The sequence below is a fragment of the Phyllobates terribilis genome, unplaced genomic scaffold (assembly GCF_046119375.1).
Source record: "Phyllobates terribilis strain yellow unplaced genomic scaffold, ASM4611937v1 Scaffold_2__4_contigs__length_985480577, whole genome shotgun sequence".
Taxonomy (NCBI): Eukaryota; Metazoa; Chordata; class Amphibia; order Anura; family Dendrobatidae; genus Phyllobates; species Phyllobates terribilis.
Window position 1 is genome coordinate 18,308,370 of NW_027362762.1, and position 72,089 is coordinate 18,380,458.

General features: G+C 51.0%; 1 long non-coding RNA gene across 1 annotated transcript; it reads right to left on the minus strand.

The window, feature by feature from the left end:
* Positions 1-759: 759 nt before the first annotated feature.
* On the minus strand, positions 760-30,530 carry LOC141249066 (uncharacterized). The gene is made up of 3 exons (XR_012312033.1): positions 30,421-30,530; positions 7,858-7,921; positions 760-1,223 (listed from the first exon to the last, which is right to left on the minus strand). It is a non-coding gene; the product is annotated as an uncharacterized lncRNA (long non-coding RNA).
* Between the last annotated feature and the right edge of the window lie 41,559 nt (positions 30,531-72,089).

The following is a 72,089-nucleotide window of genomic DNA, read 5'->3' on the forward strand; positions in this document are numbered from 1 at the left end:
CCTCTCTGGCAACTGGACCCGCAGGGGCGCCACATTTGCTATTTCAGTACTTGTTCAGGGCTGTGGAGTCGGAGTCGGAGCCCATTTTGATGGAGTTGGTATAAAATGGACCGACTCCGACTCCTAAAATATATAATAAATTGGGTACAGTAGTTCAATGCCGTTTGTGGGGAATATTTTTTTCATAAGAATTTGGGAAAGTTATGAAATGTCCTATAAATGTCTGTCCTATTCCTGATCTAAGGGTCTAGACTTTTAGCTGAGATGAATCTGTGCTACAGTAAATTTATCACTTAAACATGAGCCGTGTATGAGGGAGTCGGAGTCATGGAAATTCAGGAGTCGGAGTCGGAGGTTTGGCTTACCGACTCCACAGCCCAGCTTGTACTGTATACCATTAAAAGAAAATTCCTTTTCAGGGCTACATACTGTCCTTCCTCTAGTAAAACTGCTGTTTCCTGCATTCAGTGTAGGGACGGCTGGTGGAGGAGGGATAGTTTTGGATTAGAATCATATAGGCAGGGTTTATTGCCTTACAGTCCTTCTATAGGTATACTGTTACTGCAATCTGAAAACAAAAGTCCTTTTCAGGGCTGTGAAGATCTGAGGTTGTAGGTTGTAATAATCAGCGAGACAGGTTAACGATGCAACTATTTTTTATTCCTTATGTCCATGATCTTACAGCAACTTCGGGTAGATTGCCAAAATACATTGCCCCCCAGTCCACAAGATCCCAATCGATAACCACAGTCTCCCAACTTTTGGTTAGCCCACAGCTTTTGTATCTCCTGCCAGTATAGTCTGTAATCACAGTCCATTCCCCTCCAGATGACACATACCATGACCATAGCATGTGCATCCATCTCCAGCCAGCAATAACATATAGTACAGCCCCCGTAAGTACACAAGATGGTGCAAAGACTACAGAATCTCACCCTTCCGCTGGATCACGGGGGATTAGAACCTCTGTGACTTCGTGGCATCCAGGGCCAACTACCCCATCCGGTAGCACCCCGCTTGTGGCGAGTACTCACAGAGAGGAGGTAGTGGCAAGCTTAGGAGGCTGACCGAGCACAGTGAGATATGTGGCCAGGTGACCTGATTGTCCCAACCAGGGTACTCCAAATGTCTTCATGGATTCTATGATGGCCAGTGGATCATATCTGTATTCCACCAGTTGGAGCCATGGTCCCTCTCCTTGGCTGATGTACTGTAGAGTCCCTCTGCAGAGAGAACCAGAGACTTTATACCGCAGCTCCCATTCAGGACATTCTCCCACAGACTTGGGGGTAATTCCTCATTAATTGATCGCTCAATTAACCTGCATTTTTGTCCTTCAAGGTGTGTAGATTAGTGCAAACAGGTGGTCGGTTGGATGACAGATGAGATAATGCTTCCAGTATGTTTCCCTGCACCACCCTGTCTTCCACTCGGTCCAGTCTCAGTAGCTATGATTCTGGACCACATAATACTCACTCTGATCCTCCTTCCTCCTACCATGGTGAGTGCATGCTCGGACACTCCGAGGAGCTCTTTACATTTCTATTTATTGATTCTGGCCTCTCGCCCTGCATGTTTCAAGAGGGACATGAGGAGCTCTTGAGTACTGATGCCCAAATATTTGAGCAGCCACGGTCAGAAGACAACGGTGGGAAACGGCAATTAGTGTCTGAAGAGGCAGATGATAAAAAACACAGTTGCCAACAAGTGATGTTGTTAAGTCAACAAGTCAGGAGGACCAGAGTGTGGAAGTGGAAGACGAGGTGGTGGATGATGAAGTCACTGACCCAACTTGGGAAGGTGCCATGCGGAGCAGGGACAGTAGCGCAGAGGGGGAAGGATCCGCAGCACCGCAATAGGCATGAAGAGGCAGTGGGGTGGCCAGAGGGAGAAGGTGGTCAACTGTTTCCCAGAGCACCCACACACGGCAAGTTCCCAAGCCAAGGGTTAGGTGTTCACCTTTCAGGCATTTTTTTAAATAAAGTGAGGACGATAGAAGAATGGTCATTTGCAATCTGTGCCATACCAAGATCAGCAGGTGCATGACTGCGTGGGTCGACTGCCTGGGTCCACAATCAGTGTCTGCGCGTGACACCACTGCCTCTTTCCCTATGCTAGGTGCTTGCCAATCTCCTGTGCAGGATGCAAGTGCAGATGCCTCCCGCCCTCCACCTGTAGTTGCACATTTGCAAGCACCATCAGCAACCACGTCCAATTATTTGTCCTAGCACAACATTCAGTTGTCCATACCCCAGGCTTTGGAATGCAAATGCAAATAACCAGCCGCCCACCCACCGGCCCAAACACTGTAAAAAAAAATACTTATTCTTGTATATTTTTCTATCAAGGACTTCTTATCAGATGCGATCGATCACAGACTATATCACAATATTCTTATAAAAAAATGTATCTATTTATTCTTGGGTTGTCCATTAAAAAGAATGATTGGATTAGTTACATAAAATAATTAAATAGTTACACAGTGATTGTCCATTTGTTCATAATTAGCTTAATTGTTGTAGCATGTTCCCCTCACCGCCGCGGTCCCTGTCCGGCGTCTTCCTGTTCCCCTGCTGCTAAGGTCAGTCCAAGAGTGGCACCTGGTTCACCTGCCCGGTCCCTCCTTGGTTCACGGAGTCGACTAAGCCGCCGTGTGACCTGGGTCGGTCCGAGTAGGCACTTAGTTACGCCCCTCTGGTCCCTCCTTGCATCAAAGCACAGAGGTTCCACCACCCGGACCCGTAACAATTGTTACGATTAATCCATCTTTCCCTGGGATCCTGGATGGTAGATTGCGTACGTCTTTGTCCAGCACGTGTGTCAGGATGTGTCTCCTTGGACCTACATCAGCAGCTGTTTACTTCACACAAAGATCGTAGTCCAGTGTCCTGTGAAATGGCAAAAGTGCGCCCCCTGTCTCTAACATGGGGTTATATAGGTCGATCATATAGCACCTGTTCTTCTCCATATGGCACTGAACTAAAAATACACAAATAGCGCATGTCATCTAGAAACCCTAGCACGATGGCTGATGCAATCTTATGCAATGTATGGTACAGAAGTCAGAATTAAGAATAAAATGAATATCCATAATTAATATTTAACAAACACTAAATGGGCACATTTCCACACTGCTTGACCCTGGAAATGTTGACGTTTAGGCTTTCCGCAACCTCATGGTGGCAGCTGTCCCTCGGTACTCGGCCCCCAACCGCCACTCTTTTTCCCGGTGTGCCATCCCCGCCTTACACCAGCACGTGTCGCATAACATCACCCATGCTCTGACCAACACAGTTACTGGGAAGGTCCACTTAACAACCGACGAGTGGACAAGTGTTTGTGTCCAGGGATGCTACATTTCCCTGACAGCGCACTAAGTGATCCTTGCCCTGGGACGGCACACGTGCTAACGACGCCGAGAATTACAGCCCAAGTTTCATCAGGGTTTCCTTCAGCTCCTACACCAGTTCTTGCGCCCCTTCCGTCTCCTCAACCTCCATCTCCGAATTGTCATCTCGCAGCACGTTGTCCATATCAGTCGCAAGCTGGAAGCACTGCAGCACTGCCTCGGTGAAACAGCAACGGGCTCAGCTGAAACTAATTTGTTTAGATGACAAATAGCACACTGCCACAAAGCTGTGGAAAGGTATAGCAGACTAGACAGAGCCACTGAACCTACAACCAGGCTTGGTCGTGTGTGATCATGGCCATAACCTGATGGTGACTCTGAAGCTTGGCAAGCTCACACGCGTACCATACCTGGCCCATGTGTTCAACTTAATAGTTCAGCAGTTTCTGAAAACCTACCCAGATTTGCCATAGCTTCTGGCCAAGGAACGCCGCATGTGCGCCCATTTCTGCAAGTCAGCTACAGCTTCTGCCGGGCTGGCAGTGCTGCAGCAGCTCTCGTAAGTGCCAGCTCACCGACTGGTGTGCAATGTCACCACATGCAGGAACTCCAAATTATACATGTTGACAAGGCTTTGTGAGCAGCAGAGGATAGTGGTTGAATACAATCTACAACATGCCAGTCGGTATTCAGCCTCCGCACATAACAACAAGCGAGTGGGCATAGATGTCTGACTTATGTGAAGGTCTCCAAAACTTTGAGGAATCAACCAAGATGGTGAGCGGCGATGATGCCATAATCAGCAAAACCATCCAGCTTCTCTCTCTACTCAAACGCTCGCTGACCACTATTAAAGATGAAGCTTTGCATGCAGACCAGATGGAGATGGAGGAAGAAAGTACACAGGGTGATACTACCCAGCCGAGCCTCATCTCATCTTCCCATCGGATTGGGTGATAATGAGGAGGAAGATGAGGAGGAGGAACAGGAGATGGTGGCCTGCGCTAAAGAGTGTACTACCCACACCAGCTTCATCTAGTCTGTTCAGCGTGAATGGGCTGAAGAGGAGGAGGAGGAGGACCAGGAGGAGGAGATGGAGAATCGTCCTTCTGGTGGGGACAGGAAAATCTTGCCTGCTGGAAGTCTGGCATACATGGCTGATTTTATGTCCCACTGCATTTCCTGTGACCCTCTCATTATACGCATTTTGGCCAATACTGATTACTGGTTGTTTACCCTTCTCAACTTATGCTACAAGGAGAACTTTCCATCTCTTCTTCCTGCGGTGGAGAGGACAGTCAAACAATTAGTCCAAAAATTTCCATCTGACAATGCTGGCGGTTGAGGCCACAGTTCCTTGGGCAACCAAGTAGGAGAGATGAGGGGACACAATCCAGATTAAGATTTCATTAGACCCTCCCAGAGTCTGATGTGCAGGCTAGTCTTACAAGGAGGGAAAAGTTTTGAAAGGTGGGGAAGGAGTACCTTGCCGACTGCACCAGCACTCTCTGTGATTCCTCTGTTCTGTACAACTATTGGGTATCCAAGTTGGACATGTGGCATGAACTGTCTCTCTACGCCTTGGAGGTCCTGGGCTGCCCTGCCGCTAGCGTTTAGTCAGAGTGGGTTTTAGTGCCGCCAGGGTTATTATAACTGATAGGCGCATCCGCCTGGTAACTGAAAATGCTGACAGGCTGACTCTTATCAAAATGAACAAGGCCTGGATTGGCCCAGACTTCTCAACCCCACCGGATGATAGCAGTGGAATATAAAGGCAATTCTAATGTTCCTTATTTTTTTGGTGTGTTTCCATGCACCCCTTCCCACCCAGAAAAGGGTATACGGATCATGGTTTCCTCGGCTGCCCTCGCTTATCATTTTCCTCGGCTGCCCTCAGCTTGTCATCATGAGACCCTCGGTCTTAATTTTTCCAGGGTGTGTATGATGCCCTCCTTCATAATTTTTACAGGATATGTTTGAGGCCTACCTCTGCAATTTTCTTACATATATTTATGTACACCCTCCAGGGCTAAATGTTTTTCAGCCCTTGCACTAAGTGCGTTATCTTTACCAGTCTAGGAGTCCCTCTCCTTAAAAATAAGAAAAAAAAATTATCTGAGACCCTCCTCTATGTGTCTTCCAGTGGGTTTTGGAGTCCCTTCTTCTAATTTTTGGCAGTTCTTGCACTTAGTGCATAGGCTTTACCAGTCTAGGAGTCCCACTACCTAACAATTGTAGCAGAATGTGTGGGAGGCCCTCCTTTATGTCTAATACAGGGAGCATCGGAGGCCCTCTTCCTTCTAATTTTTGGCAGTTCTTGCATTGTCCGCACAGGCTTTGTGAGTTTCAGAGTCCCTCCTCCATAAATTACACAGGATGTGTCTGACCATGTCACACACACCACAGCCCAGATAAGGTGGTAAAATGTTAAAATTACATTTCCAGGTGACTACTGGTGGGTGCAGTTTTATTTCCCCCTCTACTATGTCTGTATATTAGAAACCTGGAGGTCTGAACTGAAAAGTAAATTGATGTGCATGCAAGATGTAAATGCATGTTCACACAAGGCCATTAGACAGAGAAAAACCAAAGACAAGAAAAATACCCAAATAACTGGAAGTAAATGGGTAGATCGCACAGTGCAAAAATAATAATAAATAATAAAGGATATTTAGTTAACATAATTTTGATCAAAATAATGGAAAAGCTATCCCGCCACGTCACGGCAACCCTTATGGGACAGTCCTAACTCTAATATTAAAAACTTTTACATTTTGCATGCACATCAATTTATGTTTCAGTTCAGACCTCCAGGTTTCTTTGTTGTTCAGTGTGCTTTAGTGCATATAAAAGGGTGTGGCTGCCCTTTGTCTGAGCTGTGACGCTTATTCTGCCTCGGGTCGATGCTTATACTAGGGATCCAGTCTCTCTGCCCTTGTCCATATGGATGTCACTTGACAAATGGTAAGGTTTATAATTATAATATTAGAGTTAGGACTGTCCCATAAGGGTTGCCGTGACGTGGCGGGATGGCTTTTACATTATTTTGATCAAAATTATGTTAACTAAATACCCTTTATTATTTATTATTATTTTTGCACTGTGCGATCTACCCATTTACTTCCAGTTATTTAGGTATTTTTCTTGTCTTTGGTTTTTCTATGTCTATATATCAAGGGGTGAAGATGTTGTTTTTTTTTTCTCTTTTTAATTTTGCCTTATATAAAAGTCATTTTACAGGGAAGACTATTTCCCAACATTTTTTCCTGTAAAATCCATTTTATGTACAGTGTTGTATGTTTTATTGTCAGTCTGTACAAGTGGGGTAATACTCTGACAACATTGTTCCCAGCAGCGACCTTGGGAGTCAGAGACGCGTCCATGTCTTCCCCATGCTGTTCCCATTCCATTTGAGCGCTGTTTCCATCCACTTCAGCAATTCCCCCCCACACACACACACACTTCTTGGAAAAGTCTTCCGGAAAAATGCCCGTGTTTCCCATTGACTTCAATTATACTCGTTACTTGAGTCAAGCCTGTCCGAGCGTCCGATGTGCTCATTACAGGTACCTAGCACTCAAGCATTTTAGTGCTCGATCATCACTAATAATTACCCAGCTGTGGACACTGTATCTGCATCCATATAACCCATACAGTTAACAAATGTTTATATATAGACACATACACTGTGACAAAGTCACTGGCAGAATACTGGAGGAGAGATATGTTTCACTGAGGCTGTTAGCTTCAGTGATGTGAAACATGGAAGTCTTCTACTGCATAGTAGGTGCAGAGAGGGTAAAGCAGCCATGTTTAAAAGGGCGCATTTTATGAGAACAACCGTAGAGTGGGCAGGAGGTTGTTCTCCATATCTCCACCTCAAGGTGTGGTCTGGGCTTTAAATAGCCAGCCTTTTGACTCAGGTGTTGGTCAGTATCTGGAGAGGCTTGCTCCAGAGAGGAGCTTGCATGTATTGTGCTTAACCGTGTATGTTTAACCCTGAGTGGCTGGACCCCGGCCGATATACAGACTGTGCTGCATCTTTGTATTTTGTTTTGCCGAGTGGGCTGTGTTTACTTTATGAACTCTAGGTTGGTTTATGACGTTTAATAAACCAAGCCAAAAAATTTAAAGAGACAGTGTTCCGTGTCTACCTCCGAGTGCAGCAGAGCGAGCAACTCTACCACAGCACGCATATGTATACATATCTACATGGACATCTATCCCATTCCCTGCATAACCCACACCTAATTATATGATATTCTACTTGATACATATTAACACCTCATACCAGAAAAACCTGAACATCTTCCTCCTGGGGCAAATGTAGCAATGCAAAAGGAATTCATTGAGGTGTAGAGGTACAGAACATACAAGAACTAAATTAATAATTTATAGGTGGGTTGAAAAGTAGCTACTATGACAAATACCTGGATACACACAAATAATATATGTACAGTGGGGAAAATAAGTATTTGATACGCTACCGATTTTGCATGTTTTCTTACCTACACAGAATGGAGAGGTCTGTAACTTTTATCATAGGTACACTTCATCTGTGAGATACAGAATCTAAAAATAAAAAATGATTTTTACATAATTAATTTGCATTTTATTCCATGAAATAAGTATTTGCTACAATAGAAAAACAGAACTTAATATTTGGTCCAGAAACCTTTGTTTGCAATCACAGAGGTCAGACGTTTCCTGTAGCTCTTGACCCAGTTTGCACACACTGCAGCAGGGATTTTGGCCCCCTCCTCCATACTGATCTTCTCCAGATCTTTCAGGTTTTGGGGCAACATTGAGTTTCATCTCCCTCCAAAGATTTTCTATTGGGTTCATGTCTGGAGACTGGTTAGGCCACTCCAGGACCTTGAGATGCTTTTTACGGAGCCACTCCTTAGTTGCCCTGTCTGTGTGTTTTGAGTCATTGTCATGCTGGAAGACCCAGCAACGACCCATCTTCAATGCTCTTACTGAGGGAAGGAGGTTGTTGGACAAAATCTCGCGATACATGACCCCATTTATCATCCCTTCAATACGGTGCAGTCGTCCTGTCCCCTTTGCAGAAAAGCACCCCAAAGTAAGATGTTTCACCCACCATGCTTCATGGTTGGGACAGTGTTCTTGGGGTTGTACTCATCCTTCTTCTTCCTCCAAAGACGGCAAGTGGAGTTGATACCAAAAAGTTCTATTTTGGTCTCATCTGACCATATGACCTTCTCCCATGCCTCCTCCGGATTATCCAGATGGTCATTGGCAAACTTCAAATGGGCCTGGACATGTGCTTGTGTGGGCAGGGGGACCTTCCTTGCATGCCCTGCAGGGTTTTAATCCGTGAAGGCATAGTGTATTACTAATGGTAATGCTTGAGATTGTGGTCCCATGTCTCTTCATTGACCCTGTCCTTTCATGTAGTTCTGGGCTGATTCCTGACCTTTCTCAGAATCATCCTTATCCCATGACGCGAGATCTTGCAGACTGAGGAAGATTGTGTTTCTTCCATTTTCTAATAATGTTGCCAACAGTTGTTGCCTTCTCACCAAGCTGCTTGCCTATTGTCCTGTAGCCTATCCCAGTCTACAATTTTGTCGCTGGTGTCCTTAGACAGCTTTTGGTCTTGGTCATGGTGGAGAGGTTGGAGTATGATTGATTGAGTGTGTGACAGGTGTCTTTTATACAGGTAATGAGTTCAAACAGGTGCATTTAATGCAGGTAATGAGTAGAGATGGGCGAACCCAAACAGTAAAGGTCAGGGTCCGTACTGAACTCCTAGTGTTCGGGCACGGACCCCGAATACGGACTTCCTCAGGAAGCCCGTGTTACTGTTCGGGTTCGGCACCCCGAACATTAGTTGTTTCTCATGCTGTCATTTGACATGAAGCCAAGGGGTTAGTAATGAAGAGGCGTCTATAAATCACCCCATTACTAACCCCATAGTAAAAGTTTGTGCATAAAGACAAAGCCTGAAAAAGTCCACACGGTTTTACACATTTATTTAAAAATAGGCAGTGTGTAGCACTGAACTGCCTTGAGAATGTTCACAGGAGTTCATCAGCAGATGAACCATGGTGACCTCACTTACGGCACTTGTGATTCGTCTGAACTTTCTCAGCTGATGTGACTGCTCTACAAGTGATCTGGATAATCGTAGGACAGTATGGATTATGGCCGATAGGTGAATATTATGGTGGTTCATTCGTTTTTCTCTTTTACAGGTGACATAGGCATTGGAGATTAAGTGTTAAAGTGAGTATTATGGTGTTTTTTATTTTTTACAGGGGACGAGCGCTTCAGGGATTAAGTGTTAAGGTGAGAAAAATGTGCTTTTTAGTTTTATTTCAATATTTATTTATTTTAACTTTTTTATTTTGTTTTGAGTGCAGATGCCAGCTGATGAATACTCCAATCAGCGCCGCCTGCTCTCGCTTTTATCAGGCGTACCTAATGGGAGTAGTAGTCTCTCATTAGCCGACGCCTGTGACCAGCAGTAAGATTTTTACCACCGGTCACAGCTGTGAGCTCATGCGGACATCTGACAGCATGACCCCCCAGTGCTCTGACCAGTGGTAAAATAGCACGTGTTTCCCGCACTGTCTCTCAGATGACGAATGTTTGGGCCCCCAATTCATATGATATGTGTGAGGGTATGTACTGTGGGAAAATCATACTGTGTGGGGGAATGTACTTTGGGGATGTCATACTGTGTGTGGTGAATGCACTGTGGGGACATCATACTGTGTGTGGGGAATGTACTGTGGGGACATCATACTGTGTGTGGGGGAATGTACTGTGGGGACATCATACTGTGTGTGGGGGAATGTACTGTGAGGACATCATACTGTGTGGGGGAATGTACTGTGAGGACATCATACTGTGTGGGGGAATGTACTGTGAGGACATCATACTGTGTGTGGGGGAATGTACTGTGGGGACATCATGCTGTGTGTGGTGAATGCACTGTGGGGACATCATACTGTGTGTGGGGAATGTACTGTGGGGACATCATACTGTGTGTGGGGAATGTACTGTGGAGACATCATACTGTGTGTGGGGGAATGTACTGTGAGGACATCATACTGTGTGTGGAGGGAATGTACTGTGGGGACATCATACTGTGTGTGGGGGAATGTACTGTGAGGACATCATACTGTGTGTGGTGAATGCACTGTGGGGACATCATACTGTGTGTGGGGAATGTACTGTGGGGACATCATACTGTGTGTGGGGGAATGTACTGTGGGGACATCATGCTGTGTGTGGGGGAATGTACTGTGGGGACATCATACTGTGTGTGGGGGAATATACTGTGGGGACATCATACTGTGTGTGGTGAATGCACTGTGGGGACATCATACTGTGTGGGGGGAATGTACTGTAGGGACATCATGCTGTGTGTGGGGGAATGTACTGTGGGGACATCATACTGTGTGTGGGGGAATATACTGTGGGGACATCATACTGTGTGTGGTGAATGCACTGTGGGGACATCATACTGTGTCCAGGTAAAATTTACCGATTTACCGTGAGGACATCATGCTGTATGTTGGTGGAATATATTGTGTATAAATCATAATGTGTGGAGGGAATGTACTTTAGGGACATTACACTGTGTGTGGGTGAATGTACTGTGCGGACACCATGCTGTGTGGGGGAAATTTACTGTGCGGACACCATGCTGTGTGGGGGAAATTTACTGTGCGGACACCATGCTGTGTGGGGGAAATTTACTGTGCCGACACCATGCTGTGTGGGGGAAATGAACTATGGGGACATAATTCTGTGTCTGGGGGAAATGTACTGTGGGGACATCATACTGTGTGTGGGGAATGTACTGTGAGGACATCATACTGTGTGTGGGGGAATGTACTGTGAGGACATCATACTGTGTGTGTGGGGAATGTACTGTGAGGACATCATACTGTGTGTGGGGGAATGTACTGTGGGGACATCATACTGTGTGTGGAGAATGTACTGTGAGGACATCATACTGTGTGTGGGGGAATGTACTGTGGGGACATCATACTGTGTGTGGGGGGATGTACTGAGGGACATCATACTGTGTGGGGGGATGTACTGTAGGGATATCATACTGTGTCTGTGGGAATGTACTGTGGGGATATCATACTGTGTGTGGGGGGAATGTACTGTGTAGACATTCATACAGTGTGTGGGGGGATGTACTGTGTAGACATCATACTGTGTGTGGGGGGATGTACTGTGTAGACATCATACTGTGTGTGGGGGGATGTACTGTGGGGACATCATACTGTGTGGGGAATGTACTGTGGGGACATCATACTGTGTGTGGGGGGAATGTACTGTGGGGATATCATACTGTGTGTGGGGGAATGTACTGTGGGGACATCATACTGTGTGGGGGGGATGTACTGTGGGGACATCATACTGTGTGGGGGGAATGTATTGTGGGGACATCATACTGTGTGTGGGGGAATGTACTGTGAGGACATCATACTGTGTGTGGGGAATGTACTGTGAGGACATCATACTGTGTGTGGGGAATGTACTGTGGGGACATCATACTGTGTGTGGGGAATGTACTGTGGAGACATCATACTGTGTGTGGGGAATGTACTGTGGAGACATCATACTGTGTGTGGGGGAATGTACTGTGGGGACATCATACTGTGTGAGGGGGAATGTACTGTGGGGACATCATACTGTGTGTGGGGGAATATACTGTGGGGGCATCATACTGTGTGAGGGGGGAATGTACTGTGGGGATATCAGACTGTGTGTGGGGAATGTACTGTGGGGACATCATACTGTGTGTGGGGGAATGTACTGTGGTGACATCATACTGTGTGAGGGGGAATGTACTGTGGGGATATCAGACTGTGTGTGGGGAATGTACTGTGGGGATATCATACTGTGTGTGGGGGAATGTACTGTGGGGATATCATACTGTGTGTGGGGGAATGTACTGTGGGGACATCATACTGTGTGTGGGGGAATGTACTGTGAGGACATCATACTGTGTGTGGGGTAATGTACTGTGGGGACATCATACTGTGTGTGGGGAATGTACTGTGGGGACATCATACTGTGTGGGGTGAATGTACTGTGAGGACATCATACTGTGTGTGGGGGAATGTACTGTGGGGACATCATACTGTGTGTGGGGGGATGTACTGTGGGGATATCATACTGTGTGTGGGGAATGTACTGTGGGGACATCATACTGTGTGTGGGGGGATGTACTGTGGGGATATCATACTGTGTGTGGGGAATGTACTGTGGGGACATCATACTGTGTGTGGGGGAATGTACTGTGGGGATATCATACTGTGTGTGGGGGAATGTACTGTGGAGACACCATACTGTGCGTGGGGGAGAATGTACTGTGAGGACATCATACTGTGTGTGGGGGAATGTACTGTAGGGATATCATACATTGTGTGAGGGAATGTACTGTGGGGACATCATACTGTGTGTGGGGGAATGTACTGTGGGGACATCATACATTGTGTGGGGGAATGTACTGTGGGGACATCATACTGTGTGTGGGGGAATGTACTGTAGGGATATCATACTGTGTGTGGGGGAATGTACTGTAGGGATATCATACATTGTGTGGGGGAATGTACTGTGGGGACATCATACTGTGTGTGGGGGATGTACTGTGGGGACATCATACTGTGTGTGGGGGGAATGTACTGTGGGGACATCATACTGTGTGTGGGGGGATGTACTGTGAGGACATCATACTGTGTGTGGGGAAAATGTACTGTGAGGACATCATACTGTGTGTGGGGAATGTACTGTGGGGACATCATACTGTGTGTGGGGAATGTACTGTGGAGACATCATACTGTGTGTGGGGAATGTACTGTGGAGACATCATACTGTGTGTGGGGGAATGTACTGTGGGGACATCATACTGTGTGAGGGGGAATGTACTGTGGGGACATCATACTGTGTGTGGGGGAATATACTGTGGGGGCATCATACTGTGTGAGGGGGGAATGTACTGTGGGGATATCAGACTGTGTGTGGGGAATGTACTGTGGGGACATCATACTGTGTGTGGGGGAATGTACTGTGGTGACATCATACTGTGTGAGGGGGAATGTACTGTGGGGATATCAGACTGTGTGTGGGGAATGTACTGTGGGGATATCATACTGTGTGTGGGGGAATGTACTGTGGGGATATCATACTGTGTGTGGGGGAATGTACTGTGGGGACATCATACTGTGTGTGGGGGAATGTACTGTGAGGACATCATACTGTGTGTGGGGTAATGTACTGTGGGGACATCATACTGTGTGTGGGGAATGTACTGTGGGGACATCATACTGTGTGGGGTGAATGTACTGTGAGGACATCATACTGTGTGTGGGGGAATGTACTGTGGGGACATCATACTGTGTGTGGGGGGATGTACTGTGGGGATATCATACTGTGTGTGGGGAATGTACTGTGGGGACATCATACTGTGTGTGGGGGGATGTACTGTGGGGATATCATACTGTGTGTGGGGAATGTACTGTGGGGACATCATACTGTGTGTGGGGGAATGTACTGTGGGGATATCATACTGTGTGTGGGGGAATGTACTGTGGAGACACCATACTGTGCGTGGGGGAGAATGTACTGTGAGGACATCATACTGTGTGTGGGGGAATGTACTGTAGGGATATCATACATTGTGTGAGGGAATGTACTGTGGGGACATCATACTGTGTGTGGGGGAATGTACTGTGGGGACATCATACATTGTGTGGGGGAATGTACTGTGGGGACATCATACTGTGTGTGGGGGAATGTACTGTAGGGATATCATACTGTGTGTGGGGGAATGTACTGTAGGGATATCATACATTGTGTGGGGGAATGTACTGTGGGGACATCATACTGTGTGTGGGGGATGTACTGTGGGGACATCATACTGTGTGTGGGGGGAATGTACTGTGGGGACATCATACTGTGTGTGGGGGGATGTACTGTGAGGACATCATACTGTGTGTGGGGAAAATGTACTGTGAGGACATCATACTGTGTGTGGGGGAATGTACTGTGGAGACATCATACTGTGTGTGGGGGGGATGTACTGTAGGGATATCATACATTGTGTGGGGGAATGTACTGTGGGGACATCATACATTGTGTGGGGGAATGTACTGTGGCGGCATCATACATTGTGTGGGGGAATGTACTGTGGGGACATCATACTGTGTGTGGAGGGAATATACTGTGAGGACATCATACATTGTGTGGGGGAATATACTGTGGGGACATCATACTGTGTGTGGAGGGAATGTACTGTGGGGACATCATACTGTGTGTGGAGGAATGTACTGTAGGGATATCATACATTGTGTGGGGGAATGTACTGTGAGGACATCATACTGTGTGTGGGGAATGTACTGTGGGGACATCATACTGTGTGTGGAGGGAATGTACTGTGGGGACATCATACTGTGTGTGGAGGAATGTACTGTAGGGATATCATACATTGTGTGGGGGAATGTACTGTGAGGACATCATACTGTGTGTGGGGAATGTACTGTGGGGACATCATACTGTGTGTGGAGGGAATATACTGTGGGGACATCATACTGTGTGTGGGGGAATGTACTGTAGGGATATCATACATTGTGTGGGGGAATGTACTGTGAGGACATCATACTGTGTGTGGGGAATGTACTGTGGGGACATCATACTGTGTGTGGAGGGAATATACTGTGGGGACATCATACTGTGTGTGGGGGAATGTACTGTAGGGATATCATACATTGTGTGGGGGAATGTACTGTGGGGACATCATACTGTGTGTGGGGAATGTACTGTGGGGACATCATACTGTGTGTGGAGGGAATATACTGTGGGGACATCATACTGTGTGTGGGGGAATGTACTGTAGGGATATCATACATTGTGTGGGGGAATGTACTGTGAGGACATCATACTGTGTGTGGGGAATGTACTGTGGGGACATCATACTGTGTGTGGGGGAATGTACTGTGGAGACATCATACTGTGTGTGGGGGAATGTACTGTGGAGACATCATACTGTGTGTGGGGAATGTACTGTGAGGACATCATACTGTGTGTGGGGAATGTACTGTGAGGACATCATACTGTGTGTGGGGAATGTACTGTGAGGACATCATACTGTGTGTGTGGAGGGAATGTACTGTAGGGATATCATACATTGTGTGGGGGAATATACTGTGGGGATATCATACTGTGTGTGGAGGGAATGTACTGTAGGGATATCATACATTGTGTGGGGGAATGTACTGTGAGGACATCATACTGTGTGTGGGGAATGTACTGTGGGGACATCATACTGTGTGTGGGGGAATGTACTGTAGGGATATCATACATTGTGTGGGGGAATGTACTGTGAGGACATCATACTGTGTGTGGGGAATGTACTGTGGGGACTTCATACTGTGTGTGGTGGAATGTACTGTGGGGACATCATACTGTGTGTGGGGGGATGTACTGTGGGGACATTATACTGTGTGTGTGGGGGAATGTACTGTGGAGACATCATACTGTGTGTGGGGAATGTACTGTGAGGACATCATACTATGTGTGGAGGGAATGTACTGTGGAGACATCATACTGTGTGTGGGGGAATGTACTGTGAGGACATCATACTGTGTGTGGGGGAATGTACTGTGAGGACATCATACTGTGTGTGGAGGAATGTACTGTGGGGACATCATACTGTGTGTGGGGAATGTACTGTGAGGACATCATACTGTGTGTGGGGAATGTACTGTGAGGACATCATACTGTGTGTGGGGGAATGTACTGTGAGGACATCATACTGTGTGTGGGGAATGTACTGTGAGGACATCATACTGTGTGTGGAGGAATGTACTGTGGGGACATCATACTGTGTGTGGGGAATGTACTGTGAGGACATCATACTGTGTGTGGGGAATGTACTGTGAGGACATCATACTGTGTGTGGGGGAATGTACTGTGGGGACATCGTACATTGTGTGGGGGAATGTGCTGTGGCGGCATCATACTGTGTGTGGGGGAATGTACTGTGGGGACATCATACTGTGTGTGGGGGAATGTACTGTGAGGACATCATACTGTGTGTGGGGGAATGTACTGTGGAGACATCATACTGTGTGTGTGGGGGAATGTACTGTGGAGACATCATACTGTGTGTGGGGGAATGTACTGTGAGGACATCATACTGTGTGTGGGGGAATGTACTGTGGGGACATCATACTGTGTGTGGGGGAATGTACTGTGGAGACATCATACTGTGTGTGGGGGAATGTACTGTGAGGACATCATACTGTGTGTGGGGGAATGTACTGTGAGGACATCATACTGTGTGTGGGGGAATGTACTGTGGGGACATCATACTGTGTGTGGGGGAATGTACTGTGGAGACATCATACTGTGTGTGGGGGAATGTACTGTGGGGACATCATACTGTGTGTGGGGGAATGTACTGTGAGGACATCATACTGTGTGTGGGGGAATGTACTGTGAGGACATCATACTGTGTGTGGGGGAATGTACTGTGGGGACATCATACTGTGTGTGGGGGAATGTACTGTGGAGACATCATACTGTGTGTGGGGGAATGTACTGTGAGGACATCATACTGTGTGTGGGGGAATGTACTGTGAGGACATCATACTGTGTGTGGGGGAATGTACTGTGAGGACATCATACTGTGTGTGGGGGAATGTACTGTGGAGACATCATACTGTGTGTGGGGGAATGTACTGTGAGGACATCATACTGTGTGTGGGGGAATGTACTGTGAGGACATCATACTGTGTGTGGGGGAATGTACTGTGGGGACATCATACTGTGTGTGGGGGAATGCCCTGTGGGGGCATCATACTGTGTGGGGGAACGTAGTGCAAGATTAGTTTTTTTAAAACACCACCTTGGAAGTCATGGCCTTCAGCTTCTCTCCTAGTTCCCTGTAATCTTTTTTAATGACCTTCCACCTCCCTCTAACTTTGTCATTGGTACCGATGTGTACCAAGACTGCTGGTTTTTCCCCAGCCCCACCCAGCAAATTGTCTATCCAAGCCACAATATATCGAACCCGAGCCCCCGGCAGACAATACACTCGGCATTCACGGTCTCGGCGGCAGATGACTCTGTCTGTCCGCCTAATTATAGAGTCCCCTACCACCAACATCTGTCTGGCCTTTGCTGCACTCCTATTTCCCTCCTTCCTACAGCAGTTGTCTTCCTGGTTGCTAGGAGCAACGTGCTGCAGTAGTGATCCTAGCCCTGGGCCTGGTGTAGTGATCCCATCCCTGGGGCTGCTGTAGTGATCCTAGCCCTGGGCCTGGTGTAGTGATCCCATGACTGGGCCTGCTGTAGTGATCCCAGTCCTGGGTCTGCTGTAGTGATCCCAGTCCTGTGCTTGCTGTAGTGATCCCAGTCCTGGGTCTGCTGTAGTGATCCCAGTCCTGCGCCTGCTGTAGTGATCCCAGCCCTGGACCTGCTGTAGTGATCCCAGTCCTGCACCTGCTGAAGTAATCCCAGTCCTGGACCTGCTGTAGTGATCCTAATCCTGGGACTGCTGTAGTGATCCAAGCCCTGGGCCTGCTGTAGTGATCCAAGCCCTGGGCCTGCTGTAGTGATCCCATCCCTGGGCATGCTGTAGTGATCCCAGTCTTGGGTCTGCTGTAGTGATCCCAGCCATGGGCCTGCTGTAGTGATCCCAGCCCTGGGCCTGCTGTAGTGATCCCAGTCCTGGGCCTGCTGTAGCGATCCCAGTCCTGGGCCTGCTGTAGTGATCCCAGTCCTGGGTCTGCTGTAGTGATCCCAGTCCTGGGCCTGCTGTAGTGATCCCAGTCCTGGGCCTACTGTAGTAATCCGAGTCCTGGGCCTGCTGTAGTGATCCCAGTCCTGGGCCTGCTGTAGTGATCCCAGACCTGGGCCTCCTGTAGTGATCCCAATCCTGGGCCTGCTGTAGTGATCCCAGTCCTGGGTCTGCTGTAGAGATCCCAGTCCTGGGTCTGCTGTAGAGATCCCAGTCCTGGGCCTGCTGTAGTGATCCTAATCCTGGGCCTGCTGTAGTGATCCTAATCCTGGGCCAGCTGTAGTGATCCCAGTCCTGTGCCTGCTGTAGTGATCCCAGTCCTGGGCATGTTGTAGTGATCCCAGTCCTGGGCCTGCTGTAGAGATCCCAGTCCTGGGCCTGCTGTGGTGATCCTAATCCAGGGCCTGCTGTAGTGATCCCAGTCCTGGGCCTGCTGTAGTGATCCCAGTCCTGGGCCTGCTGTAGTGATCCTAGCTCTGGGCCTGCTGTAGTGATCCCAATCCTGGGCCTGCTGTAGTGATCCCAGTCCTGGGTCTGCTGTAGAGATCCCAGTCCTGGGCCTGCTGTAGTGATCCTAATCCTGGGCCTGCTGTAGTGATCCCAGCCCTGGGCCTGCTTTAGTGCTTCCAGCCCTGGGCCTGCTGTAGTGATCCCAGTCCTGGGCCTACTTTAGAGATCCCAGTCCTAGGCATGCTGTAGAGATCCTAATCCTGGGCCTGCTGTGGTGATCCCAGTCCTGGGCCTGCTGTAGTGATCCCAGCCCAGGGCCTGCTGTGGTGATCCCAATCCTGGGCCTGCTGTAGTGATCCCAGTCCTGGGTCTGCTGTAGCGATCCCAATCCTGGGCCTGCTGTAGTGATCCCAGTCCTGGGTCTGCTGTAGAGATCCCAGTCCGGGGCCTGCTGTAGTGATCCTAATCCTGGGCCTGCTGTAGTGATCCTAATCCTGGGCCTGCTGTAGTAATCCCAGTCCTGGGCCTGCTGTAGTGATCCCAGCCCTGGGCCTGCTGTAGTGATCCCAGCCCTGGGCCTGCGGTAGTGATCCCAGCCCTGGGCCTGCTGTAGTGATCCCAGTCCTGGGCCTGCTGTAGTGATCCCAATCCTGGGCCTGCTGTAGTGATCCCAGTCCTGGGTCTGCTGTAGAGATCCCAGTCCTGGACCTGCTGTAGTGATCCTAATCCTGGGCCTGCTGTAGTAATTCCAGTCCTGGGCCAGCTGTAGTGATCCCAGTCCTGTGCCTGCTATAGTGATCCCAGTCCTGGGCATGCTGTAGTGATCCCAGTCCTGGGCCTGCTGTAGAGATCCCAGTCCTAGTCCTGCTGTGGTGATCCTAATCCAGAGCCTGCTGTAGTGATCCCAGTCCTGGGCCTGCTGTAGTGATCCCAGTCCTGGGCCTGCTGTAGTGATCCTAGCCCTGGGCATGCTGTAGTGATCCCAATCCTGGGCCTGCTGTAGTGATCCCAGTCCTGGGTCTGCTGTAGCGATCCCAGTCCTGGGCCTGCTGTAGTGATCCTAATCCTGGGCCTGCTGTAGTGATCCCAGCCGTGGGCCTGCTGTAGTGATCCCAGCCCTGGGCCTGCTGTAGTGATCCCAGTCCTGGGCCTGCTGTAGAGATCCCAGTCCTAGGCCTGCTGTAGAGATCCTAATCCTGGGCCTGCTGTGGTAATCCCAGTCCTGGGCCTGCTGTAGTGATCCCAGTCCTGGGCCTGCTGTAGTGATCCCAGCCCTGGGGCTGCTGTAGTGATCCCAGTCCTGAGCCTGCTGTGGTGATCCCAGTCCTGGGCCTGCTGTAGTGATCCCAGCCCAGGGCCTGCTGTAGTGATCCCAATCCTGGGCCTGCTGTAGTGATCCCAGTCCTGGGTCTGCGGTAGAGATCCCAGTCCTGGGCCTGCTGTAGTGATCCTAATCGTGGGCCTGCTGTAGTGATCCTAATCCTGGGCCTGCTGTAGTAATCCCAGTCCTGGGCCTGCTGTAGTGATCCCAGTCCTGGGCCTGCTGTAGTGATCCCAGCCCTGGGGCTTCTGTAGTGATCCCAGTCCTGCGCCTGCTGTAGTGATTCCAGTCCTGGGCCTGCTGTAGTGATCCCAGCCCAGGGCCTGCTGTAGTGATCCCAATCCTGGGCCTGCTGTAGTGATCCCAGTTGTGGGTCTGCTGTAGAAATCCCAGTCCTGGGCCTGCTGTAGTGATCCTAATCCTGGGCCTGCTGTAGTGATCCCAGCCCTGGGCCTGCTGTAGTGATCCCAGCCCTGGGCCTGCTGTAGTGATCCCAGCCCTGGGCCTGCTGTAGTGATCCCAGTCCTGGGCCTGCTGTAGTGATCCCAGTCCTGGGCCTGCTGTAGTGATCCTAATCCTGGGCCTGCTGTTGTAATCCCAGTCCTGGGCCTGTGGTAGTGATCCCAGTCCTGGGCCTGCTGTAGAGATCCTAGCCCTGGGCCTGCTGTAGTGATCCCAGTCCTGGGCCTGCTGTAGTGATCTAAGTCCTGGGCCTGCTGTAGTGATCCCAGTCCTGGACCTGCTGTAGAGATCCTAGCCCTGGGCCTGCTGTAGTCATCCCAGCCCTGGGCCTGTTGTAGTGATCCCAGTCCTGCGCCTGCTGTAGTGATCCCAATCCTGGGCCTGCTGTAGTGATCCCAATCCTGGGCCTGCTGTAGTGATCCCAGTCCTGGGTCTGCGGTAGAGATTGTAACGGGTCCGGGAGGCGGACTGTAACGGGTCCGGGAGGCGGAACCTCTGAGCTACTATACAAGGGGGCGGCCCTTGTAAGGGAGCGGGTGGCAGTCTCTGGGTGAACGGACAGGGAGTTACGGCAAGTGATCAGGGCAGTCTCTGGGTAAGGGGTAGGTACGACCTGTGATGGCAGAGCCTCCGGGTAGGCTAGCAGGCAGATGGTAGATGTGTGCTCCCAGGTGAGCAAGCGAGAGTCTCTGGAATAGCAGGTGGTCACGGCACGTGACGGCGGAACCTCCGGGCTGGCAGGCAGGTAGGTAACGGAGAAGCGCTCCCAGGTGAGCGGGCAAGCTGGTCCATAGACAGACTGACCGGAGTAGTAAGGCAGACCGTCGGACCTCAGGCAAGCAGGCAGGTAGCTGATATGCGCTCCCAGGTGAGCGGGCAGGCTGGTCCTTTAGACAGACTGACAGGAGTAGTAAGGCAGACCGTCGGACTTCAGACTGGCAGACAGGTAACAAGTATTCAGGCAGGAATCAGGCAGGTAACTGGCAGGTAACTAGCAGGAAACTGGCAGGTAACTGGCAACGGGACCTGAGGGCTGAAGCACAGGTGAGACACAGGTGCAAACAACATTGCTCGGGCACCTCCATTTTGGAGGAGGTGCCTTATATATGATGAAGTCCTCCGGCCATTGGCCGGGGACTCTTTAGGGCGGCGCGCGCGGCCCCTTTAAGAGGAGGGGAGCGCGCGCGCCCTAAGCACAGGGGCCGGGAAGGAGCGCGCGCTGAGAGCAGAGCAGGAGGAGGACGCCGGGACGGAGCGCGCGCTGACAGCAGAGCGGGGGGAAGATGCCGGGCACGGAGCAGAGCGGTGAGGGGAGCAGCGTCCCTGCCTAGCAGAGGGCAGGGACGCCGGCACTACAGTACCCCCCCCTTTAGGCCCCCCCTTTTTTAGGCCAGACAGAAATTTAGCTAGGATGAGAGGGGCATGGATGTTCTCCCGGGGCTCCCACGTTCTCTCCTCAGGACCAAACCCCTTCCAATCTACCAGGAAAAAGGTCTTTCCTCTTACCCTTTTGGTGGCAAGAATGTTCTCTACCTCAAACTCGTCCTCAGCAGAAACCGGAGCAGGAGGCGTACCTGTAGACTTGGAAAAAGAGTTAAGCACCACAGGTTTGAGGAGAGACACATGGAAGGAGTTAGGGATCCGTAAGTTGGCCGGGAGTTTCAATTTATAGGCCACCGGGTTGATCTGACTGATGACCTCCAGTGGGCCGATGAACCGAGGCCCTAACTTATAGGAAGGGATCTTGAGCCGGACATATTTGGACGACAGCCAGACTTTATCCCCAGGGCGGAATTGAGGAGGGTCCAGACGTTTTTTGTCAGCGTGTCTTTTCATACGCTCGGATGACAGAAGGAGTGCGGACCGGGTACTCTCCCATATGGAGGAAAATTTGTTAACAAGAGATTCCGCAGCCGGATTGTCCGCCGAGGTGGAGACGGGAAACGGGATCCGAGGATGCTGACCGTAGACTACAAAAAACGGGGATTTGGAGGAAGACTCGCTCTCGTGATTGTTGTACGAGAATTCGGCCCATGGCAGGAGATCCACCCAGTCAGAATGGTGGGCATTAACGAAGTGCCGAAGGTAACTGTTCAGGTTCTGATTGATCCGCTTCACTTGACCATTAGACTGTGGGTGGTAAGCGGAGGAGAAGTCCAGGGTGACGTCCAGCAATTTACAAGTGGCTCTCCAGAAACGGGAAGTGAACTGTACCCCACGATCCGACACGATGTGACGGGGCAGGCCATGAAGACGGAAGATGTGGCGGATAAAGTCTTTAGCCAGCTCGGGTGCAGACGGAAGACCTGGCAGTGGAATGAAGTGAGCCATCTTGGAGAAGCGGTCAGCGACCACCCAAATGACCGTACAACCGGCAGAGACGGGCAGATCAGTAATGAAGTCCATCGCTATATGCTGCCAGGGGGCAGCAGGTACTGGCAGAGGTAGGAGGCGGCCGGCCGGCAGGTGTCTCGGAACTTTGTTGCGGGCGCAGGACACACAGGCAGAAACAAAGTCTATTACATCCTTGTGCAGGTTAGGCCACCAGTAGTGCCGGGTAATAAGCTGGAGGGTCTTTTTCTGACCGGCGTGGCCAGCTAGTTTAGACGAATGACCCCAGTGTAGGATCTTCTCCCGATCAGGTACTGGTACGAACGTCTTACCAGGAGGAAGACGATTTAGACTCACGGGAGCCACCTGCATTACTCTGGCGGGATCGATGATATGTTTCGGATCCTCCTCGAGATCAGACACCAGAAAGGACCGAGACAAGGCGTCCGCCTTGACGTTTTTGTCAGCCGGGCGAAAATGAAGGACAAAATCAAAACGAGCAAAAAACAAGGACCACCGGGCTTGGCGCGGGTTAAGTCTCTGGGCATGCTGGAGGTAAGCCAAGTTCTTGTGGTCAGTGTAAATTATTACCGGGTGAAGAGCCCCCTCGAGCAGGTAACGCCACTCCTCCAATGCCAGTTTGATGGCCAATAACTCTCGGTCTCCTATGGAATAGTTGCGCTCAGAGGAGGAGAAGAGTTTAGAGAAGAAGCCACAAGTTACCATCCTCCCGGAAGATGATTTTTGAGTAAGTACCGCTCCGGCTCCAGAGGAGGAGGCGTCAACTTCCAGGAAGAACTGCTTGTTGCCATCTGGGCGATGCAGCACCGGGGCGGAAGAGAAGGCCTGTTTAAGGGAAAGAAAGGCCTCCTCAGCTTCGGGTGGCCACTCTTTGGGATTAGTACCTTTACGGGTGAGCGCAGAAATTGGGGCCGTCCGGGAAGAGAAGTGTGGTATGAAGAGGCGGTAGTAGTTGGCGAAGCCCAGGAATCGCTGAATGGCCTTCAACCCCTCCGGTCGGGGCCATTTCTCGATGGCAGACAGTTTCTCAGGATCCATTTGTAGGCCGGTCTGAGAGATAATGTAGCCCAGAAACGGAAGCGAGGTCTGCTCAAAGAGGCACTTCTCAAATTTAGCGTAGAGATGGTTCAGCCTTAGCCTGAGCAGGACCTGACGAACGTCCCTCCGGTGAGTCTGGAGATCCGGAGAGAAGACCAAGATGTCGTCCAGGTACACCACTACGCAGGAGTAGAGAAGGTCCCGGAAGATGTCATTGACCAACTCTTGAAAGACGGCAGGAGCGTTACAGAGACCAAAGGGCATTACCAGGTATTCATAGTGGCCGTCCCGGGTGTTGAATGCCGTCTTCCATTCATCCCCCTGACGAATACGAACCAGGTTGTACGCCCCACGAAGGTCCAGTTTGGTGAAGATCCTAGCCCCCCTCAGACGATCAAATAATTCTGGAATGAGCGGAAGGGGGTACTTATTCTTCACCGTGATCAGGTTTAGGCCTCTATAGTCTATACAGGGACGGAGAGAGCCGTCCTTCTTTTTGACGAAAAAGAAGCCTGCTCCCACCGGGGAGGTAGATTTCCGGATGAATCCTCTGGCCAGATTCTCCTCAATATATTCGGACATTGACCGGGTCTCAGCAGCGGATAAAGGATAGATACGCCCACGGGGAGGAGTAGTACCGGGTAGCAGATCGATGGGACAGTCGTATGGTCTATGTGGTGGTAATGTCTCTGCCTCCTTTTTATTAAAGACATCTGCATAAGACCAATAAGGAATCGGAAGTCCAGGTAGATTAGCTGGGGTAGGAGAGGGACGGACGGGATGGACGGGAACCAGGCAAGTTTTATGACAGTCTTGTCCCCAGCGAAGGACCTCTCCGGTTTGCCAGTCTAGCACGGGTGCATGTCTCTGGAGCCAGGGCAGACCTAGCAAGAGGGCGTGAGAGAGTCCAGGCAGAACATGAAAGGAGATACTTTCAGAATGCAGCATTCCCACCTGCAGGGTAATGGATTCGGTGATGAGTTGAATGGGGCGAGGTAAGAGGCCCCCATCCACGGCAGCGACAGACAAGGGTACAGCCAGAGGTTTGGTGGGGATGCGGTATTTCTCAACCAGGGACTGTGAAATAAGGTTCCCGGCTGCTCCAGAGTCAAGTTGGGCTAGTTCGAAATAACGGTTCTCCCCGTAGATGATCGAAACTGACAACAGCAGGGATGGAGAGGATTTATTCTTGTCTAGGTGGACCTCTCTGAGCGAACCTAGACACAGGCGTTTCCCGACCTCTCCGGGCAGGCACGGATCCGGTGCTCCTTACTGCCACAGTAGAAGCAGCTCCCCTCGGCACGGCGTGAGTCCTGACGGGTTTTGACCATCTTGGTCTGGTCGACCTGCATAGGCTCAGGAGAGTGTACCTGGGGAGAGATGGAGGGAATGACGGGTTTCTGGAAAGTAGGAGCTAAACGTGGAATCCTTCTCTCACGGGTGACCTCTTTGGCACGCTCCTGGAACCGTAGGTCAATCCGGGTGGCAAGGGTTATTAGATCATCGAGAGAGGTAGGAATGTCCCGACCAGCAAGTTCATCTTTAATACGACCGGACAGACCCTCCCAGAAGACGGATACCAGAGCGTCGTTATCCCAAGCCAGCTCCGAGGCAAGGGTGCGGAACCGTATGGCATATTGGCCCACGGTGAGACCCTCCTGACGGAGGCGTAGCAGAGAGGATGCGGATGAGGTCTTCCGTCCGGGTTCGTCGAAGACTTTCCGGAAAGCCGAGAGAAAAGCAGGCAAGTTGGACACCAGGGGGTCTCCTCTCTCCCATAGAGGATTTAGCCAGGCCAGGGCCTCCCCGGTGAGATGGGACATGATAAAGGCAATTTTGGCCCGGTCGGAATTAAACTGATGGGACAAAAGTTCAAAGTGCAGGGTGCACTGATTTATGAAGCCCCGAGCCTGGACGGAGTCGCCTCCGAAGCGAGGAGGTGCAGACAGCCGGGGACCGGGATAGGTTACCATGGTATTAGTGGGTAGCGGAGCTGCCGGGTTGCGAGTCATGGTACTGGCAGTGGCTGCAGGTGGTGCAGTCAGAGTGTCCAGGCGAGTATTGACATTCCGCAGGTGACCCAGGATGGACTCCTGTTGGGACCTTTGACGGGACAGTTCATGACACAGGTCCGTGAGCGAGGGAGCTTGGGTGCCACCGGGTTCCATGGCCCGAGCAAACTGTAACGGGTCCGGGAGGCGGACTGTAACGGGTCCGGGAGGCGGAACCTCTGAGCTACTATACAAGGGGGCGGCCCTTGTAAGGGAGCGGGTGGCAGTCTCTGGGTGAACAGACAGGGAGTTACGGCAAGTGATCAGGGCAGTCTCTGGGTAAGGGGTAGGTACGACCTGTGATGGCAGAGCCTCCGGGTAGGCTAGCAGGCAGATGGTAGATGTGTGCTCCCAGGTGAGCAAGCGAGAGTCTCTGGAATAGCAGGTGGTCACGGCACGTGATGGCGGAACCTCCGGGCTGGCAGGCAGGTAGGTAACGGAGAAGCCCTCCCAGGTGAGCGGGCAAGCTGGTCCATAGACAGACTGACCGGAGTAGTAAGGCAGACCGTCGGACCTCAGGCAAGCAGGCAGGTAGCTGATATGCGCTCCCAGGTGAGCGGGCAGGCTGGTCCTTTAGACAGACTGACAGGAGTAGTAAGGCAGACCGTCGGACCTCAGACTGGCAGACAGGTAACAAGTATTCAGGCAGGAATCAGGCAGGTAACTGGCAGGTAACTAGCAGGAAACTGGCAGGTAACTGGCAACGGGACCTGAGGGCTGAAGCACAGGTGAGACACAGGTGCAAACAACATTGCTCGGGCACCTCCATTTTGGAGGAGGTGCCTTATATATGATGAAGTCCTCCGGCCATTGGCCGGGGACTCTTTAGGGCGGCGCGCGCGGCCCCTTTAAGAGGAGGGGAGCGCGCGCGCGCGCGCCCTAAGCACAGGGGCCGGGAAGGAGCGCGCGCTGAGAGCAGAGCAGGAGGAGGACGCCGGGACGGAGCGCGCGCTGACAGCAGAGCGGGGGGAAGATGCCGGGCACGGAGCAGAGCGGTGAGGGGAGCAGCGTCCCTGCCTAGCAGAGGGCAGGGACGCCGGCACTACAGAGATCCCAGTCCTGGGCCTGCTGTAGTGATCCTAATCCTGGGCCTTCTGTAGTGATCCCAGCCCTGGGCCTGCTGTAGTGATCCCAGTCCTGGGCCTGCTGTAGTGATCTAAGTCCTGGGCCTGCTGTAGTGATCCCAGTCCTGGACCTGCTGTAGAGATCCTAGCCGTGGGCCTGCTGTAGTGATCCTAATCCTGGGCCAGCTGTAGTGATCCCAGTCCTGTGCCTGCTGTAGTGATCACAGTCCTGGGCATGCTGTAGTGATCCCAGTCCTGGGCCTGCTGTAGAGATCCCAGTCCTGGGCCTGCTGTGGTGATCCTAATCCAGGGCCTGCTGTAGTGATCCCAGTCCTGGGCCTGCTGTAGTGATCCCAGTCCTGGGCCTGCTGTAGTGATCCCAGTCCTGGGCCTGCTGTAGTGATCCTAGCCCTGGGCCTGCTGTAGTGATCCCAATCCTGGGCCTACTGTAGTGATCACAGTCCTGGGTCTGCTGTAGGGATCCCAGTCCTGGGCCTGCTGTAGTGATCCTAATCCTGGGCCTGCTGTAGTGATCCCAGCCCTGGGCCTGCTGTAGTGATCCCAGTCCTGGGCCTGCTGTAGAGATCCCAGTCCTAGGCATGCTGTAGAGATCCTAATCCTGGGCCTGCTGTGGTAATCCCAGTCCTGGGCCTGCTGTAGTGATCCCAGTCCTGGGCCTGCTGTAGTGATCCCAGCCCTGGGGCTGCTGTAGTGATCCCAGCCCTGGGCCTGCTGTGGTGATCCCAGTCCTGGGCCTGCTGTAGTGATACCAGCCCAGGGCCGGCTGTAGTGATCCCAATCCTGGGCCTGCTGTAGTGGTCCCAGTCCTGGGTCTGCTGTAGAGATCCCAGTCCTGGGCCTGCTGTAGTGATCCTAATCCTGGGCCTGCTGTAGTGATCCTAATCCTGGGCCTGCTGTAGTAATCCCAGTCCTGGGCCTGCTGTAGTGATCCCAGTCCTGGGCCAGCTGTAGTGATCCCAGTCCTGTACCTGCTATAGTGATCCCAGTCCTGGGCATGCTGTAGTGATCCCAGTCCTGGGCCTGCTGTAGAGATCCCAGTCCTGGGCCTGCTGTGGTGATCCTAATCCAGAGCCTGCTGTAGTGATCCCAGTCCTGGGCCTGCTGTAGTGATCCCAGTCCTGGGCCTGCTGCAGTGATCCTAGCCCTGGGCCTGCTGTAGTGATCCCTATCCTGGGCCTGCTGTAGTGATCCCAGTCCTGGGTCTGCTGTAGCGATCCCAGTCCTGGGCCTGCTGTAGTGATCCTAATCCTGGGCCTGCTGTAGTGATCCCAGCCCTGGGCCTGCTGTAGTGATCCCAGCCCTGGGCCTGCTGTAGTGATCCCAGTCCTGGGCCTGCTGTAGAGATCCCAGTCCTAAGCCTGCTGTAGAGATCCTAATCCTGGGCCGGCTGTGGTAATCCCAGTTCTGGGCCTGCTGTAATGATCCCAGTCCTGGGCCTGCTGTAGTGATCCCAGCCCTGGGGCTGCTGTAGTGATCCCAGTCCTGAGCCTGCTGTGGTGATCCCAGTCCTGGGCCTGCTGTAGTGATCCCAGCCCAGGGCCTGCTGTAGTGATCCCAATCCTGGGCCTGCTGTAGTGATCTCAGTCCTGGGTCTGCGGTAGAGATCCCAGTCCTGGGCCTGCTGTAGTGATCCTAATCCTGGGCCTGCTGTAGTGATCCTAATCCTGGGCCTGCTGTAGTAATCCCAGTCCTGGGCCTGCTGTAGTGATCCCAGTCCTGGGCCTGCTGTAGTGATCCCAGCCCAGGGGCTGCTGTAGTGATCCCAGTCCTGCGCCTGCTGTAGTGATTCCAGTCCTGGGCCTGCTGTAGTGATCCCAGCCCAGGGCCTGCTGTAGTGATCCCAATCCTGGGCCTGCTGTAGTGATCCCAATCCTGGGCCTGCTGTAGTGATCCCAGTCCTGGGTCTGCAGTAGAAATCCCAGTCCTGGGCCTGCTGTAGTGATCCTAATCCTGGGCCTGCTGTATTGTCCCCAGCCCTGGGCCTGCTGTAGTGATCCCAGCCCTGGGCCTGCTGTAGTGATCCCAGCCCTGGGCCTGCTGCAGTGATCCCAGTACTGGGCCTGCTGTAGTGATCCCAGTCCTGGGCCTGCTGTAGTGATCCTAATCCTGGGCCTGCTGTTGTAATCCCAGTCCTGGGCCTGTGGTAGTGATCCCAGTCCTGGGCCTGCTGTAGAGATCCTAGCCCTGGTCCTGCTGTAGTGATCCCAGTCCTGGGCCTGCTGTAGTGATCCAAGTCCTGGGCCTGCTGTAGTGATCCCAGTCCTGGACCTGCTGTAGAGATCCTAGCCCTGGGCCTGCTGTAGTGATCCCAGCCCTGGGCCTGTTGTAGTGATCCCAGTCCTGGGCCTGCTGTAGTGATCCCAATCCTGGGCCTGCTGTAGTGATCCCAGTCCTGGGCCTGCTGTAGTGATCCTAGTCCTGGGCCTGCTGTAGTGATCTTAGTCCTGGGCCTGCTGTAGTGATTCCGGTCCTGGGGGCCTGCTGTAGTGATCCCAGCCCTGGGCCTGCTGTAGTAATCCCAGTCCTTGGCCTTCTGTAGTGATCCCGGTCCTGGGCCTTCTGTAGTGATCCTAGTCCTGGGCCTGCTGTAGTAATCCCAGCCTTGGGCCTGCTGTAGTGATCCCAGCCCTGGGCCTGCTGTAGTGATCCCAGCCCTGGGCCTGCTGTAGTCATCCCGGTCCTGAGCCTTCTGTAGTGATCCCAGTCCTGGGCCTGCTGTAGTAATCCCAGCCTTGGGCCTGCTGTAGTGATCCCAGCCCTGGGCCTGCTGTAGTGATCCCAGCCCTGGGCCTGCTGTAGTGATCCCGGTCCTGGGCCTTCTGTAGTGATCCTAGTCCTGGGCCTGCTGTAGTGATCCCAGCCTTGGGCTAGCATTCCTAATATCAGCCAAACATGCATATTTACTAGGTTGTGCAGATCATGACTGGGCTCCCCGTCACTTTTCTCCTTACCCCTTCTTCTAACTGTTACCTGTAAAAAAAATACTTCTTTCTGTATTTTTTCTATCAAGGACTTCTATATCACGATATTCTTATAAAAAAAATGTATCTATTTATTCTCGGGTTGTCCATTAAAAAGGATGATTTCAGAAGGTACATACAATAATTAAATAGTTAGAGTAATTGTCCATTTGTCCATAATTAGCTTAATAGTTGAGATTCACCCATCTTTTCCTGGGATCCTGGCTGGTAGATTGCATCTGTCTGTGTCCAGCACGTGTGTCAGGATGACACCATGTGTCCCTTGGGCCTACATCAGCAGCTGGTTTACACACAGTCCCTCGTCCTGTGTCCTGTGGAATGGCAAGAATCCCCCCTGTCTCTAACATGGGCTTTTATAGGCCGGTCATATGGCACCTGTTCTTCTAATTATGGTGCTGAACTAAAAATACAGAAATAGCGCATGTCATCTAGAAACGATGGCTGATGCAATCTTATGTATGTATGGTACAGAACTCAGAATTAAGAATAAAATGAATATTCATAATTAATATTTAACATTACCCAGCCACCTACTTCTGGGTCCTGATCTTCTCCACCTTCATCCTCCTCCATATCACTGGCCTCAGCCAGAGGCGCTCAGTGACCTCTAAACTCCTCTCCAGGTTTGCAATGCTCCTTTTGTAAAAAAAATAAACAAACAAGAATTTGCATGTGTTGCTATTTTTCAACATCCGTAATGTTTTACATTTTTTGTTCGATGAAGGTGTGTACGGGCTTGTCTTCTGCGCCCTAAGCTGTAGTTTTTATTGATTCCAATTTGGGCTACAAACATCGCCTATAGCTGCATTTAATTTTGCATTAACCAATCGGATTAATTAATTTTATGTTTTTGGTAGATCGGACTTTTAAGGACGAGGAGATAGCACATGTGTATGTTTTCAGATTTTTTGAGTATTATTTATTTTTAATGGTGAATAAGGATGATGATTTGAACTTTTAGTTTTTTTTTTTTTTGTGCTTTTAAAAACATATTTTTTTTCTTTTACTGTATTTGTTAGTCTTCTTAGGGGACTTGAACCTGTGAGTGTCTGAACTTGGAAGGGGGAGGAAACAACTTCATAGCCGTCCACGGCCATCAACATGGGCGAGTTCCAAATCCATGGGTCTTGGACCTGTTGAAGCTCTGGGCTTTCACCGCTGTCCCGATTCCACCCCTCAGTGTGTCTGGGATGCAGTTACTGGCAGCTTAGACATCCAATATGGATGACAGATCGCAATAGCGCTTGGCCAAGGGACCCGCCAGCACATCTCCGGTCCAGACACAGCTCCACCTCCTCTCCTCCATCGACCCGCTCAGACCCCTCAGGTCGTTGATAAGCCGCCACACCCTCACTCTTCTCCTCTCGGTTCTTGGGAATACTAAAGGTGTAGATCATGTCCTGCCATCGGGCCCCACCTGACTGGTGGAGAAAAATTGTCCCGGCCACCCGCTGCAAGCTCCTCCCTCTTCTTCAAGAGAAATAGCCAGCTCCATGTCCTCGGTATCTCTTTCTGTCATCATGTGCTCAAGCCATGGCGTCTCCATTATCTGACAACCCACAAATGGCGCAGTCTCTTCCACCTACTGAGGGCCATCATGGTCCCACCTTTCACTGGGTGGAGTCCTCTCTGACTCACCATCCTAGCCGTCTCTGGCCGTTTCCTTGGACTACACCTTACTGGGCAGATCTTCCATTCCACTCAGTCAGCGGGGACGGCCACTCCCCACTGTGGGCTGGCGCACTCGGCTCTGACACTCTCTCCTGAAGGCGTACCTTCTGAAGGGCTGGACACTGCTTAACACCCCTTTTCTTTATCTATGGCCACGATGGGCTGGTCCTTTTCACTCCCATTTTGAGCCACTCACCGCCAATTTGCAGTCCTTGCTCAGAGCTATCTTAGACCGCGTAATGGTCTCCATCTTTCCTGTTAGTCGAGTCTTCCCTACACTGCGTTTCTCTTTCAGCTGCAAGACTCTATCCTGCTGACTATGCCAAGTGTAACACGGTGTGGGGCGGTAGCCGCCAACGAGTCACATGAAAGTGTGTGTCCTGGCTGGATGTGTGAACTGTGCTGTGAGGGCCTTATGCCCGTGCCGGCTGCATGTAGCCGGTGTTGTGGGCTTGCCAGGACCAGATGTTTCACAGTTCAATGAGGGAGATCACCATTCTCTTTCCTCCACCATGATATTCAGCTGCATCAGTGACCTTAGGACACAGAACCGACGCAGCTGATGTCGGGACATACCCCTGACCTCCCAGGGCAGCTCCCCAAATTCTGAACAGCACACCGCAATCTGTGTACTAATAATCGCCACCATAATCCAAGTCTCCACAACCACACACCACACGTAGCCACTCCAGTCTTTGTACCGTAATCACGCACTAGGATCTGTGCCCCTGCAGCCATGTGACGCGCCCCTGGGCCTGAGTCGCGCAGCGTTGCGCACGCGGGAGCCTACCCGGAGCCGGATCGGATAGGGGTAGTAGTCTCGTGGCGATGACCCGGTCCGTGCCCAGGGAGTCAGACTAAGTGGCGGTATATTAGCAGTAGATGTAGGACGACTACGCCACCCGTTGAATGCAGCTATGGAGCTGCCGCTGCAGGGCAGACCGCTGAGGCCGGTGGAAAGATGGTGCAGCGTGGATGGTATAACCCCCAACGGGAGGGGTATGGCCTCAGGGCAGCCGACGTGGATGATGGGGGTAGTAGGAACCACTCAGAGACGATGCGGTGTAGTTCAGGGTCTTTACTGGTGACAAAGATAGACCCTCCCGGAGTACTGGCTAGCGGTCGGGGCCTGGTCAGTCCTTGAGCAGATGGGATCCCCCTTGGCCAGGCGGAGTTGTAGGCCTCCCCAACTAATTGTACTCTTCTGGCTTCCTTGCTAGAGGCGGGTAAAGGTAGCCCACGTCCCTGAGTGTACCGTGTGGTGCTCACCCGTATGGCCGGTGACTCGGGGCCTTCTAGTGGCTTCCGCTCCACGACGGCGGTGCTGGTCCCACGCGTGTGACCGTGCCTTCGGGTTTCTTGGCCAGAGGACCTGAAATACCCTGCCGGGCGGTTTCTGCTGCTGGGTCTGGGTTAATCCCCACAGCCTCGGACTCCGGGTCCGGTGGTAACTCTTCAATCAGGGCGAGCTCTTCAGCTGCCAGCCCCTGATTCCTTTTAGCACTGCTCCCACAGAGCTCCTGATCTTTCTTTCCTATGCTGCTCCTCTTCTTCTCTCTACTCTACTCTACTCTACTCACTAACCCTGCCTCAGCCCCAGCTTTATATAGGGGAAATTCTTCCCCTCCCAGGACTGGGCAGGAGGTGTGGCATGCATAGGATTCCTGACCAAGAGACCTCCCACCTGCTCTCAGACATAACATTGCTATTACTGTGGAGACCAGACCCCTGGGGTGCCACATTCCCCCCTAGTGAAAGTTAGTACTCCGGGACTAAACATACTTTTGTAAACATAACAAGGTGCAAACAATAACATTCTAATAGAGACAACACATAAGGTGGTCACGGCGTGTCCGCAACCGGGTGTAACTTTTGAGGAAAACAAGGGTGTCCATTTCACCAACACAGGGAGACGTAACCAGGTAGGGGTCTGTCCTGCCCCGAGTCCTTAACAGTCTTTCAGTCCGTCCTGGGTTACGCTCCAACTATATACACAAAGGATTCCCGGTAAATCCACCAAAGACTCCTATAAATAACTAGAAACACATAATTATACACAAGCAACAATAAACAGGTAAACATTAATAAAATAGCTTGAACATTTTAGATCCTCCACCGTATGGGCAGCTGGCCTCTAGTGACCCTAGTGGACCTACGGAGCTGGTTGATTGGTCCTGAGCTACAGGGTATAGGAGCTGTCAAGGGTAAACTGGGCAGCCGTCTACGGACTCTTTGGCTCACTAGGGGTATGGCAGGCTCACTATAAGCAGAGGGTTGATTTTCCTGGTCTGCTTGTGTGGGGCCTTCTGCCTCCTGGACCGGCTGTTCTTCCAGTTCTACCTGCGTCTCCATAGGCACTTGGGATGCTGGTTGGAGGAACGTGAGGACGGGTACCACAACAACACCATTGACTTGAGTCCAAGACCGAGGGAAGTCTCCGAGCACAGTACTAACCATATCTTCCCTTTCCTCTACGGGTCGAGGGTCCTCTTGTTCCTCTTCAGGGTTCCGTAGCTGTTCGGGACACTTCTTTAGGTGATCCCGGGATACAATGGCTGTGGTTTCCCCTCCGTCTTTACTGATTGTACAGATCTTCGGGTTGTCGTGGCTTGAGGGCAGTACGGTGTACGGGTCCTTCTCCCATTGGTCGTCCAACTTGTGGAGCCGTCTTTTCCTCTTCAAGACCTGCTCTCCGGGCACCAGGGGAACAGCGGGAGCATACTGGTTGTAAGTTTTCTCTTGTCTTTCCCTAGCTTGACAGAGACTACGCTCCACGCTCTCCTGTACTTTTCGGTATTGCTGCTGCCTCTCTGTGTCCCAGTTGGCTTCTGGTGAAGTGTCCTCGGGTGTCAGGACTCCCATCTCCAGATCAACAGGAAGCTTACCAGGTCTTGCCCTCATTAGGTAAGCCGGGGTACAGTTGGTGGAACCTACAGGGATGTGGTTGTATAGGTCCACCAGGTCGGGCAGCTTCTCAGGCCACAGACTGCGTTCCTCCAGGGGCAATGTTTTCAGGAGATCTATCACCACCTGGTTCATTTTCTCACAAAGTCCATTAGTTTGCGGGTGATAGGGTGTTGTTCTTATCTTCCGGCATCCATACAGGGTGCAGAACTCCTGGAAGACCTCCGCTTCAAAGGCAGGCCCCTGGTCCGTCAGCACCTGCTCCGGGTATCCATGCGGACGGCAGAAGTGCTGTTGGAAGGCTCTAGCTGCTGTGTGAGCCGTTAAGTCCTTGACGGGGACGACAACCAAGAACCGGGAGTAGTGATCCACGATGGTTAACGCGTAGACGTAGCCACTTCTGCTTGGGGTCAGCTTTACATGATCCAAGGCTACCAGTTCCAACGGCTGTCTGGTGATGATGGACCGCAGGGGAGTCTTCTGGCTGGCACGGTCCCTCCTTCTTAAGTTGCATGGGCCACAGTCTCTGCACCACCTCTCGATGGTTCCTCTCATGCCTACCCAATGGAACCGCCCGCGCAGCAGAAACTCCAGCTTCTTCCATCCGAAATGCCCAGCTCCGTCGTGGTATGCCTCCATCACCATAGCTGCGTCTCTTCTTGGCACCACTACTTGCCAGATTAGTTCATGCGTCCGGGAGTTAACCATTCTGCGGCACAACTTTCCCTTATAAAGGAACAGTCGACTCTTCTCAGCCCACAGTTGCTTGGCTTCCTCCGGAGCGTCTGGGTCAAGGCGTGCATCTGGCCGAGTCAGCATCTCCTTTACCAGTCGGACGGCAGGGTCACTGTCTTGCGTCTCCACTCAGTTGTAATGAGGTAAGGGGTTGAACGTAGCGGTTTGCTTACTTCTTACACGGTGGGAATACTGGATAGTCCCATGACGGTGGAACGCGGGGAGCTCAACTTCTTCCAGTTCCTCTGAATCTTCCCCTACGTCCGGTAGGTTTGGCATCCTGGACAGGGCGTCTGCGTTGGTATTGGAGCGTCCTGCCCGGTATTTGATTGTAAACTCATAGTTGGACAAGCGGGCTGTAACATACCTGGCGGCGTCCTTGCATAGTGGTCCATCTCCCACTGTGCAAGAGCGCGCACTTGATCTCCTGTCCAGAATGTCTCTCTGGCTTCCCTCCATGCTGTCTGTTTGTGTCTGTTTCTGCTGCTTAAGGGCGGCGCCCGATCACTTCCTGCTTTTTGTACCTGCTGTGGGTCACACCTCTTGTGCGTCCTCAGCCTATTGCTGTCTGTCACCTGGTATATAGCTCAGCTGCGCCCATCTATCCCTGCCTGAGCATAGTGTTTCTTTCAGTGTGTGCGTGCACTCTGAAGGTGCCAGGTCCCGTTCTGTGTTCTCTTGTCTGCCTATCCTGGAGGCTGTATTTCCAGGCCTGTCTGAACACGCTCCTAGCCTGTTCCTCCTGCCTTCTAGGGGCCGATTACCTAGACCTGTTCCTGTATCTTGTCTGACCTGTCTGAACACGCTCCTAGCCTGTTCCTCTCGCCTTCTAGGGGCTGATTACCTAGACCCGCTCCTGTATCTTGTCTGTCCTGTCTGAACACGCTCCTTGCCTGTTCGTCCTGCCTCTCTGGGGGCCGTATTCCCAGACCCGCTCCTGTATTCCGCTGCAGTGTCGGTCTCCTCTGTACACTCAGTTCCAGTCTGAACTCTCTCCTATCCTTTACCTGTTTTGCCTCTATGTCCGTTCCCTTCCTTTTTCTGCAGAGTCTGAACTCGTACCTAACTCCTGCTTGTTGTCTCTGTACTCCCGTTTGTGAGTTTGTGGTCCACTCGCTACTTCACTGCAAGTACCCTGTGGGTGTCTGGCTCTGCCTTTCCCTTCCTGTCTGTTCCGTGTGAACAGAGCCCTGTCTCCCCTACTCAGCCTAGCCTGCTCTGACTCCTTTGCTCACCGCTCCGGCGGTTCTAGCCTGCTCTGACTCCTTTGCTCACCGCTCCGGCGGTTCTAGTCTGCTCTGACTCCTTTGCTCACCGCTCCGGCGGTTCTAGTCTGCTCTGACTCCTTTGCTTACCGCTCCGGCGGTTCTAGCCTGCTCTGACTCCTTGCTCACTGCTCCGGCAGTCCTGTCCTGCCCTGCTTCTGCCCGCTGCTCCGGCAGTCCTGTCCTGCCCTGCTTCTGCCCGCTGCTCCGGCAGTCCTGTCCTGCCCTGCTTCTGCCCGCTGCTCCGGCAGTCCTGTCCTGCCCTGCTTCTGCCCGCTGCTCCGGCAGTCCTGTCCTGCCCTGCTTCTGCCCGCTGCTCCGGCAGTCCTGTCCTGCCCTGCTTCTGCCCGCTGCTCCGGCAGTCCTGTCCTGCCCTGCTTCTGCCCGCTGCTCCGGCAGTCCTGTCCTGCCCTGCTTCTGCCCGCTGCTCCGGCAGTCCTGTCCTGCCCTGCTTCTGCCCGCTGCTCCGGCAGTCCTGTCCTGCCCTGCTTCTGTCCGCTGCTCCGGCAGTCCTGTCCTGCCCTGCTTCTGTCCGCTGCTCCGGCAGTCCTGTCCTGCCCTGCTTCTGTCCGCTGCTCCGGCAGTCCTGTCCTGCCCTGCTTGTGCTCGCTGCTCCTGCAGCCCCGTCCTGCTGTGTTCTTGCCCACCGCTTCGGGCGTTCCCTCTCTGCTGTGGTTGTCTACCGCATCTGCGGTTCTGTGACCCAGTCTGTACTGGGTCTTAACCTTTCTGTGCTCCAGCCCGTCCTTTCGGCCAGTACCTCCCTGTCTGCACTCTAGCTGTGCTTGCCTGTACCCCTCTGCCTGTATTGTTCCTGAGTCCCAGTGTGTACTGGGTCCTATCCCGCCTGTGTTCCTACCTGCTAGTGCCTCCCTGTCTGCACTCTAGCTGTGCTTGCCTGTACCCCCCGGCCTGCATACCCACCTGCCTGCATACCAGTCGTGCCTGCCTATACCCACCAGTCTGTGTGCCAGCCTACCAGTCTGTTCCTGTATTCCCCTGTGTGGGTCAACAGCCGTGTCCGGGGTCTGTCCTGGAGTAGCACCTGGTCCCTCTGCTCGGTTCCTCCTTGGTGCACTGGCGTCGTATGCCGTCGTGCGACCCTGGTCGGATCGGGTGAATACCTAGTTACGCCCCTCCAGGCATTCACTCTCCGGCACGGTCCAGTGGAATCACTACAATCACACGCACACGCCGCTCAGCCCGGGCGTGTGCATAACACGGGCCATCCATCTCTGCTCTAGGGCACCGAGTCTTGCAGTGTCCAGGTGTGTCAACGGGTTGTTATCCGTGTACACGGTGAACCGGGAGGAAGCGAGGTAGTGCTTAAAGCGTTCGGTGACTGCCCACACCACTGCCAGGAACTCTAGCTTAAATGAGCTGTAATTCTCAGGGTTTCTTTCGGTGGGTCGCAGTTTTCGGCTGGCGTAAGCAATTACCCGTTCTTTCCCCTGCTGGATCTGGGATAGTACGGCTCCTAGCCCGATGTTACTGGCGTCGGTGTAGAGGATAAAGGGCTGGCTATAATCAGGGTACACCAGGATTTCATCCCCCGTGAGGGCCATCTTCAACTGGCGGAAGGACTCTTCTTCCAACTTCTCCCATCTGAAGGGCGGCTTCTGGTTCTTGGCCTTCCTGGACTGGCCTATCAGGAGGTCCTGCATAGGAGCTGCCTTTTTGGTGAAACCGGGAATGAACCTTCGGTAGTAGCCTACCAACCCGAGGAACTGCCTCACTTCCTTTACGCTGGAGGGGCTTGGCCATTCCTTAATTGCGGTGATCTTATCAGGGTCGGGAGCCACTCCGTCAGCACTCACCACGTGTCCCAGGTACTGCACCTTTGGCTTCAGGAGGTGACACTTGGAAGGTTTCACCTTTAGGCCGTAACTTGCCAGAGCTTCAAACACTTCCGCCAGGTGCTTCAGGTGGTCCTCGTAGGTCTTGGAGTAGACGATGACATCGTCCAGGTATAACAGGACCGTCTCAAAGTTCCGGTGTCCCAGACAGCACTCCATCAATCGCTGGAAGGTTCCTGGTGCGTTGCAGAGTCCGAACGGCATGCAGGTAAACTCGCTAAGTCCCATCGGGGTGGTGAATGCGGTCTTCTCCCGGTCCGCCTCTGCTACAGGAACCTGCCAGTACCCGCTAGTGAGATCCAAGGTGGAGAAGAAGTTAGCAGATTTTAAAGCAGCCAAAGACTCCTCTATTCTTGGTAAGGGGTACGCATCTTTGTGTGTGATACGGTTAATTTTCCGGTAATCTACACACATTCTCATGGTGTTGTCTTTCTTTTTGACCAAGACTAGTGGAGCTGCCCAGGGGCTACAGCTATCCCTGATTACCCCAGCCTCCTTCATGTCTCTAAGCATCCCCTTGGCGTGTTGGTAGTGTGCAGGGGGTACGGGCCGATACCTCTCTTTTATGGGAGGATGGTCTCCCGTGGGGATGTGGTGTTCTACCCCCTTGACTCGCCCGAAGTCTAACGGGTGTTTACTAAACACTCTCTCGTACTCTTGAACCACCCGGTAGACTCCCTGTTTCTGGTGGGAGGGAGTGGAGTCAGTACCCAAATGTAGTTGCTGACACCAATCCTCCGTTATTTTCTCAGAGCCGTTACCTTCCTCCGGATGAGATGGAGGCAAGGGTTCCACAGACTGTATAGAATTTTGGTTGATAGTATATAATTTGGCTAGCGTAGCATACCGGGGCAGGTATACTTCCCTTTTCCCAATATTTATTATGCGAACGGGTACCCTCCCATGGCGTACATCAACTACCCCCCGGGCTGTCAAAATGGTGGGCCTACTGTCTGAGTAGACTGGCTCTACCATGGCCTGGTAATCTCTACCTCTCAGACCAATAGCTGCCCGGCACCAAATCATCATTTCACTTTTCGGGGGTATGGCAATAGGGAAAGGGTCACACATTCTTACGCTACCAATCTCACCGCCGGAGAGTTCCACTTGTTGCCGTCGCATCAGTGCCCGGATCTCTTTCTGGAGCACTCGCTGCTGGCCGGAGCTGGCGTTCTTGGCAACCTGCTGTAAAATGAAAATCACCTCTGCAAGACAATTTTCAATCACATTAGTTCCTAGAGTTATCTTTGGGTGACTCTCACGCTTGTCAATGTCCACAATGATCAGTCCCTGTGCTGCCAGTTCGACTCTACCGATTTTAATGGTCATTTCTTTAAATCCGATCTGTGGCACGGGCTGACCATTACTGGCGATGATACTCAAGTCGTCGTCTGGATAGCGGGTTATATCCGAGTCATTCCAGTACTGCTTGAAGAGCACGTATGGGATGGTGGTGACCTGTGACCCGGTGTCCAGTAGGGCACTCATAGGGATGCCATCCAGTACCACAGGCAAGACTGGACGTCCTCCCACATATTTGTCGCGCCAGTTCGATGGGCCTGGTGATCTTTTTCCTGGGGGTTGGCCCTCTACCCCAGGTTGTGCCAGTTTAAAGGACAGTACCTTGCCATATGTCCGGGCTGATTACAGCGGCGGCAGATAGGTTGTCCGTCCTCGTTGTACCGGTCGCTGGGTCTTCCTCTGGCCGGTGGGGTCCTCCTGCCGACTGCGCCATACGCGACGTCTGGACGTGAGGCGGGGCGTCTGTTCTCGCGCGCTTTTGGAGTCCACGCCCCTCTTCTTCCCGCGCGGCGTCTTCAAGATGGCGTCCAACGGCGGGAAAACTCCACGGAAGGCGGGAAGAAAGCTGAAAATGGCGCCGGATGGCGGGAAAACTTCACGGATGGCGGGAAGAAGGCTGAAGATGGCGCCGGATGGTGGGAATCTTCGCGGATGGCGGGAAGAAGGCTGAAGATGGCGCCGGATGGCGGGAATCTTCACCACAGGTTAGTTTAAAAGTCTCTTTTTCAGGCACGCAGTACCCGGCGGTTGCGGGCACATAATCCTGCCGACTACGCCAAAAGCTGACGCGCCCCTGGGCCTGAGTCGCGCAGCGTTGCGCACGCAGGAGCCTACCCGGAGCCGGATCGGATAGGGGTAGTAGTCTCGTGGCGATGACCCGGTCCGTGCCCAGGGAGTCAGACTAAGTGGCGGTATATTAGCAGTAGATGTAGGACGACTACGCCACCCGTTGAATGCAGCTATGGAGCTGCCGCTGCAGGGCAGACCGCTGAGGCCGGTGGAAAGATGGTGCAGCGTGGATGGTATAACCCCCAACGGGAGGGGTATGGCCTCAGGGCAGCCGACGTGGATGATGGGGGTAGTATGAACCACTCAGAGACGATGCGGTGTAGTTCAGGGTCTTTACTGGTGACAAAGATAGACCCTCCCGGAGTACTGGCTAGCGGTCGGGGCCTGGTCAGTCCTTGAGCAGATGGGATCCCCCTTGGCCAGGCGGAGTTGTAGGCCTCCCCAACTAATTGTACTCTTCTGGCTTCCTTGCTAGAGGCGGGTAAAGGTAGCCCACGTCCCTGAGTGTACCGTGTGGTGCTCACCCGTATGGCCGGTGACTCGGGGCCTTCTAGTGGCTTCCGCTCCACGACAGCGGTGCTGGTCCCACGCGTGTGACCGTGCCTTCGGGTTTCTTGGCCAGAGGACCTGAAATACCCTGCCGGGCGGTTTCTGCTGCTGGGTCTGGGTTAATCCCCACAGCCTCGGACTCCGGGTCCGGTGGTAACTCTTCAATCAGGGCGAGCTCTTCAGCTGCCAGCCCCTGATTCCTTTTAGCACTGCTCCCACAGAGCTCCTGATCTTTCTTTCCTATGCTGCTCCTCTTCTTCTCTCTACTCTACTCTACTCACTAACCCTGCCTCAGCCCCAGCTTTATATAGGGGAAATTCTTCCCCTCCCAGGACTGGGCAGGAGGTGTGGCATGCATAGGATTCCTGACCAAGAGACCTCCCACCTGCTCTCAGACATAACATTGCTATTGTAGCACCCTGAGGATTCGGCTGCTACAGGGGTATTGCACCTCAATCCAGAGGTGTGATATTCCACTCCCGGGTAAGGATGGAGTGTGGAACTGAGCTCGGTAGGCTGCATGCACTACACACATCCCATTTCCGAGGAGCAGACCAACGGTACTCCCACTTAGAAATGTGCAGGTACGACCGAGTCTGTTCCTGGCTGGAGTGGGAGGGGGGTGGTACATCCCAAGTAGTGTAGGGGCAGATAGGGGGAGCAGCCTGGGTAAAGATAGGAGCTCATTGGGTGCTGGTCACCTGAGCTCACACATAGAGGGTGTATATAAGGTGGGCACCATCAAAGATCAGGGTCAGTCTGTCAGCCTTTGCAGAGAGGTCAGTCTGTGAGAAGTCAGAGGAAGAGAGCAGAGCAGCCCCAGAGAGAGAGAGAGGAGAAAAGAAGAAAGACCCAGAGGGGGTGAAAGAAAAGGACTCTGAGAACCCAAAGTCCATCAACGGGTGAAGAGTTGGCAACTGGGTACCGGATCCCAAGCTGGCAGAGGCTACAGCACACCTTAGCCAGGAACCGGAGGTCGTGGGCAGGATTGATCTGCCACGATCACCCACCACATCTACCCTGAAGGCAAACCACATGTAGGGTCAGGGAACCCAAGGCCAAGGGTCTCCCAACAGAAGGCCCGAGGGAGCTGGACCTAGGTAGATCCCTGGTGGGGACGGCCAGAAGACAGGACAGAAGGAGAGCTCAGGGTCACGCTCCGGACTTGCTTGGGGGTTGGCTGAATCCAGGACCTGGTGGACGCAGCACGGCTCGGGTGGTCACTTGAAGCTGGAGTGACCGGAACATCAGCAGTAAGTAAATACCCTAAAACTGCACAACCCGACTCTGTCTTTAATTACATCTATGCTGCACCACCACAACCCCCATCCTCTGCACCTGACCCCCTGAGGCTATACCCCACCCGTTGGGGGTTATACTACCAAAAGCTGCACCAACACCATCAGCCTCAGCGGACCCTGCTGCAGCGGCGGCCATAGTGACCGCAATACAACGGGTGGCGTAGTCGACATTAAGAACTTTGTAACATCTGTAGGACTGCCACATACTCTGAGCTTGACACCCTGGGCACGGACCGGGTCACAGCCACTCGGAAGACTACAACCCCCATCTGATCCGGCTCCGGGTATTCCCCTAAAGAATATGGCCCAGGGGGCGCGTCAACTTTGGCGTAGTCGGCAGGATTACGTGCCCGCAACAACCGGGTACTGCGTGCCTGAAGAAAAGAACAAGTTTACCTCAAAAAGAAGTCTCCTGCCGGTTCCGGAGGGTCCCCGCCATCGGACTCCATCACAGATCGATTCCCGCCGGTTGTCCGCCATTAACAGCTTTTTCCCGCCATCTGCAGAGTTTCCCGCCACTGGGAGACGATTCCCGCCATTTCCAAAGGTTTCCCGCCTTGGAAGAGCGGACGCCATTATGGGCGTGCCAGAGGGTGGCAAGAGGCCACCTCCCATCGTGGGCCAGGACCGAAAATGGCGCCAAAAGTGGAAACCGCCCCCACCAACAGAGACTGTGATGCTAGAGGTGTCTGTCAGCGTGAAAGAACTGCCCCTGGAGCTGACAATCACCAAGCGGCCCCGGGACCGCCCTCGAAGTGGGAGGACTGAGAAGGAGAGAGCAAAGATGGGTGTCGCCTGGAGCAGTCTGGAGAGAGCGCACCCGGAGGCAAGAAGCCTGGAGAAGAGTATCGGAGGAGCTTACCCGGAGATGGCGAGAAAGCAGAGCAGCACCGGCCCGTTGGCCAGGAGCCTGCTAGAAACAGAAGAGGGAGAGCAGAGCAGCACCGGCCCGCTGGCCAGGAGCCTGCTGGAGACAGCGAAAGGAGAGCAGAGCAGCACCGACCCGTTGGTCAGGAGCCTGCTGGAAACAACGACCCCACTAGGCCTAGTGGAGGTCCTAGCACAGCTCCCCCGAGATCGGGAGTGTGCGCAGACCGCTCTGGAGGGCCTCGCAAGGAGGATGGCCCGGGTGCAGCGAGAGACGTTGGCGGAGTGGAGCCGAGAGATGGCCCAGCAGACCGAGACCCGTCAGCGGAGCACGCCACCCAAGACGAGGAGACCGACCGCCTCTGAGGATGGCGCGGGAGGACTCAAGGCCGGAGACGGCGCCGAGAAGGGAGCCGAACGAGTGGAGGCAGGTAAAGGGGACGTCTATACCCCAAACCGGGAAACCGCGTACCTGCCCCAGCTCCCCGTCGCAGAGCCCGAAGTCTATCCTGCCGTGCCCGTCGCTGCAATGTCACCGCCGCAGACTAGGCCTCAAACGGGAGCCGCGACCCCTGTGACGTCACACGCCTCGACCCCGAGCGTGACCAAGCAGGAAGTACCGCCAGCCTGGTCGCAAGGCCTAGTACCCCCGGGCGCCGCAATACCAACAGCGCCCCCTACCTCCGCGGAGCCCCCGGCCTGGTCGCAGGGCCAAGTAGCCCAGGGCGCCGCCGTCCTTACGGTGCCCTTCACCTTCCAGATACCCCAGGCCTGGCCGCAAGGCCCGGGCAACCCGGGCGCTAACACCACCGCGCCCATAAGACCAAAAGTGCCGCAACTGGGAGAAGATCTGTTCGCCCAACACACATGGCCGGACGGGCAGCCCTTTGTCTGGCCCAGGGAGTACTACGAACGAGAGCTCCAAAAGAGGGGAAGGCCCATGTGTGAACCCCTGATCCCGGCTCCAAAGCCCGTTAAGAGGATCTCGCCCCCGCTAGAGGAAGCACAGTTTGAGTGGGACCCCACCGGAGAAGATCTCATGGGGTTCACTCAGGAGACTCGGGCAGCTGCAGCGGAGCGTGCTGAGTGCTGCCGCCAACAGCTCGAGATCTTCGAGAGGGAGCGGAGAGAGAGGCGGGTCCGGGAACAGCAAGCTCAAATAAGGAGCGCGGAGCAGAAGAGCCGGGCCAGGAGAGACCCCCGTGCAGCGCATAGTCCCCGCACCACCGGGACTGTGATCAAGTTTAACATGCAGCATGGGTGGGGCTTCATCCGAGACCACCGCACCCTAGGCGACGTCTTCGTGACCAGGAGAGACGTTGAGTCCCACCTACCGGAGGGACACAGAGGTCGTGACCTTTACATCGGGGACGAGGTCACCTTCACCCGGCACAAGTGTGCCAAAGGACCCTACGCCCTCCATGTGCATCGTCTGACGGAGGAAGAGCTGCGGTGTGAGGAGGAAGAGCAAGAGGACCCGGACGGGTCTGAAGCCAAAGGTAACCATAAAGCAAGAGCAGGAGGACGCCGTCGTTAAGTACAGCGAAGCAGAAGCTGTATATAGTTGCCCGTCGGGGCACCGTGAACTGAAACTGTTACTGTTGCTAAATATAGCCCCCGTTGGGACCAGCAAGTGTGAACTGTTACCCGTATTTCCCTAAATCCCACTGACCGAGGACTGAGAGCGGTCATTCCTCCCCAATACCTGGCCGAGGACTGAGAGCGGCCATAATCCCTGTATATAGTTGCGCGTCCTAAAGCGCCCCCTACCGGTTTTATAGGAAAACCATTTTTCTAAAAGACTGTCGCACTTTACCCGGTCACGCGTTGCACAGTGACCGGAGGAGGAGCCAGAGGCGACGAGAATGTTATTATGAAAAGTTTTTATATGATGTTTTATTATGTTGTTTTATGAAAAAAATTATGTTTGTGGATGTTATGTCTTACAGCCCGAGGACGTGCTGTGATTTACCAGGGGGGAATGTAGCACCCTGAGGATTCGGCTGCTACAGGGGTATTGCACCTCAATCCAGAGGTGTGATATTCCACTCCCGGGTAAGGATGGAGTGTGGAACTGAGCTCGGTAGGCTGCATGCACTACACACATCCCATTTCCGAGGAGCAGACCAACGGTACTCCCACTTAGAAATGTGCAGGTACGACCGAGTCTGTTCCTGGCTGGAGTGGGAGGGGGGTGGTACATCCCAAGTAGTGTAGGGGCAGATAGGGGGAGCAGCCTGGGTAAAGATAGGAGCTCATTGGGTGCTGGTCACCTGAGCTCACACATAGAGGGTGTATATAAGGTGGGCACCATCAAAGATCAGGGTCAGTCTGTCAGCCTTTGCAGAGAGGTCAGTCTGTGAGAAGTCAGAGGAAGAGAGCAGAGCAGCCCCAGAGAGAGAGAGAGGAGAAAAGAAGAAAGACCCAGAGGGGGTGAAAGAAAAGGACTCTGAGAACCCAAAGTCCATCAACGGGTGAAGAGTTGGCAACTGGGTACCGGATCCCAAGCTGGCAGAGGCTACAGCACACCTTAGCCAGGAACCGGAGGTCGTGGGCAGGATTGATCTGCCACGATCACCCACCACATCTACCCTGAAGGCAAACCACATGTAGGGTCAGGGAACCCAAGGCCAAGGGTCTCCCAACAGAAGGCCCGAGGGAGCTGGACCTAGGTAGATCCCTGGTGGGGACGGCCAGAAGACAGGACAGAAGGAGAGCTCAGGGTCACGCTCCGGACTTGCTTGGGGGTTGGCTGAATCCAGGACCTGGTGGACGCAGCACGGCTCGGGTGGTCACTTGAAGCTGGAGTGACCGGAACATCAGCAGTAAGTAAATACCCTGAACTGCACAACCCGACTCTGTCTTTAATTACATCTATGCTGCACCACCACAACCCCCATCCTCTGCACCTGACCCCCTGAGGCTATACCCCACCCGTTGGGGGTTATACTACCAAAAGCTGCACCAACACCATCAGCCTCAGCGGACCCTGCTGCAGCGGCGGCCATAGTGACCGCAATACAACGGGTGGCGTAGTCGACATTAAGAACTTTGTAACATCTGTAGGACTGCCACATACTCTGAGCTTGACACCCTGGGCATGGACCGGGTCACAGCCACTCGGAAGACTACAACCCCCATCTGATCCGGCTCCGGGTATTCCCCTAAAGAATATGGCCCAGGGGGCGCGTCACTATTACTGTGGAGACCAGACCCCTGGGGTGCCACACATGCACCACACTTGTATCAATAGTCACATCCCTAAAGTCACCCACTACAATCTGTGACAAAATATAATTATTATTGCAAAGTGCAATACAAATGCACGCCCGTGTATGCGAGCAAGTGCAACAATAAGGCCACGGCCCCACTATCAGTATTCGGTCAGCATTTTCTCTCAGGAATGGGAGCCAAAACCAGGTGAGGAACAATCAGAGAAAAGGTAGAATAGAAACAAGTCACCAATTCTGCATTTATCATCCACTCCTGGTTTTGGCTCCAACTCCTGAGAAAAAATACTGACCGAATACTGACCGAATACTGATAGTAGGACCGTGGCCTAACAATCCATCCGACAGGGCCAACTAAGGCCACATTCCCACCATCAGTAAGTCTTGAGTTTTTGATAAACCAGAAGGAGGGGAGAGAGCTCACCGGTCACGTTGCTGCAGAAATCACGGTTGAAGCTCTCACCTAGAGCCGCCCGGGTCCAAGCGCAACAACCAGAAGAGAGAAGAAAAAGGGTCCTGCAGCGGAGCGGCACGTAATAGTAATGTAAGTGGATAAAACTTCACTTTTATTATATCATAAAACCATGGCAGATCCTCTAATGTGAACAAAACCAACTCATTTCAGCGAATAAGCCTTACTCATGATTTTATGACACAATAAAAGTGAAGTTTTATCTACTATTATGTGCCGCTCCGCTGGAGGACCCTTTTTCTTCTCCCTTGAGTTTTGATGTTGCATGTTTTCTGCAGCATTTCTCCATTTATTAGGTAAATTAGATGCGGGTTTTTTTTTGTATTGCATTTTTGATGCTGCGGTTCTTGTCTGTTTTTGTTATGTCATGCTTTAAATTAAGATTAGTGATGAGCGAGTATGTTCTGTCCGAGTATGCTCGGCCGAGCTCCGAGTAGTTACAGCTGCTCGGTGATATGGTTGAATCGCTCCCGTGTGCATGATTTGTGACTGTTTGACAACTTTATTACATGTGAGGAATGTGTAAGAAATAGACATCACATGTAATAAAACTGTCAAACAGTTGCAAATCATGCACACGGGAGAGATTCAACCATATCACCGAGCAGCTGTAAATACTCGGAGCACGGCCCGAGCATACTCGCTCAACACTAATTAAGATCCTTTGTTTTTGACACCTCCTGGTTTTTGGCTTCGGTTAAACTTTTTTCCTACGGTCATGTGCGGATTACGTGCATTTTATACTTGTGGATCTTCCACATATTATGCAATTCTATATGGAAAATCTGCAGATAAAACCCAGACTAACTGCAAGAGAGATTGACGTTACAAACTTCAAATACGCTCCGCAGGTCAATGGGTAAAAAAGCCCAGTAGCCCAGTGGTAGGAGATTTCTCTAAATCCCATCCACATTGCTGGAAATGTAAGGATATGTGCCCACGATGCGTCCAGGCCTGCTGGCCCCACTCTCCGGAATAGTCGCCATCGGCTTCCGCTTATCTATGTAAATGAGTGGCGCCATTTTTTATTTTCACCTGCGGACTTTCCTCATACAGGTTAGGTCTATGGGGAAAGCCCGCATGTGGACCCCCAGAGAATGCCAGCCGTGTGCTGTCTCTTTTTTACAGACTGTTTGAAAAACATTTTTTTTCTTTGATCCGAGAAAAATTTATGAAACTCCGGTGGAAAAAACTGACACTGACCGACGCTCCACTCCACCTGCGATTGTTAACCTGTTAAATGCCGCTGTCAAAAAAATCTGAAAAAAACCCATAAAAGTTCAAATCACACCCCCTTATCCCTCATTAAAAATAAAGATAATAAAAAAATGTAAAAAATACACATGTGGTATCGCCGCATTCAGAAAAGTCCAATCTTTCAAAATATAAAAACAATTAACCTGATCAGTAAACACTGTAAACAAAAAAAATTCAAGAGCCCCAACATTTTTGCTGCAATTCCACGAAAAAATGCTGTAACAAGTGAGCAAAATGTCATATCTATCCCAACATGGTATCAATAAAAACTTCACCTCCCTGCAAAAATTAAACCATCACACCGCTCTATCAACCGGAAAATGAAAACGTTATCGGTCTTGGAAAATGGTGTCACAGCCCCCAAAAATTTTTTTTTGCAAAGTTCTGATTTTTTTTTCAGCACTAAAATAATAAAAAACCTGGACATGTTTGGTATCGCCGTAATCATACCGATGAGGAGAATCATATTGTGAGGTCATTTGTAGCACAAAATGAATGTGGAAAAACAATTCCCAAAAAACTGTCAGAATTGTCAGGTTTTCTCACAATTTTTCCCCACTTGAAATTTTCTGCGGCCCATAAACTTCTAATGAGAAAAACGACTTCCAGAACACACAGCGATCTGACAGCTTACAAAAGCCGTTACGTGGTATCGGAGTGGCGGGAGTCTAAGTAGATTGACTATGGCCTGCCTTTCCCCCTTGAAGAACAAGTGTGCTACCGTAATGTGAACTGTGCTATATGTTAATGATGTTAATGATGTGTGTTGTTCAATAGTAGGGTAAGTGAGAGCTAGTGGTTTGGACTAGCCCAGAGTGGGAGGGGGGCAAAACTGAAGTGACAGAGGCAGTTTCCTGTCAAGAAGTCAGAAAGGACCCAGTGTGCATAGAAAGGACCTAAGGTCTGATGTGAGCAGTGCCGCATGACATGGGTGTCCTTAGAGCGATCGATCAGAAACTGGTCCTGGGTCAGTACGCCTAGCACTCACAGTGGTAATGGGCCAGAACGGAACATGAGATGAAGAGAGTGCCAGAGCGTCAGAGACAGGGATGATAAGTACCGGCCATACTGACAGTATACTTCTTTAGAGGGGAAAGAAGACGCAGAACCGCGGGTTGAAAATAGGACTCTTACACACTGGACTGTAGCACTGACCTGGGCTGTGGTGAAGTAGAAAGGAACGGTGAAGATATAGAACAAGTGAGTAATGAGGAAAGAATTGGAACTATGTGTGAAAAATGCTCCGTATAGTGAAGGAAACGTTCATAAATTTGTGTGCCTGCTATCTCCTGTACATAATCCCCCCTAATTATTGTTTAGTAAATGTTTATTTTTGACTGGTGGTCTCCCTCATTGAACTGTCAAACATTTGGTCCTGGCCAACCAACGTTATCGGTTACATGCGGCCTACAAGGGCGTAGCGCCCCACAGCACAAGCCCACACACCCAGCTAGGACCCCACTTTCATGTAATGTGCAGGAGCGCAGGAGATGAGTACCTCGCCAATGGCTTCCGCCCCACGCTATGTTACAGGATCAAGGCTGAAAACAGAAGAAGGCACCATCTGGTAAGTATGTAAATACTGTAAGGCAGCTACCGGACATATAGTTGATAGGAGGTATGTGTCACAGAGATGGTTGTCCTCTGTGATGCAATCCTGGAGTGATGCTCTAGTGCACATAACACTTAAGAGGATGATTTGGTGCATCCAGGACCAGGTTTTATGGGCAGCCATGAGAGATTGGCAGGTCTCTCATACCTCATCTCTGGATGTGGTTAAGAGGTTAAAATGGAGTTCTTTATTTGACACATTGTCTGTGTATGGAGGGAGAAGGCCTCCCGTGAGTTGTTATCTGAAGACTGAGCCAGTGTACTGAACGCTATCCAGCCTGTGTGCCCACAGGACTGGCTAACCAGAGACTTTGCCTAAAGGACTGTTTATTTTGTTTTGCCTGCACTAAAGGCTATTTTTTTTCCTTTTGCTTATGGCCAGTTTATGAGGCAATAAACCAACATGAACATTTAAATGAAAACGCTTCCTGTTTGCCTCCTGACGCATCCAAGTGCGTAGAAACCCCACAATACATAAATTACCCTGATATACAGGATCCTTAACAAAAGGATTGAAGAAAAAAGAAGCCTGGAGTGCTGCTTTAAGAAAAGTTGGTATAAAGAATTCCAGCGGTATAATGCTGCTAATTTACCCCAAGGACTTTCCCTTTCTGGGCACTGCTGAGGGGTAGGTTGTCACTTCTGTAGGGGGAGTTAGCACTGCTGGGGAGAATTACATTGGTGTGAAAAAGTGTTTGCCCACTTCCTGACTTCTTATTCTTTTGCATGTTTGTCACTTAAATGTTTCAGATCACAAAACAAATGTAAATATTAGATTGACAACAGGTGTGTAACATCCCTGGTGGCGTGCTGGCATGGCTTACCACCTTCCACCATGCAAGACCGCCATCTTACCTATCAGTCCAGGCTGCACACTTTGCTCCAGTACCTGCTGTGTGCATGTCTCTTGTCTGCTGGCTTAGGGCGGCGGCGTGGTTACTGTCTGGTTACTGTCTGATTCTTATAGTTACTGTGTGCGCACTCCTAATGCGTCCGCAGTCACTGGATACTTAAACCTCCTCCACCCAGTAGGAGGTGCCTGAGCAACACTTTCTTTCAGTGTGTTCTGTGCAACTGAGTTGCCAGGTCCTGTCCTGTTTCTAGTCTGTTCGGCCACCCTGAGGGCTGTATACCCAGGCCCATTACCTGTATCTGTGACTTCTAGTATGTTTCCGCCACCCTGGGGGCTGAGTTCCCAGGCTCGTTCCTGTATCTTGTTCCTGGTTCAGTTCCTGTCAGAACAGTGTCCTAGCCCGTTACTTGTTTGTCTCTATGTTCGTATCTTCTGTGACAGGGTTACTGGTATCATATATGAGGGGAGGTATGTGTCGCACAGGTTGCTAGCCTGTGTGAACTGAAACTAATGAACTTTCTCCCAGCATGTTATATGCTGGTGGGTTAACTCACTTAAAGGGCGTGGTTTTAGGGGAATGACAGTGATGGGAGGGACGTCATTCCCCATATCTCCACCTCAGGGTGTGGCTGAGGATCGTTTAAATGTTCAGCCCTGTTTTTTTTTCTGTGAGTTGTGTTTGGAGAGGCAAGGTCTCCAGACTGGACAGCCACAGCTCAGGAGGGAGCTGAAGACAGGACATAACCGGTGTGTGCGACCTGCACACACATATGGACTGTGTTATAGTTTATCTTTTGTTTTGTGGTTTATCCAAGTAAGGCTGTATTTATTTTGCTGGAGTGCAGAGCTTTATGCTGCTAATAAAGCCTGCAAAGAAAACCCGGGTTCCTGAGTCTAATTCCGGAAGTGGCCGAGCGAGTCATCCTACAGAAGATGACTCTGGGGGATGACGTTGAGGCGTTCCTGACTGTTTTTGAAAGGGTGGCGGAATGGGAGAGATTACCTCAGGAGGAGTGGGCGGAGGTTCTGGCGCCATATTTGACCAGGGAGCCGCAGAAAGCCTATTATGATCTGACTTTACAAGACGCAAAGGAGTACGCGAAATTAAAAACCATCAGCCTCAGCGGACCCTGCTGCAGCGGCGGCCATAGTGACCGCAATACAACGGGTGGCGTAGTCGACATTAAGAACTTTGTAACATCTGTAGGACTGCCACATACTCTGAGCTTGACACCCTGGGCATGGACCGGGTCACAGCCACTCGGAAGACTACAACCCCCATCTGATCCGGCTCCGGGTATTCCCCTAAAGAATATGGCCCAGGGGGCGCGTCACTATTACTGTGGAGACCAGACCCCTGGGGTGCCACACATGCACCACACTTGTATCAATAGTCACATCCCTAAAGTCACCCACTACAATCTGTGACAAAATATAATTATTATTGCAAAGTGCAATACAAATGCACGCCCGTGTATGCGAGCAAGTGCAACAATAAGGCCACGGCCCCACTATCAGTATTCGGTCAGCATTTTCTCTCAGGAATGGGAGCCAAAACCAGGTGAGGAACAATCAGAGAAAAGGTAGAATAGAAACAAGTCACCAATTCTGCATTTATCATCCACTCCTGGTTTTGGCTCCAACTCCTGAGAAAAAATACTGACCGAATACTGACCGAATACTGATAGTAGGACCGTGGCCTAACAATCCATCCGACAGGGCCAACTAAGGCCACATTCCCACCATCAGTAAGTCTTGAGTTTTTGATAAACCAGAAGGAGGGGAGAGAGCTCACCGGTCACGTTGCTGCAGAAATCACGGTTGAAGCTCTCACCTAGAGCCGCCCGGGTCCAAGCGCAACAACCAGAAGAGAGAAGAAAAAGGGTCCTGCAGCGGAGCGGCACGTAATAGTAATGTAAGTGGATAAAACTTCACTTTTATTATATCATAAAACCATGGCAGATCCTCTAATGTGAACAAAACCAACTCATTTCAGCGAATAAGCCTTACTCATGATTTTATGACACAATAAAAGTGAAGTTTTATCTACTATTATGTGCCGCTCCGCTGGAGGACCCTTTTTCTTCTCCCTTGAGTTTTGATGTTGCATGTTTTCTGCAGCATTTCTCCATTTATTAGGTAAATTAGATGCGGGTTTTTTTTTGTATTGCATTTTTGATGCTGCGGTTCTTGTCTGTTTTTGTTATGTCATGCTTTAAATTAAGATTAGTGATGAGCGAGTATGTTCTGTCCGAGTATGCTCGGCCGAGCTCCGAGTAGTTACAGCTGCTCGGTGATATGGTTGAATCGCTCCCGTGTGCATGATTTGTGACTGTTTGACAACTTTATTACATGTGAGGAATGTGTAAGAAATAGACATCACATGTAATAAAACTGTCAAACAGTTGCAAATCATGCACACGGGAGAGATTCAACCATATCACCGAGCAGCTGTAAATACTCGGAGCACGGCCCGAGCATACTCGCTCAACACTAATTAAGATCCTTTGTTTTTGACACCTCCTGGTTTTTGGCTTCGGTTAAACTTTTTTCCTACGGTCATGTGCGGATTACGTGCATTTTATACTTGTGGATCTTCCACATATTATGCAATTCTATATGGAAAATCTGCAGATAAAACCCAGACTAACTGCAAGAGAGATTGACGTTACAAACTTCAAATACGCTCCGCAGGTCAATGGGTAAAAAAGCCCAGTAGCCCAGTGGTAGGAGATTTCTCTAAATCCCATCCACATTGCTGGAAATGTAAGGATATGTGCCCACGATGCGTCCAGGCCTGCTGGCCCCACTCTCCGGAATAGTCGCCATCGGCTTCCGCTTATCTATGTAAATGAGTGGCGCCATTTTTTATTTTCACCTGCGGACTTTCCTCATACAGGTTAGGTCTATGGGGAAAGCCCGCATGTGGACCCCCAGAGAATGCCAGCCGTGTGCTGTCTCTTTTTTACAGACTGTTTGAAAAACATTTTTTTTCTTTGATCCGAGAAAAATTTATGAAACTCCGGTGGAAAAAACTGACACTGACCGACGCTCCACTCCACCTGCGATTGTTAACCTGTTAAATGCCGCTGTCAAAAAAATCTGAAAAAAACCCATAAAAGTTCAAATCACACCCCCTTATCCCTCATTAAAAATAAAGATAATAAAAAAATGTAAAAAATACACATGTGGTATCGCCGCATTCAGAAAAGTCCAATCTTTCAAAATATAAAAACAATTAACCTGATCAGTAAACACTGTAAACAAAAAAAATTCAAGAGCCCCAACATTTTTGCTGCAATTCCACGAAAAAATGCTGTAACAAGTGAGCAAAATGTCATATCTATCCCAACATGGTATCAATAAAAACTTCACCTCCCTGCAAAAATTAAACCATCACACCGCTCTATCAACCGGAAAATGAAAACGTTATCGGTCTTGGAAAATGGTGACACAGCCCCCAAAAATTTTTTTTTGCAAAGTTCTGATTTTTTTTTCAGCACTAAAATAATAAAAAACCTGGACATGTTTGGTATCGCCGTAATCATACCGATGAGGAGAATCATATTGTGAGGTCATTTGTAGCACAAAATGAATGTGGAAAAACAATTCCCAAAAAACTGTCAGAATTGTCAGGTTTTCTCACAATTTTTCCCCACTTGAAATTTTCTGCGGCCCATAAACTTCTAATGAGAAAAACGACTTCCAGAACACACAGCGATCTGACAGCTTACAAAAGCCGTTACGTGGTATCGGAGTGGCGGGAGTCTAAGTAGATTGACTATGGCCTGCCTTTCCCCCTTGAAGAACAAGTGTGCTACCGTAATGTGAACTGTGCTATATGTTAATGATGTTAATGATGTGTGTTGTTCAATAGTAGGGTAAGTGAGAGCTAGTGGTTTGGACTAGCCCAGAGTGGGAGGGGGGCAAAACTGAAGTGACAGAGGCAGTTTCCTGTCAAGAAGTCAGAAAGGACCCAGTGTGCATAGAAAGGACCTAAGGTCTGATGTGAGCAGTGCCGCATGACATGGGTGTCCTTAGAGCGATCGATCAGAAACTGGTCCTGGGTCAGTACGCCTAGCACTCACAGTGGTAATGGGCCAGAACGGAACATGAGATGAAGAGAGTGCCAGAGCGTCAGAGACAGGGATGATAAGTACCGGCCATACTGACAGTATACTTCTTTAGAGGGGAAAGAAGACGCAGAACCGCGGGTTGAAAATAGGACTCTTACACACTGGACTGTAGCACTGACCTGGGCTGTGGTGAAGTAGAAAGGAACGGTGAAGATATAGAACAAGTGAGTAATGAGGAAAGAATTGGAACTATGTGTGAAAAATGCTCCGTATAGTGAAGGAAACGTTCATAAATTTGTGTGCCTGCTATCTCCTGTACATAATCCCCCCTAATTATTGTTTAGTAAATGTTTATTTTTGACTGGTGGTCTCCCTCATTGAACTGTCAAACATTTGGTCCTGGCCAACCAACGTTATCGGTTACATGCGGCCTACAAGGGCGTAGCGCCCCACAGCACAAGCCCACACACCCAGCTAGGACCCCACTTTCATGTAATGTGCAGGAGCGCAGGAGATGAGTACCTCGCCAATGGCTTCCGCCCCACGCTATGTTACAGGATCAAGGCTGAAAACAGAAGAAGGCACCATCTGGTAAGTATGTAAATACTGTAAGGCAGCTACCGGACATATAGTTGATAGGAGGTATGTGTCACAGAGATGGTTGTCCTCTGTGATGCAATCCTGGAGTGATGCTCTAGTGCACATAACACTTAAGAGGATGATTTGGTGCATCCAGGACCAGGTTTTATGGGCAGCCATGAGAGATTGGCAGGTCTCTCATACCTCATCTCTGGATGTGGTTAAGAGGTTAAAATGGAGTTCTTTATTTGACACATTGTCTGTGTATGGAGGGAGAAGGCCTCCCGTGAGTTGTTATCTGAAGACTGAGCCAGTGTACTGAACGCTATCCAGCCTGTGTGCCCACAGGACTGGCTAACCAGAGACTTTGCCTAAAGGACTGTTTATTTTGTTTTGCCTGCACTAAAGGCTATTTTTTTTCCTTTTGCTTATGGCCAGTTTATGAGGCAATAAACCAACATGAACATTTAAATGAAAACGCTTCCTGTTTGCCTCCTGACGCATCCAAGTGCGTAGAAACCCCACAATACATAAATTACCCTGATATACAGGATCCTTAACAAAAGGATTGAAGAAAAAAGAAGCCTGGAGTGCTGCTTTAAGAAAAGTTGGTATAAAGAATTCCAGCGGTATAATGCTGCTAATTTACCCCAAGGACTTTCCCTTTCTGGGCACTGCTGAGGGGTAGGTTGACACTTCTGTAGGGGGAGTTAGCACTGCTGGGGAGAATTACATTGGTGTGAAAAAGTGTTTGCCCACTTCCTGACTTCTTATTCTTTTGCATGTTTGTCACTTAAATGTTTCAGATCACAAAACAAATGTAAATATTAGATTGACAACAGGTGTGTAACATCCCTGGTGGCGTGCTGGCATGGCTTACCACCTTCCACCATGCAAGACCGCCATCTTACCTATCAGTCCAGGCTGCACACTTTGCTCCAGTACCTGCTGTGTGCATGTCTCTTGTCTGCTGGCTTAGGGCGGCGGCGTGGTTACTGTCTGATTCTTATAGTTACTGTGTGCGCACTCCTAATGCGTCCGCAGTCACTGGATACTTAAACCTCCTCCACCCAGTAGGAGGTGCCTGAGCAACACTTTCTTTCAGTGTGTTCTGTGCAACTGAGTTGCCAGGTCCTGTCCTGTTTCTAGTCTGTTCGGCCACCCTGAGGGCTGTATACCCAGGCCCATTACCTGTATCTGTGACTTCTAGTCTGTTTCCGCCACCCTGGGGGCTGAGTTCCCAGGCTCGTTCCTGTATCTTGTTCCTGGTTCAGTTCCTGTCAGAACAGTGTCCTAGCCCGTTACTTGTTTGTCTCTATGTTCGTATCTTCTGTGACAGGGTTACTGGTATCATATATGAGGGGAGGTATGTGTCGCACAGGTTGCTAGCCTGTGTGAACTGAAACTAATGAACTTTCTCCCAGCATGTTATATGCTGGTGGGTTAACTCACTTAAAGGGCGTGGTTTTAGGGGAATGACAGTGATGGGAGGGACGTCATTCCCCATATCTCCACCTCAGGGTGTGGCTGAGGATCGTTTAAATGTTCAGCCCTGTTTTTTTTTCTGTGAGTTGTGTTTGGAGAGGCAAGGTCTCCAGACTGGACAGCCACAGCTCAGGAGGGAGCTGAAGACAGGACATAACCGGTGTGTGCGACCTGCACACACATATGGACTGTGTTATAGTTTATCTTTTGTTTTGTGGTTTATCCAAGTAAGGCTGTATTTATTTTGCTGGAGTGCAGAGCTTTATGCTGCTAATAAAGCCTGCAAAGAAAACCCGGGTTCCTGAGTCTAATTCCGGAAGTGGCCGAGCGAGTCATCCTACAGAAGATGACTCTGGGGGATGACGTTGAGGCGTTCCTGACTGTTTTTGAAAGGGTGGCGGAATGGGAGAGATTACCTCAGGAGGAGTGGGCGGAGGTTCTGGCGCCATATTTGACCAGGGAGCCGCAGAAAGCCTATTATGATCTGACTTTACAAGACGCAAAGGAGTACGCGAAATTAAAAACCGAGATATTGGCACGCTCAGGAGTGACTATGTCTGTCAGAGCGCAAGAGTCCACCACTGGGCGTATGCTGGCGACAAACCTCCACGCTCACAAATGTTCGACTTGTTACATCTAGTCCAGAAATGGCTGCAGCCAGAGTCTTCCACTCCTGCCCAGATGGTTGAGTGTGTGGTGATGGACAGGTTCATCCATTCCCTACCCAGGCCGGTGCAGACCTGGGTTGCCCAGGGCGACCCTCGGAATGCAGACAACCTTGTTGGCCTGGTACAGAGGTTCCAAGTGGTCGAAAAATCCCTAGGGAAAGTCGATATAATCACCTCCCCCTACTGGAGTGCCCAAAAGGGGGCGGGTTCACCACGGAAGGGGGTCAGAGCCACAACTGGGGGGGTCCCACTTCCACTGAAGGGGCCGCAGGCTTGTGCCGTATCCATTAACGGATTGATGATTCTGGGGCTGTTGGAATCTGGGAGTCTGGTAACCTTAATCAGTGCCACCATTGCCCACCAGCTGATCCCTACCAAATCTGTGGGCATCCGCTGCATACATGGGGACGCCAAGAACTACCCGGTGGCCAGAGTGACAGTCGGAACAGACTGTGGCGCCCAATCCCACGAGGTCGGGTGGTCAAGGACCTGATACATCCAGTCATTTTGGGGCGCGATTTTCCCTTGTTCTGGGACTTGTGGGTGAAGGGATCCAGACCCGAGTCCCATGGAAAAAAGCCAGGACCCTAGAGAAATAACCCGGTCGACATCGGAAGTGGATGAGTTCCCACTATGTGTCCTTGTCGGCGACGAGGACGAGACTGTGTCTGAGGTGGTTGACCTCCCTGAATTAGAGGTGCCTGGAGAGAACTTTGGGTCAGCTCAGGTTCAGGACTTGACCTTGAAAGGGGCGTGGGATAACGTTACTGTTCGTAATGGTGCTGCTCAAGAGCCGGGGGCGGACACCAGGTACCCACACTTTGCAGTTCAGGGGGAGCTATTATACCGGGTGACCAAACTAAAAAGTTAAGAGGTAGTGGAACAGCACACTCACATATTCTGAGGGGACACCTAGGGGTTGAGAAAACTCAGGAGAGAATTATAAGGGGGTTTTATTGGCCAGGATGTCATCGGGAAATCTTAAACTATTGTAGGTCCTGTCCTACCTGCCAGATAACCGCGCCCACCTCCCACTTCCGTAGTCCATTAGTTCCACTACCCGTCATAGAGGTTCCCTTTGAGAGGATTGCCATGGACCTTGTGGGTCCCTTAGTTAAATCGGCCCGGGGCCACTAATACATCCTGGTGGTCATGGACTATGCGACCTGGTACCCCGAAGCGGTACCTCCAGTAAAAGTATAGCCCAAGAGCTAGTTCATATTTTTGCTCGAACAGGTATGCCAAAACAGATTTTGACAGACCAAGGAACCCCCTTCATGAGCAAGGTGATGAAGGAGCTATGCAGAGTCCTTCAGATAGCCCAGATTTGGACCTCAGTTTATCATCCTCAGATGGACGGCTTAGTGGAACACTTCAATAAGACTTTAAAGGCGATGCTCAGGAAGGTCGTTGAAAAGGATGGGCGAGACTGGGACCACCTGCTCCCATTTTTGCTTTTCTCTGTCAGAGAAGTTCCTGAAGCCTCCACTGGCTTCTCTCCATTTGAGCTCCTGTATGGACAGCATCCAAGAGGTCTCCTAGACATCGCCAAGGAAACCTGGGAGGCCGAGGTCACACCCCACCGGAGCATCATCGAACATGTCGCCCAGTTACAGGAGAGAATGGCGAAGGTGATGCCCATCGTGAAGGAACATCTCCTCCAGGCGCAGGAAGCCCAGGTGAGGGTGTATAACCGATCGGCAAGGCTGAGACAGTTCCAACCTGGGGATCGCGTCCTGGTTCTTATTCCCACAGTTGAAAGTAAGTTTCTGGCCAAGTGGCAAGGCCAATATGAGGTGGTGGAGAAGCTCGGTGAAGTGAACTACAGAGTCCACCAACCTGGCCGAAGAAAGCCACACCAGGTGTACCATGTAAACCTGCTCAAGCCGTGGCGAGATCGGGATCCCGTGGGAACTCCTTGCCTGGGAGCTATTCCCGAAGGCCAGGTGGAAGATGTCACGATAGCGGAGACCCTTTCGCCAGCCCAGAAGCAACAGTGTCGAGAACTGCTCCAGCAGAATCGGGACCTGTTCTCAGAGTTGCCGGGGCATACCCAGGTGGTAGAACATGATGTGCTAACAGAGTCGCATATAAGGGTGAACCTGAAGCCATACAGGATTCTTGAAGCACGCCGGGAGGTGATCTCGGCTGAGGGGAAGAGGATGTTAGACCTCGGTGTGATAAAGGAGTCAAAGAGTGGATGGTCGAGCCCCATCGTCCTCGTGCCAAAACCCAACGGAGAGTGGAGGTTTTGTAATGATTACCGCCGACTGAATAAGGTGTCTAACTGTGACGCGTACCCGATGCCCCACGTCGATGAACTCATCGATAGGCTTGGACCGGCGAGGTATATCACCACTCTGGACCTGACGAAGGGCTACTGGCAGATCCCCATGTCCCAGACGGCCAAAGAGAAGACGGCTTTCTCAACACCTGATAGGTGCTTTCAATACACTCGGATGCCGTTCGGACTACAGGGGGCCCCAGCCACCTTCCAGAGGGCTATGGATCGGATCCTATCCCCACATAAGAAGTATGCCGCAGCCTACCTTGACGACATTGTAGTCTTTAGCCCAGACTGGGAAAGTCATCTACCTAAACTACAGGCCGTTCTGGATGCTCTAAGGAAGGCGGGATTTACAATAAATCCAAAAAAATGCGCCGTTGGAAAAGAGGAGGCCAAGTACTTGGGCTATGTCGTCGGGAGAGGTGAAATAAAGCAGCAAGTTAATAAAGTGGAGGCAATCCAGACCTGGCCGAAACCACTCTCCAAGAAGCAAGTGAGAGCATTCCTGAGAATGGTGGGATATTACCGGCGGTTTATCCCAAATTTTGCCATGATGGCCGCGCCAGTGACGGATCTCCTAAAAGGCACCAGATCAACTATGGTGAAGTGGATGGAGGAAACAGAAACTGCGTTTCAACTATTGAAGTCAGCACTGTGTAAACAGCCGGTCCTGGTTGCACAAGACTTCAAGAAAGAGTTTGTGGTCCAGACAGACGCTTCAGAGGTTGGTCTAGGGGCTGTACTCTCTCAAGAGATAAATTGGGAAGAACATCCCATTCTCTATCTGAGCCGGAAGCTTTCATCCTGTGAGAAAAACTACACAATAGTAGAAAGAGTGTCTAGCCATAAAATGGGCCGTAGATACACTAAGATACTACCTATTAGGCCGGAAGTTTAAGTTGGTATCAGACCATGCCCCATTGAGATGGTTGAGGGAAAAGAGGGGTAAAAATGCCAGGGTAACTAGATGGTTCCTAGCTCTTCAGAACTTCAACTTTCACGTAGAGCATAGGCCCGGTAAGTTACACAGAATGCTGATGACCTTTCTAGAATTCCCTGTCTGGTATCTGAAGGTGCCCAAACCCCCGGCTTTGGGCAGAGGGGGGGAATATGTGACAGGGTCACTGGTATGATATATGAGGGGAGGTATGTGTCACACAGGTTGCTAGCCTGTGTGAACTGAAACCAATGAACTTTCTGCTAGCATGTTATATGCTGGTGGGTTAACTCACTTAAAGGGCGTGGTTTTAGGGGAATGACAGTGATGGGAGGGACGTCATTCCCCATATCTCCACCTCAGGGTGTGGCTGAGCATCGTTTAAATGTTCACTCCTGTGTTTTTTTCTGTGAGTTGTGTTTGGAGAGGCAAGGTCTCCAGACTGGACAGCCACAGCTCAGGAGGGAGCTGAAGACAGGACATAACCGGTGTGTGCGACCTGCACACATATATATGGATTGTGCTATAGTTTATCTTTTGTTTTGTGGTTTAGCCAAGTAAGGCTGTATTTATTTTGCTGGAGTGCAGAGCTTTATGCTGCTAATAAAGCCTGCAAAGAAAACCCGGGTTCCTGAGTCTACTTCCGGAAGTGGCCGAGCGAGTCATCCTACCACACTTCCCTTTTCCTGCAGTGTGTGAACCTGCACCTAACTCCAATTCATTGTCTCTGTACTCCTGTTTGTGAGTTTAGTGTCCACTCGCTACTTCATTGTAAGTACCTTGTGTGTATCTGCTCTGCTGTTAAATATTAATTATGGATATTCATTTTATTCTTAATTATTGTTAAATATTAATTATGGATATTCATTTTATATTTAATTCTGAATTCTATAAGATTGCATCAGCCTCGTGCTAAGGGTGTCTAGATGACATGCGCTATTTGTGTGTGTATTTTTAGTTCACTACCATATACAAAATAACAGGGCCTATAAAAGCCCATGTTGGAGACGGGGGGGGTCTCTTGCCATTCCACAGGACACAGGATGAGGGTCTGTGTGTAAACCAACAGCTGATGTAGGCCCAGGAAACACGTTCTTTACCCGGACACATGATGTCATCCGGACACACTTGCTGGACACAGATAGATGCAATCTACCAGCCAGGATCCCAGGATTCCCAGGGTGAATCTCAACAATTAAGCTAATTATGGACAAATGGACAATCACTCTGTAACTAATTATTGTATGTACCTTATTGCAATCTGATTCTTTTTAATGGACAATCCAAGAATAAATCTATACATTTTTTTATAAGAATTTCGTGATATTGATATTTTGAGAAGTCCTCGATAGAGAAAAATAATACAGAAAGAAATATTATTTAACATCTGCTTGTCTACCGCACCTGCGGATTTTGCTCTGCTCTGCTTGTCTACCGCACCTGCGGGTTTTGCTCTGCTCTGCTTGTCTACCGCACCTGCGGGTTTTGCTTTGCTTTGCTTGTCTGCCGCACCTGCGGGTTTTGCTCTGCTCTGCTTGTCTACCGCACTTGCTGGTTTTGCTCTGCTCTGCTTATCTACCGCACCTGCGGTTTTTGCTCTGCTCTGCTTGTCTACCGCACCTGTGGATTTTGCTCTGCTCTGCTTGTCTACCGCACCTGCGGGTTTTGCTCTGCTTTGCTTGTCTACCGCACCTGCGGGTTTTGCTCTGCTCTGCTTGTCTACCGCATCTGTGGGTTTTGCTCTGCTCTGCTTGTCTACCGCAACTGCAGGTTTTGCTCTGCTCTACTTGTGTACCGCACCTGTGGGTTTTGCTCTGCTCTGCTTGTCTACCGAACCTGCGGGTTTTGCTCTGCTCTGCTTGTCTACCGCACATGCGGGTTTTGCTCTGCTCTGCTTGTCTACCGCATCTGCGGGTTTTGCTATGCTCTGCTTGTCTAATGTACTTGCGGGTTTTGCTCTACTCTGCTTGTCTGCCGCACCTGCGGCTCTGTTCCTGTATCCCAGTCTGTACTGGTCCCTATCCTGCCTGCATTCCTACCTGTCAATACCCACCTGTCTGCATACCAGACATGCCTGCCAGTACTCACCTGTCAGTATGCCAGCCTAACTTGCCTGTTCCTGCATTCCCCGGTGTGGGTCAACAGCTGTGACCGGGGTCTGACCTGGAGTAGCACCTGGTCCCTCTGCTTGGTTCCTCCCTGGTTCACTGAGTCAATTGAGCCGCCGTGCGACCTTGGTTAGACCAAGATGATACTTAGTCACGCCCCTACAGGCACTCCTTGGTTCATGGTCCAGTGGGATCACTAACCACGCTCACGCCAGTCAGTCCAGGCGTGTGCGTAACAAGATGTGACAGTAATCAGACCTGTGTGTGGCTAGGGAAAGTGAACTCAGCTTCCCAAAGATATGATAAACCACAGTTAATTTATGTCTTAAGGTGGGGGAGGGGAATCGCTTTCTCACACAGCGCCCAGTCCGGGCGTGTGCGTAACAGTTTGCTCAGGCCATGGTCCCCATTGAGCCCCACGGCCCTTCGCTCTCGGAGACATTTGAATTCTTGTCTAGTGAATACATGCAACAAGGAAAAAAATTTTCTCAAGCTGAGGTCCAGGCGATTTACGCACCAGTCCAAATGGAGCTATCAGCACTCGTTCCTACGGATCCACCACGGTACTACGGGGATCCAAAACAAAGCCGTGCGTTTGTGGAGCAATGTATGCTGCATTTCAAATTCTATGCTCGCTAATTTCCCACAGATCGGGTTAAAGTAGCATTTATGATGTCCTACTTAGCGGGTGATGCCTTGAATTGGATCACCCCCCTATGGGAAGCATGGGATCCTATCGTCTCTGACCTGCAGGCCTTCCTGGTGGCCTTTCTAATGGTCTTCAATGACCCTAACCCTGAGGCTTCTGCTAAAGCTTCCCTTCCCAATATCCTGGAGCAGTCTCGATGGGTGATGCGTGTAGGTAGTCCACCAGGTCTCCAGTCTGAAGAGACTGCTGCCCACACAGAATCCACACAGGATGACAATGCTCCACAGAATTCTTCTCTTCCCAACCTCAAGAGGTAGTCCAGACGTGCTAGGCGTAGAGGTAAACCGTCACGCCAGGTTCTGTCCTGCCAAAGACCTCCTGTTCCCCAGCCTGTAGAGGCAGCTACTCATACAAAATCCATGAAGGATGACCATGTTCGTCAGGCAAAGCAAAGGCCGGAACTCAGTCACAAAATCGGATTGCGGTCCCGCTGCGGTTGTTTGGGACACCCTAACGGTCTTTGTCCAGCGAACGTTGGAGAATCCCAAGACATTAGGCCTGTAGGAGAGGCTGCCCTTGGCGTTAGTGTTTCCTCTCCACAGATGACCATGACTGTCTCCGTGGCAAGTGAAGGCCTCGGATTAACCGGAAGTTTCGGGCGTATAGCCTTGAAGAGTCGGTGTCTGATTCCCGTCTGACAACTCCAGAATTCGGTTTGGGCATTGTCAGCGGAAGGACGAGCCCTACTTAGAAACAGTCAAAATATGTCTGTACAAATTAAGTTCCAGATTGGAGCATTACACATGAAGAATTTCACATTCCAGGTGCTGTCTGGTTTACCCACAGGTCGTCCAGAGCCGAGAGATCTAGTGCCCGCTTAGGTCTGGAGATCCTGCATGGTGTTTCCTGGGGGACTGCTGAGGTACAAGGGGTGTCCAGTCCCCATATCTTCAGGACAGTCAGCAGAGTCTTCTTCTTCTTCTTCACCAGATCTGCTAGTTGCTGACTCGCTGTGTGCTGAAGTCTCCGAAGGAAGGAAAACGGAGGCATTGTCCCCACACAGTCTCGACGATTGTATCAATGATCTGGCTTCACGTACCATCCCGCCTCGCAGACGTGTCATCTCAGAAACCAGACTGAAGTTGGTCCCTAAGCAAGGATCCTCCATCTCTAATAAATCTGGCAATAAGTCCATCAAGGCGGTGGCTACCTCCAAGTCTCTGCACCCCTCCAACCAGGCGGAGGACTTCCAGTTGTCTCTTGAAGCTTCCGGGGTTCTATCTGATAACAAATGGAGAGAGACTTTTCTGCATCCTGTACCTGGTACTTCGCCCACTTCATCCAGTAAGCTTGGCAAAGTGTACGTCAAGGCGGTGGTTACCCCCGAGTCTCTGCACCCCTCCAACCCGGTGGAGGATCTCCAGTTGTCCCGTGAATCTTTTGGGGTGCTACCCGATATTAACAAATGGAGAGAGACTTTCCTGTGTCCTGTTCCTGGTACTTCATTCACTTCATCTGTTGCTGAGGACGGCTCGATGGGAGGAAGCATCCTAGTCACCAAGATGGTGAGACCTGTTTCATTCCCTCTAGTGGACAGAAAAGGTAATCTTCTTGAAGAGAAGGATCGGCCTCCAAATTCTCTGCAGAAAATCCCTGCAGGCTTGAAGAAGCGGGGGAGTAAAGGTGGGGGGTACTGTAACATCCCTGGTGGCGTGCTGGCATGGCTTACCACCTTCCACCATGCAAGATCGCCATCTTACCTATCAGTCCTGGCTGCACACTTTGCTCCAGTACCTGCTGTGTGCATGTCTCTTGTCTGATTGCTTAGGGCGGTTGCGTGGTTACTGTCTAATTCTTATAGTTACTGTGTGTGCACTCCTAATGCATCCCCAGGCTATTGTTGTGAGTCACTGGATACTTAAACCCCCTCCACCCAGTAGGAGGTGCCTGAGCAACTCTTTCTTTCAGTGTGTTCTGTGCAACTGAGTTGCCAGGTCATGTCCTGTTTCTAGTCTGTTCCGCCACCCTGGGGGCTGTATACCCAGGCCTGATATCTGTATCTGTGACTTCTAGTCTGTTTCCGTCACCCTGGGGGCTGAGTTCCCAGGCTCGTTCCTATATCTTGTTCCTGGTTCAGTTTCTGTCAGAACAGTGTCCTAGCCCGTTACTTGTTTGTCTCTATGTTCGTATCTTCCCTTTTCCTGCAGTGTATGAACCTGCACCTAACTCCAATTCGTTGTCTCTGTACTTCTGTTTGTGAGTTTAGTGTCCACTCGCTACTTTATTGTAAGTACCTTGTGTGTATCTGCTCTGTTTGTCTACTGCACTTGCGGTTTTGCTCTGCTCTGCTGGTCTACCGCACCTGCGGTTTTGCTCTGCTCTGCTTGTCTACCGCACCTGCGGGTTTTGCTCTGCTCTGCTTGTCTACCGCACCTGCGGGTTTTGCTCTGCTCTGCTTGTCTACCGCACCTGCGGGTTTTGCTCTGCTCTGCTTGTCTATCGCACCTGTGGGTTTTGCTCTGCTCTGCTTGTCTGCCGCACTTGCGGGTTTTGCTCTGCTCTGCTTGTCTACCGCATCTGCGGGTTTTGCTCTGCTCTGCTTGTCTACTTCACCTGTTGGTTTTGCTCTGCTCTGCTTGTCTACCGCACCTGCGGGTTTTGCGCTGCTCTGCTTGTCTGCCGCACCTGCGGGTTTTGCTCTGCTCTGCTTGTCTACTTCACCTGTTGGTTTTGCTCTGCTCTGCTTGTCTACCGCACCTGCGAGTTTTGCTCTGCTCTGCTTGTCTGCCGCACCTGCGGCTCTGTTCCTGTATCCCAGTCTGTACTGGTCCCTATCCTGCCTGCGTCCTTACCTGCCAGTACCCACCTGTCTGCATACCAGCCCTGCCTGCCAGTACCCACCTGTCAGTATGCCAGCCTAACTTGCCTGTTCCTGCATTCCCCGGTGTGGGTCAACAGCTGTGACCGGGGTCTGACCTGGAGTAGCACCTGGTCCCTCTGCTCGGTTCCTACCTGGTTCACTGAGTCGATTGAGCCGCAATACGACTTTGGTCAGACCGAGTTGATACTTAGTCACGCCCCTCCAGGCACTCCTCGGTTCATGGTCCAGTGGGATCACTAACCACGCTCACGCCAGTCAGTCCGGGCGTGTGCGTAACAAGGTGTGACAGTAATCAGACCTGTGTGTGGCTAGGGAAAGTGAACTCAGCTTCCCAAAGATGTATTAAACCACAGTTAATTTATGTCTTAAGGGGGGGAGGGGAATCGCTTTCTCACACAGGGCCCTGTAGGTTTGGATTTCTTTTTCCCTTAATAATAAAGACCTTCATTTCTAAACTGCATTTTGTGGTTACTTGTGTTATCTTTGTCTAATATTTACATTAGTTTTGTGATCTGAAACATTTAAGTGACAAACATGCAAAAGAATAAGAAACCAGGAAGGGGGCAAACACTTTTTCACATCACTGTATGTACTGTACAAAGCCAGGTATGACTGGGTTAAATCCTAGCACTGGTGGTCTTGATTAGATGCACAAAAACTAGAAGGAAAAGAGGCATCTCACCATTGAATATACAGTCCAGTGTGCAAGGAACAATGTTCTGACCAAACGTGGCAAACAGAGAAGAAAACAATGGGCTCCAGCTTCTAGTAAAAATATTTTTCAGACCAACTTTAATACGTTAAAAATCCATATTGAAAGTAAGGTGAGAGAGACGGCAACAAGGCAACGAGTTTCAAACGCAATCCGGCGTTCATTTTCAAAGTCTGATGGTAAATTTTCCTAACAATCCTATATACTGACCTGGATGAATCCAGGAAGGAATTGGTATCTCGTGGTATAACAATAATGCAATCAGTGCAAAATACATGAATAAACATATAAAATACAAAAATACAAGGTGAATGAATGTAACTAAAAAAAGAAAATAAGAAATAAGAAGAAACACTAATAATGAAATACAATGTGATGATGTCACAAATTTAAACCATCGGGATGTCTCTTGCCGAGGTTAAATATCCAAACGGCCCCACGACTTAACAGCCGTGTTTTATTATCCCCAGCCGTAATGGCTTCCTTAACTCTTTCCATATCAAAAATTCGGAAGCAAGAGACCCGTGATGATGAGGGATGAAGTGTTTGGCTGCAGATGATACATTTCTGTTAGTGTTGTTGCTGCTAGAGATGTCACTTGTATGTTTAGTTACATGTACAGTACAGACCAAAAGTTTGGACACACCTTCTCATTTAAAGATTTTTCTGTATTTTCATGACTATGAAAATTGTACATTCACACTGAAGGCATCAAAACTATGAATTACCACATGTGGAATTATATACCTAACAAAAAAGTGTGAAACAACTGAAAATATGTCTTATATTCTAGGGTCTTCACAGTAGCCACCTTTTGCTTTGATGACTGCTTTGCACACTCTTGGCATTCTCTTGCCAAGATCTTTAAATGAGAAGGTGTGTCCAAACTTTTGGTCTGTACTGTACTTTTAACTTGCGACTGGTACAACCAATATATCATAATTGGCAGGAAACGCACACGATCCCATTAAGAACATTTTTGACATTTCAATTGATTAATTTAATAAGGTTGTGTAATATGTCGATTAGAAATGTGTTGAAATGAATAATTGCAAGCTTTACACTAATAGAAGCCATTGTAGTCGAGCCAAGTGGGATTAGATCTGCAGGATGGAGAGAATGTTGCCAAGGGAGGAGGCTCATTGAGCTACGATGTGTCGCAACCTGTTACGGGGACAGTTGCAAACAACTTTATTATAATGGAACGCAACCGAACCCGGGGTCCGCGATGCAGCCTGGTGGACTGCGGCCGAACACCTTCCGGGTGAGAAGGAAACAACCAACTTAAATCACAATCCCCTCCGTGTTACAGCACACCGGAACGGGAATAGGAAATCGCACTATCTCCGTTAACAGCACGAGAGATGTGCGATAAATAATATATCTGTAGTCCTGTTACGGCACAGGGACTATACTGTTGGCGCTAGGATGCGTGTGTGACTCACGCCGGCGAATACGTGCCCTCAGCCAGCGTGCTACCGGACTGGGGGGTATCTCTCCACGTGGCCTACAGGAGGTACCGGGAATAGGGCGTCTGCAGACTGCTCGGGGTGTAAGGCGACCCCTTTGTCAGAGCCAGGCTGTCAGACGAAGCTACCTGCCTATTTCACCTAAACCTGCCTGCAGAAACTAAAGCACACGTGAAGCCCAAGAGACCAAGCGTCCACACAACACCATCACTGCTCAATGATCAGAGCGCGCCGCCATGTTTGTGGGCGGCCTTTTTAAAGATTAAGCCCTGCCCACCGTCGCACCATTGGTGACGTCGCCCGCGCCCAATCAGGCGGTGGCAGGTCACCAGATCAGCTGACTCCCAAACCACCAATCACGGTCCGCCATGTCACGGGCATGCTCAGTGCGGTGCATCCTGGACTTAGGCTGCAGTAGCCCTGTCTCCCTCCGCAACCTATGCTTCATGTTGCTAGGCACAAATACCTGAGAGACAACCTGTACATCTTGTGCACCGGCTAGGCGTTGGGACTGATGACAATGCTGAGCAGCATCAGCCCCAGCTGGACCAGAATGGGAGGCCACAGAATCCACTGATGATTCTGAACCCATTTCAGATCCAGCAGATGCCTAACATTTTCCCCCTTTCTAACATCCCCCTCCACTTGACGCTCATATTCCTCAATGAGCAGGGGAGCATGAATGTGGTCCACTGGTTCCCAAGAATGATCCTCAGATCCATGGCCCCTCCAGTGTACGAGGTAATATTTTTTCCCACGAACCATCTTGGACCCCACGATCGCCTGTACCTCAAAATCATCACCCCTGGTGTCTGGAGCAGGTTGGGGTTCCGAGAATTTTGTCAGGCGAACCGGCTTAAGGAGCGACACATGAAAAGTGTCGTGAATCCTCATGTGTCGTGGTAACTGTAACCGGTACACTACGGGATTTATTTGGGCCAAAATTCTGAAAGGACCAATAAAACGAGGGGCAAACTTAGCGGATTCCCCACGTACTCTGATATTGCGAGCCGCGAGCCACCCCCTGTCGCCTGGGGAGAATACGGGGGCTGGACGGCGATGAGTGGCAGCCGACTCTCTCATCCGATTCTTGGAGGCCAATATAGCATCCTGGGTATGATCCCAAATCTCCCGCGCCTCCAAAGCCCAATCTCTGACCCCAGGTTCCACAGAGGAAACTGGCATAGGAACCGGGACTCGCGGATGTTGACCATTATTTAGAAGAAACGGAGTCTGACCTGTGGAATCCGCCACTGCGTTGTTTAGGGCAAACTCTGCCCAGGGGAGCAATATCGCCCAGTCATTCTGGTTGGCCGAAACAAAATGGCGCAAGTATGTCACAAGTGTCTGGTTAGTGCGTTCCACCAGACGATTGGTCTCCGGGTGATAGGCAGTAGAAAGATTCAGTTCAATGCTGAGCAAATTACACAATTCTTTCCAGAACCGGTGAGGAAAACTGTGGACCCCGGTCACAGACAATCCTATCAGGCATTCCGTGGAGACGGAAAACGTGACGAATGAACAGTGATGCCAGAACCCGGGAAGAGGGAACCCTAGGCAGAGGGACCAGGTGAACCATCTTAGAAAAATGGTCAGACACCACCCATATTGTCGTGTTTCCCCGGGACTTAGGTAACTCGACAATAAAATCCATCCCAGCCAGCTCCCAAGGTCTATCCGCCATGGGTAATGGATGAAGAAGACCAGCCGGCCTCTGACGGGACGATTTATTTCTAGCACAGGAGACGCACGCCTGGACATATTCTTTAACGTCCTGAGATAACCGAGGGCACCATATAACCGTTGGAGAAACTCTGTGGTACGCTTGACCCCAAAATGACCTCCGATCTTAGAGGCATGTGTCCAGGAGAGTACCTCATTCTGTAAATTAGGGGGAACGAACGTCTTCCCGGGAGGAACCTGGTTTAAGGACACTGGAGCCACCGTCCGCATACACTCTGGAGGAACAATAAGCCTGGGCTCGTCCTCGTCCTCAGCCATATCCATAGACCGGGACAAAGCGTCTGCCCGGGGGTTCTTTTCCCCTTTTAAAAAGTGAATAGAAAAATTGAATCGGGAAAAGAAAAGAGACCACCTGGCCTGCCTCGGGTTAAGACGCTGCGCCGTCTGTAGGTACGAAAGATTTTTATGATCGGAATATACCACGAAAGGATGTTTAGCTCCCTCCAAGAGGTACCTCCATTCCGAAAAAGCCATCTTAATAGCAAGTAATTCTTTGTCACAAATCGTATAATTCTTCTCTGCTGGAGAGAAGGTCTTGGAGAAGATAAAACATGTCTTGTCCGACCCTGTTCATTCTTTTGAGAGAGAACCGCTCCTGCTCCCACAGAGGAGGCATCGACCTCCAGGAAGAATGGCTTGTCCACATCCGGGCAATGGAGAATGGGAGCTCTAGAAAAATAGGATTTAATCTCCCGGAACGCCTCGGATGTCTCCTTAGACCAATTCTTGGGATTGGCACCCTTCCTGGTTAAAGCGGCTAAAGGAGCCACCAGTGTGGAAAAATGTGGTTTGAACTGCCGGTAGTAGTTGATAAAGCCCATGTAGCGTTGTACCGCTTTAAGGGAGTGGGGCTCCTGCCAGTTCTGTACCGCCACCAACTTTTGAGGGTCCATAGCCAATCCCTTACTGGATATGATGTAGCTGATGCGCCCCCTGGGCCGTGGGGTACCCGGTGCCGGGCCGGTAGATGCTGGGGGTTGTAGTCACAGTGGCGGTGACCCGGTCCGTGACCCAGGGCGGTCAATCCAAGGGAAATTATATGTATAGGATTTATTAAAGAGTCCGACTACGCCACCTGTGAAATGCGGCTAAAGGGGCCGCCGCTGCGGAGCAGTCCTCTGAGGCTGATGTTACTGCAGCAGGGATGGTGTGGCTCTCCACAGGAAGAGCTAGCTTCAGGGCAGGGTGCGGATGTTGGTGGTTGTGCAGGGTGTCGTAGTGCAGTAATAACCACAGAGTCAGTATAGTGCAGTCCCAGGTTCTTTACTGATGACAATTAAGCAAGCCTGGATTGGGGTACTGGCTAGAGGTAAGAGTCCGGTCAGCCTGGAGGCAAACAGAGTCCTCCTTGCCAGGTGAGGTTGTAGGCCTCCCCTTTTCACTATACTCTTTGGCTTTGCTGCTTGTAGCTGTGCTATAGCCCATGTCCCTGAGTGTAACGTTCTGTGCTCACCCGTATGGCTTGCAGCTCAGGCCTTCCTCATGCGTTGCTCCTACGTAGCGGTGCTTGTCCCTCTGAGCTGCTGAGCCTCCGGGCGTCTGATGGGGCCAGGAGACCTTCAATCTCCTGCCCTACGGTATCTGCTGCTGGGCCTTCAGTGCCCCACAGCCTCGGACTCTGGTGTCCAGCTCTCTGTGTTTCCCTAGCTAGGACGAGCTACCTCAGCTCCAGTCCCAGCTCTTGTCTCTTCCACGTCCTAAACTCAACTCTCCACACTAAGACTAACTAACCCCGCCCCCAGATCCCAGTTGCCAAGGGGAGGAGCTCCCCTTGCTGGTCTGGAGCCAGGAAATGTTGCACGCTTAGTAAAACCTGATTAGGGGATCCCTGCTTGCTTCCAGGCATGGCATTACCTCTTTTGAGGGAGGCAAAGCCACTGTGGCAACTGGACCCCTGGGGTGCCACATAGCCCAGGAATGGTAGAGACTCTCGTTCAAACTGACACT